Source organism: Erythranthe guttata, chromosome 5 (assembly GCF_056151865.1).
Source record: "Erythranthe guttata isolate IM_541 chromosome 5, IM_541, whole genome shotgun sequence".
NCBI lineage: Eukaryota > Viridiplantae > Streptophyta > Magnoliopsida > Lamiales > Phrymaceae > Erythranthe > Erythranthe guttata.
The window spans coordinates 13,803,153-13,867,500 of record NC_142537.1 but is presented as its reverse complement, the minus strand read 5'-3'; the positions used below and the strand labels follow the sequence as shown (position 1 = coordinate 13,867,500).

Here is a 64,348-nt window from a genome sequence, read left to right as displayed (position 1 = left end):
GGTGCATTTTTTAGGGACAAAAATCAGAATCGTTTGGAACTAGTTTCCAAAATTAAATCGGATCGGAAACCGGAAAATTCATTTTTTTATATATAATTTCAATTCCAATGCAAAAAAGTTGAAAAAATTTGGAAATCGGAATTTCGGAAGTTGGAATGAGAAAAGTTGTTCAAAAATTAAAAAAGAAAAGTTTACTATTACGTATACTAAAACTAATACCAATACTAATACTAATATTAATTCTAGTACTAATACTAATATAATCCTACAAATGCAAATACCAAGTAATATCTAAACTACATTTATCACTTTTTATTCTGCATTTAATATTTTTATTCTTCCATCTAACATATTTGTTACTATTTTCCATTTCGTAGAACATGTTTTTTTTTTGTATATATGTATTTTTTCAGTATTATAAAAATCTATTTTTTTCATTTTTTTCTACATGATATTGAAAATCACAATTTTTTAAGAAAAAAAAATCGGCCGCAGTAATCTATAGACATCCATAGAAAACATAGTAATTCCTACTCACCCACAATCATTTGTAATCACATAATCTTAAAATCCTAACTCCCATTTAACCCTAGTTGCCACCAACTCATAGACACCCATAGTAATTATAGACACCCGTAGTCATTCGCACTCATCCAATATGAAGCCTTAGATCTGCCACCACCTCCACCTCCAAAATCTGCCCATATCTTAATTAGCCTTCCTCTCACTCAAAACCCCACATCAAATTCCGACCAAAAGCACTGTCGCCACCGAAGAAAATCACCATCGCCACTAGCCATCAAAACCACCGTCGCCCCGCCGACCAAAACCACTGCCTGGTACCAGCAACCAGACCCACCGCCACCCGCCGACCCCACATTAAGATCTGATCTGAAAAACTCATACTACAACGATTTCAACAAGACACTCCATCCTTAACTACTAGAGATCTGAAGCACATAGATGCAAGAGAAAAATAGAGATAGAGAAAGAAGGAGAGAGATAAAGAGAAAAACGGGGGAGACTAAGAGAAAACACAAAAGGCGGTGAGAGAGAGGGGGGACAAGAAAAAGTGGGAGGCATAGGATTGAAGAAGAAAAGAGAAATGTGAATATACGTAGTTTATAGGATTTAGGGTATAAGGGAAGATAGGAATAAGAAAAATGTTATGGATGTGGCTCATATATTATTTCAAATTAATGATTTAATATATAAAGATTGAATTTCAACTTGTTATTTAGTTCAAATTAGGTTTCCTTTCAGAGGCTCATATCATATTACCCCTAAAAAGGAGACAATCAGGACAAAGCTGATTGTGAATAGTCTGCTTTGGCAACCAGTTCTTTGGTGAAATAGGAGGCTAATTCACACCCGATTCGGGCGTAAATAGGCACCAACAAGTTACACTATAATCTACAACCATTTCATTTATCTACAAAATGAGAAAATACATCAGAATCTGTCCATAATAAAAACGGGACATTTCTTTTCTGGTGAAGAAGCAAAATTAGCACCATAATTACCCCATAAAAAAAGAGGGAATTTCAAACGGAAAAAACAAAAAGAAAAGTATTTTTACATGATTATCGATCAACGGTTCATTTAGTTTGCTTGCTTAATTTGTAGATTTCTCCATCATTAACTCTTCCCTCCACATCTTGCTCATCTTAGCAATGAACTCTTCTATCCTGCTCTCCAAATTATCAGAATCAGAATCAGAATCTTCGTCATCTTCATCACTACTCAACTCTATGTCTGAATCATAACCATCTGAGCCATCATACGAATTATCATCATCATCATCATCATCATCATCATCATCATCATCATCATCATCATCATCATCATCATCATCATCATCATCATCATCATCATCATCATCATCATCATCATCATCATCATCATCATCATCATCATCATCGTCGTCGTCGTCGTCAATCCATCCATCTGCTATTTCATCATTTTCTTCGTCTTCTTCTTCTCCATCTTTATAAACAAGAAAACCAAGAAACGTCATCAGCCCATCCAAATCTTCTGCTGATTTATGGCCGCTTTCGACGAGTATAGCACAGATAATTGTGTTGCATACCGAAAATAGGAAAATCCGACTGCTGAAAAACCCGTTAAGGTTGCCATATGATGCAATTGAAAAACATAAAACTATTAAAAGGGTGACGAAAAACACAAATATCACCGCTAAATACATTATACACACGGTGGGTGGAGTACACACCGACCGAGCTAGTAAATATCTACTTTTCATTCACACACACCCACATGGATGAGTGTAATACTCGTCATTTTTCTGATAATTATTTTGACTATTTATAGCTTAATAGTTTGGTGAGATAACGGCAGAAATTTTCAGTATGAGAATTTCCTGGAAATTTGATTCAAAGAGTATATTATTGGGATATATTATCATTGGACAAAGTCTATGTTTATATTATTTTATCTTTAATTAATTGACTTCACAAATTCAACGACATGAAATGAAATTTCCCAACATGTATGTCTTATAATCATGCATGCATGTCATGAGATATCCTATACCATGTGGAATTTACTATGCGATTTTAATCCGTAAATCTACATAAATACTCTTAGCATACATATACATCAATATCTGTGTTATTACGTGTATAAGATCTACGATTTAAAACTACTTAGTAATTTAACAAACTTCTGCACTCGCCGCGGTTCGTAAATTGTGATTGTCAACTTTGAAATTCATTTGTTTTTTACACAGAAAAATGTGCATAACCTATGATATGTTGGACGCGGCAATAATATAATAATATATATATGTCAATTGCGTGCAGAATTTATTGATTGTATCTTCATGCACAAGCAATCTTGTTGCTATTGATAAAAACTAAATCACATGATTTTTTATTTTTTTTTATCTTTTTCTAAATTAATAATTTCTAGTGGGGTCCTCATTTTACCATTTCTTCTAACTGAAAATGTAAACAATAGTTGGAAATTCTACCAGGTACTCACGCCAACGTACTGATACAGAGAATTTGATGATCTAGCTTCATTACATCATAGATTTTTTTTGGAAAATTACACCGTTCTCCACTAAGGAAGTTTGGTTACATTTATATCCCCCAAAATTTGACAAATTGCATAAACATCCTTGCATTTATTATAGGGAGTTTTCTGCATAAGTCTCTAACCAACCATCTTTATTATTCTAGGTTTAAGAGCTATATATTTATCTCTTTCACCAATGAACTCATCAATTGAATATGCATCATAAATAGAGACAAAATTATATATAACAAAATTACCCCTAACCCTTGAAACCCAATTCCTAATTGTAAACACAATTTAACTAAAATTTCATCAATTTTGACTTTTCTTTTTAACTTTTTTTTTTCTCACTTTTTTTTACGTCGGTTTCCGGCATTGACCTTTTTTTTTTTGTCTGCTTTTTTCACCGCCGGTCTTCGGAGTTGACTTTTTCTTTTTTTTTTTATATATTTTTTTACACCGTCGGTTTCCGAAGTTGACGGCGATCAGCGCTGGTCTCCAGCGTTGATTTGTTTTCCTAAAATTTTAATCCCTTCATTTTTACGCCCGCCTGAGCGTTGACAGTAAAATTACTGTAAACACAATAATATTTCTATCAACCACGTCAATCATTATTTTTTTGTCTTTTTTTTGTTTGATTTGTTGACTAGTTAACCTAATAATATTATTGTCGTTGACGGTAAAATTACTGTAACATACAATAATATTACTTTCAACCACATGAATATTTTTTTTGTCTCTTTTTATATTGCTTGATTTGTTGACCTATTTAACGTAATAATATTACTGTCCACTATTATAATATTACTGTAAACATAATAATTTTACTGTACTGTCAACCACATCAATATTAATTCTTTTGACTTTTTATTATGTTTGCCTTTGTTGAACAGTCAACATATTAATATTATTCTATTACACAATAATAGTAATTTTTGTTGTGTTAATATTACAATGGTAGAGAGTAATATAACAATATTACGGTGTTAAACTGTAATATAGTTAATAGGGGTTTTTATGCATAAGTACCTAACCAACTTGTTTATTATTGTGAAATTCTTTTAGGGTTCTGAAAATTACTATTTGCAACTCATACCTCAAAAAGCTTTCTCTCCCTAAATAAAAAAATAATTTAAAAAAATAAATCAAAAAATTCAAAAGATTCGAATTGAAGCCAAATCAAGCCAAATTCATCGAAATTTGGAGAAATTTTCAACTCCTAAACGTTTTAATTGCATTGGGTAGGAAATTTTGATTGTAATTGCATGTTAAACAACCCTAAAAATCGAATTTTATGGTTGTTTTTTGGGGGAAAATTGTGCACAGTGAACGCCCAAACTGGGCGTTCACCAGCATTTTTCAGGCCCGGTTTGGGCGTGCAAAATACCGGTGAACGCCCGGTTTGGGCGTTCAGTTACAGTATCGGCGCCCAGTTTGGGCGTCCGGGTCCGGTTTGAGCGCCCGGTCTGAGCGTTCAGCAGTGTTTTTTCTTTTTTCTTTTTTTTTTTAATTTTAATTTACTTAATTCAATATTTTTTTTAAAATTTCAATTTTACTTATGTAATATCTTTTTTTTTATAATGTCAATTTTACTTATTTCAATAATTTTTTTATAATTTCAATTTTATTTATTTAATATCTTTTTTTTATAATTTCAATTTTACTTATTTCAATATCTTTTTTTTTATATAATTTCAATTTAATTATTTCAATATTTTTTTATAATTTCAATTTTACTTATTTCAATATCTTTTTTTTTTATAATTTTAATTTTTTTATAATTTTTTTTATAATTTTAATTTTACTTATTTAAATATCTCTTATATTTGGATTTGCCAATACCATAAAAATCTAAGTTCAACATAATAAAATATTAAGTTCGACATAATAAAATATTAAGTTCGACGTAATAAAGTACTAAGTTTGTCAATTTTACTTATTTCAATAAAGTACTAAGTTCGACATAATAAAGTACTAAACTTGACATAATAAAATACAATAATACATTAAATCCGATAAAACTAAACTAATCAAACACTATTTAGAATATCCCACGTTTGACGTCTACATCGCATTGTGTTGGTTTTCCTGAAAAAGACATAAAAAAATTAATAAAAAAAATAGAAAGCAAAAAAAACCGGGGGAGGGGGGCCGAACGCCTAAGCCGAGCGCCGAAAGCTGTTTTGCACGCCCGGTTTGGGCGTGGGTTGATGGTTTACACGCCCAACTTGGGCGTGTAAAATAGTTTCGGGCATCCGGGTTGGGCTTTCACCTTTTTTGTCCAGATTTTTCGAACGAAATGTCGAATTTTTTACCTCGTTGTGATGTGTATCACGATCTTCATCCGATGAACTCATTTGTGTTCGTATATCACTTCAACAAAGATGATTTTAGGCTAAATTAGTGACGAGAATAATTTTTTCCAGAGAAAGAAAAAAAAAGTAAGAATGAGTTGCAAATAGCAATTTTAGGAACCCAAAAAGTAAGTCCCTTATTATTTTAGGTTTAGGGGTTATATTTCTTTCGTCAATAAGTTTATCAATTTAATATGTATTATAAATAAATGCAAAATTAATGTATATGACAAAATTACACTCAACACTTTAAACAAAATTCCTAATTGTAACCCGAATTGAACTTCAATTTCATCAATTTAGATTTTAGACCACAAAAATACAAATTTAACTTTTCTTTTTTTAAACTTACCTGATTATGTTGGGTGGGTTCGTTTTATTTAGACTATACAAATTTTAAAGCTTGGATTCATTAAATTGTTCAGCTGAAATTTCAAAGTTTCTACTGTCAACGGAAAAGACGAAGAAGAGAGAGAGAGAGAGAGAGAGAGAGAGAGGTTAGAAGCTTCCAAGAATCTCACTCATAATCTCACTTTCTTCAACGGTAATCTCACTCATAATTCAAAGATTCTCCACCACCATTACTCCTCATATTCCCAAAATCAACCCTATGGATAGATCTGAAGAAATAAAAAAACAAATATCGAACTAGATAAAATAAAGTTTCATTCTTCTGTATAATACAACGAGAAACTTAGCTACCTCTTCTTTGGTTGTACAATGCGATCCCGGTGGCGATGTCCAAAGCGTGACCGAAGGACCAACGACGATCCTATCTTAAGGCATTCTGCGGATAATTCAAATCGAAAAAAGCTCGTATTGGTGATTCGAGTAACATACGAGAAATTAATAACACGTGTTTTTGAAAGTTACAAGTTACACTACAATCTCCATATGTACATGTGTACAGACATTTCATTTATCTAAGAAATGAGAAAATACATTAGGACGGCTCTTTTCTATTAAACATGCAAATTAGCACGACAATTACCCCATAAAAAAGGAGGGAATTCGAAAGGAAAAAAAAGGTATTTTTAATTACATGATTATAGATAAAAAATTCATTTAGTTTGCTTGCTTAATTTGTAGATTTCTCCATCATTAACTCTTCCTTCCTATCTTAGATCCTGCCATCATCATAATTTCACAATTGAACAAATAATTTTATTTCTTTATCCTATTGATTTCACCGGTTTCCTCTCAGGCGGGCGGCCCCCTCCACTTTTCCGACGGTAATTTTGCCCTAGTTTTGATGGTAATTTGGGTTTCATTCATCCGCAGGGAAGATAAGAGGGAGTTGTTTCTCTGCTCCGATCCGATCTAGGGTTTTTTGAAATTTGTTCTGTACAGAGTTAGATTTCGTGAAATTCTTTGACCGGAGAAAGAGAGGAGGGAATGCCGGAAATTGTTTTCACGCGCCTGTTTTCGAATCTTAGTCCTTGGCCTTGACAATGCCGGAAAAACCACCATTCTCTGTGTGAATCTTCCCCTTCCACTTTCCTTCATCTCTCCGATCGTTTAAATTTGTTTTTCGATTTATTCTTCATTGTTTTTGCAGATCGACTTCAGATGGGTGAAGTAGTAGTATCCACTATTCCAAGTAAGATTGGATCATAATCCCATTATTTATCTAAGAAATGAGAAAATACGTTAGAATCTGTCCATCATAGAAGTAGGACAGCTCTTTTCTATTAAACATGCAAATTAGCACCACAATTACCCCATAACAAAGGAGGGAATTTCGAAACGAAAAAACAAAAAGAAAAGTATTTTTAGTTACAATTCATTAATTTGTAGATCAACAATTCATTTAGTTTGCTTAATTTGTATATTTATCCATCATTAACTCTTCCCTCCATCTTAGATCCTGCTATCATCATAAATTCAGAATTGAACAAATAATTTTCTTTCTTTATCATTAGTCATCTGATATTTTTTACTTCTTCTAGTTCTTTACTTCTTTATAACTAATCAAATATATATATATATATTATTTTTTAAGTAGGAAACAACTCTTAATCTGGTATGTCGAATTAATTTTTCATGTGCCTGCAAGCCTTAAAATAAACTGAATTTTTAAACTTGACCATTGATAAAAAAATGTAAACAACAACATAAATTCGATATATCCCTTTTCTTATTTAGCAATTAGCAACGAAAGAGAAAAAATATATAATATACACGTGAAGAACATCCAAAATTGTCCCCTAAACTAATAACAATCCAGGTCGTCCAACTACGATAAAGCCTGGCTGCGGACGATAAATCGGCGAGCACAGTGTATAACCAAGTTGGTAAGAAACTACCGCATCAATGGCTGCATATTCAATTTGCTCACGATCGAGTTCCACAGCGTCCCACTTACTGAGCGTCACGTTCAATGGCTTCTCCATCTTCTTTCCAAGAACCGCATACGCCATCTTCTTCAATCCCATGTATTTGTACCCTCCGTTTCCACTTTGGCTGTTGATCGTCGCCAGTCTTGCAAGATCGTTCAGATCCGCGATTTTTCCCACGCGTAATTTGTGATGATCGTATAATTTGTCCACGTCATCTTTGATACCGACCCCACAAAACGTGTGGCGAGGATCGGCTAAAAAGGCGTGGAGCGAAACCGGAATAAAGTCTGCGTGAAGAAGTTGAAAGACGAGGCACCGGTTGCCGATGCTGAGTTGGAGTATAGCGATAGGGTGGTTTTCGCCTGAGTTTAGATTTGGCAGCCACTCGGTATCAAGACCTATTAAAAGATTCTTCGGGAAATCGATGTGAATACTGCATATCGAAAGAATCCATTCATGTACTTGTCGGGCCTCTTTTGTTACTGTTACGTGGATGCATTCGTTGTAAAAAGGGACCGAGAAAAGATTTCGGCGAGCTTGAGTTGTAGACATGGCCATGGGAGATAAAATAATAGAGAAATTGATGAATATTCAGATCGAAGTATGAAAATTGATGTTTGAAGTTTTGAAGAGAAGAGATGTGGGTAGCAGCTATATATAAGGACGGGAAATTATTCAAAAGGAAACCTAGTTCTAATCTATTAATTAAGTAAAAAGAAGTTGAGTTCAAGTATAATTTGGAATTAAAAAACTTTAAAAAAAAGGGAAAATATCTCATGGTACAGATTATTACCAAATAAAAAGATACTAAATAACAACAGAAGTAATATTTGACACGTTAACAATGAATTTGTGTACAATTAAAATATCTAAATAATTCTTTTAATTAATGTTTTAACATTAACTATAAAAGGACGTTTTTTTTTATATATAAATTATAAAGGAATTAACGTAAAGGGCAAATGGCAAATAGGCCCATGACAAGGGCACTTAATTAAAAGAGGGACATCCAACTTTTTCGTTTTTCAAATAAATCTAGCTCATTCAAACTTATTTGCAAATAAGGAAAATCCCTTCATATATATACCAAAATTACCCCTAATTCATTGAAATCCAATTCAACTCCAATTTCATGATTTACACCCAATTTAGCCAAATTTCATCAATTAAACTAATTTTAACCATAATTTCAATTTTGACCCTAATTTTGACCCGCCATTGACTTTTTTTTTTTTTTTTTATAATTATGTTTTTTCTTAAAAAAAATATTTTAATTAATATTACTGTCTTGGCTGCTAAATTACTGTTTCCGGCAGTTATTTAACTGTCGGAGACAGTAATTTAACTGTTAATTGACTTCTTTTTTTTTTCTTCAAAAATATTTTAACTAATATTATTGTATTCGTTGCTAAATTGCTGTCTCCAGCAGTTATTTAATTGTCGGAGACCGTAATTTAACTGTTAATTGATTTTTTTATTATTAAAAAAATACTTTTAATTAATATTACTGTATTCGTTGCTAAATTACTGTCTCCAGCAGTTATTTAACTGTCAGAGACAGTAATTTAACAGTTAATTGACTTTTTTTTTTTAAATATTTAAAAAAAAAATTATTTTAATTAATATTACTGCCTTGGCTGCTAAATTACTGTCTCCAACAGTAATTTAACTGTCTTAGACAATAATATTAACAATATTACTGTTCGTGAAAATAATATTCATAATATTACTGTCCCAAACAGTAATATTACTGTCTAAGACAGTAATTTAGTAGCCAAGACAGTAATATTAATTAAAATATTTTTTTTCTAAGAAAAAAATTTCAAAAAAAAAAAAGAAAAAGAAAAAGAAAAAGTCAACGGCGGAGACCGACCGGAACAAAATTTCAGGAAAAAAGGGTTTTCAATAAAAAAAAAAAGTCAACGCGAGAATCTGACTGGAAAAAAAAACATTTCAGAAAAAAAATTATTTTCTAAAAAAAATAATTTTTGGGGGTTAATGTGATATATTTGTTTAAATCCAGGGTCAATGTGTAATATTAAGGAAGTTAGAGCATAATGGGTGGAATTAATAAGAATTATATTATGGAGGGTATTTTAGACTAAAGACATGGGGATGGATTTAATTGAGAGACTGTTTTTTTTATAGACTAAAATGTATTTAAGTCCCATGTGATGGGCCTTTTTGCCATTCGCCCTAACATAAATTTTACTATATGGTTCTTTCTTCTTATTCTCAAACTAAAAAAATAAAAAATAAAATAGAGTATTGATACTAACACTATTAATAATAATACTAATACTAATATTAATCATACTAATACTAATATATATAATACTAACACTATTAATAATAATACCAATACTAATATTAATCATAATCTTAATCCAAGTCCTAATACTAATTATAATCCTAATACTATTACTAACCACTAATCATAATCCTATTAATACTAACTAGTAATTAGACCTGTGCGGAATAAAAATTGATGCTTAATAAAGTTCAACTTAATTGGGAATTTACATGTCTTCCAAAAAATGTTAATTGAAGCAGCATATTTGGATATATTGATGATTTTATTAGTACAAACATATGCTTACTATTAAGAACGGTGTTAACTGTGTAAACAATAAATGAAAACAAGGGTAAATTACAACCACCCCTGAGGTATGGTCAATTTACGAAAAAACCCCTATTGTTTGGATAATTACATCTACCGCTTAACTATGATTTTTTCTTACATCTCCACCCTTATGGTGTTAAATTCAACATAATCATCTAGATTTTGTGGAATGTGCTCTAGTTTGTACTCGTTTTGTGTAAAAATACAATTTCTGATGTCCCACAATCTCATATATACAAGTCAAAAAATACATATTACGATCATCTTGCTTCAAAATGTGGAGTTTGAATGGGATAAAACGGGTACAAAAGTGATAATATTCCATATAATCTCGAAGATTCCACTAAATTTGAAACCGCAAGGGTGAGTGTGTAAGAAGATTTATAGTTAAGGGAGGTTTTTGTAATTACCCAAACAGAAGGAGAGGTTTTGTAATTTAAGTATACTCCAGGGGGTGATTGTAATTTACCCATGAAAACAATACTAAAATTTTCATACTGTATACGGTAAAAACCCAAAATCTTATATATAAAAGGAAGATATTTTGACCTTTAACCTAAACCTAAACCTAAGGGTAAATTTGTCAATTCAAAATTTGTCATATGTTTGTTTCCCTTTCGGTTTCTTCATGTTTTGCGTTTTTTTTTTTGTTCGTTTGATGAAAATTTGAAAAGAAATAAAACCACCCATGACATAAGAAACTGAAAACATGACCGCACTAACTTGGAAAAAAAAAAAAGAAAAAAATCCACATGTTCACGCATAATTACACGATTGTCTGATAACTTCCCTATGTTAACCAATCGGTAATAGAAAAAACCGAAAAAGAGCATATTTCTGCCCCTTTAGATTTTATAGGATCGGATATATATATATATATATATATATATATATATATATATATATATATATATATATATATATATATATATATATATATATATATATATATATATATATATATATATAAAAGAGAGAATGTTATAGAATCGGCGGAAGAGGCCGAAATGCAACTCTCAAATCCTCCGTATCCACGGAAATTGAGTGGTTTTTCTTTTTTTCTTTTTTTTTTTTGGCCAAAAAAATTGTTTTTATGTTGTAATTTCTTACCTGCTTCAGTTGGTATTGCCTATGTTTTCTCTTAGTCACGATAAATTATGTGTATGTGATATAGCTGTGCATGTGTACTGTTTCGATCCTATGAGGGATTTATTAACTGTAGTAATTTTGAGCGTGTTAGTTGTGAATTAAAGGTTTAAACTTTCATGTATGTGATTTGTTGAAGATTGATAACTCAGAGTTGCAGTGGTAGTGCTCAAATGAAACTAATGGTATACTATTATCATTCTTGATTCAAATTATTCATTATAGTGAGGGTTGTAGAAATTAGTGTTGTACACTCTACATTCTTACAACCTATTTGTTGTTTAATTTGTTAATGGATTTTAGTTTCTTATTGAGATACATATATAAGTTATATGTATTTACGTTTATTATTATTATTGTATTTTAGGTAGTTTGTTTTGCATGGTAACATAGAATCCTATATGATTTGGATTCCTTGTAACTCCTATATAAAGGGGCTTTACGTTTAATAAGAGAACAAGATTTCTTCTCCAAAAGGTTTTAACATGGCATCAGAGCCAAACGTATAGTCATCAAAAAAAAAAAAAAAAAAAAAAAAAAAGAAGAAGAAGATGACTGGTGGTGAGAAGATTACGGTGACCGGCGAAGGAACCAGCAAGGGGCAGTCGGTTGTCTCACCGTACTACCTTCACCCTTCTGATAATCCCGGATCGTTGATTTCGCCGGTTCAACTGAAAGGAGAGAACTATGAGGAATGGGCGAGATCGATGCGCAATTCACTTCGAGCAAAGAAAAAGCTCGGATTTATCGACGGAACCCTAACGAAACCAGCAGAGGACTCTTCAGAGATGGAGGACTGGTGGATGGTAAACTCGATGTTGGTTGCCTGGATCATCAATACGATCGAACCATCATTGAGATCCACCATCAGCTATATGGAGAACGTGCAGGACCTGTGGGAGGATCTTCGCCAACGATTTTCTATCGGAAACGGCGCTCGAGTTCATCAATTGAAAACTGATCTTGCAGCGTGTAAACAACAAGGGCAAGCGGTAGTGACTTACTACGGACGTCTAAAGATGATGTGGGACGAACTGGTGAATTACGAACCTATACCCGAGTGTAGGTGTAGTGGTTGCAAGTGCAACATCTCCTCTTCACTGGAAAAGAAGCGAGACGAGGAGAAGGTTCATCAATTCTTGATGGGGCTGGATGATGTGATGTACGGAACAATACGCTCTAATATATTGAGCATGGAACCATTGCCAAATATTAATAGAGCCTACGCGATGATAATTCAAGAAGAACGACATCGGAACATTGCCCGGAGCAACGAAGATCGCGGCGATGCAGTGGGTTTTAGTGCTCAATTGGGATCACATGCGAGAGCAGCGGCTGTACGCAACAAAGAGAAACCAGGGATATGCACCCATTGTGGAAAATCTGGGCACGATGCTAAAACGTGCTATCAGATTGTCGGCTATCCGGAATGGTGGGGAGATAGGCCTAGAGGGAACGAGAAAGGAACTCCCAGAGGCAGAGGAGGAGGACTGATTGGACGTGGCAGAGGGGGCGGTGCAAGAGTAAATGTCACTCGTGTGCCAACAGAAAACGAGGCCACTCGATTCGACACGGAACGGCAGGCCTTCCCCAACCTTAGTGGAGAGCAATGGGCCACGCTACTTGCAATGTTGAATTCAAGTAAAAATGGTGGTGAACGACTTTCCGGTAAGAAAAATTATGATGAATGGATCGTAGACTCGGGCGCCTCTCATCATATGACTGGAAATTTAGAACTGTTATCCCATGTCTGTGAAATAACACCGACTCCAGTGGAACTTCCTGATGGAGAAAATGCAATTGCTTTGAAAGAAGGCAAATTATGCCTAGGAAGCGGTCGTTATTTGAATAATGTTTTGTTTGTTCCGACTATGACCTGCACTCTTATATCCGTGTCTAAATTTTTGAAAGCACTAAAATGTATTATTACTTTCACCGATAAGTTATGTGTGATACAGGACCGCACCTCGAGGATCCTGATTGGAGCGGGTGAAGAGTGCGACGGGGTCTATTTCTTCCGAGCAATTCCGACAGCACGAGCATGTAAAGCGAGCGGTTTGGATGAACGAGAATTGTGGCATCGAAGATTAGGACACCCGTCCAAGAAGTTGTTATCTTTTATTCCAGTAGTTAAGAGTGGTAGTAGTGATCACACTAATACAGATTCTTGCGATATTTGTTTGCGAGCAAAACAGACTCGAGAAGTTTTTCCTACAAGTAATAATAAAGCCGTTGATTGTTTTGCTTTAATTCATGTTGATTTATGGGGTGCTTATCGGACACCTTCGACTTGTGGTGCTGTCTATTTTTTGACTATTGTTGACGATTTTTCGAGAGCTGTTTGGATTTATCTGTTACTCGATAAGAAAGAAGTTGAACAAACAATTAAAAAATTTTGTGTCATGGTTGATAGACAATTTCAGAAGCAGGTTAGAATTGTACGCAGTGATAATGGTACAGAATTTCCTATGCCTAAGATCATATTTTGAAGCACAAGGAATTTTGCACCAAACATCATGTGTCGCAACACCTCAGCAAAACGGTCGAGTGGAGCGCAAACACAGACATATTTTGAATGTGGCTCGAGCGTTGATGTTCCAGGCACACTTACCAATACGATTTTGGGGTGAGTGTGTTTTGACAGCAAGTTACTTAATAAATAGGACTCCGTCTTTACTTCTTGGCGGCAAAACTCCATATGAGATGTTGTTTGGAGAGTTGCCACAATATGGCGTTTTGAGGACATTTGGTTGTCTATGTTATGCACATCGGGTTGATCGCAACAAAGATAAATTTGGTGAACGCAGTAGAGAGTGCATTTTTCTGGGTTATCCACATGGGAAGAAAGGATGGCGAGTTTTCGACATAAAAACCGGCGAATTCTTTGTTTCCCGTGACGTTGTATTTTCTGAACATGTATTTCCTTATAAGACGAACGTTGAACCAGAATCTCGCGATCTGGTTGGAGAGACAGTTGATAATGTCCTCGATGATGACACCGACGAAGTGAGGGGGAGTAACGAGGCAGGTGATGTTAGGGAGAGGGGGAGCGACGAGGCAAGTGATGTTAGGGAAAGCGACGAACAAAATGAAGCAGTAGAAACGGTGGATCGGGAAGCCACTAATATTGCTGAAGATGTGGCGGCTGCGGCGCCCAAAGAAAATCTGGGAAGGGGTCACCGACACCGTAAGCCGTCTGTTTTGTTGAAAGATTTTGTTACATACAATGCTCGATGCTCGCATGACCCCGCACGCCCTACACTCGACTCACAACAAGGATCCTCAGGTACTTCCCTTTATCCCATAATTAATTATGTGACATGTGGTAAATTCTCTGCTAGGCATAGAGCCTTCGTGGCTCAAATTGATATAGGTGTTGAACCCACACGATTCTCTGAGGCTATGAAAGATGAGAAATGGAGAGAAGCAATGAGATTAGAAATTCAGGCTTTGGAGAACAATAATACTTGGACTTTGGAGACTCTTCCTGCTGGAAAGAAGGCCATAGGCAGCAAATGGGTCTACAAAATCAAGTACAAGTCTGACGGCAGTATTGAGCGGTACAAAGCTCGTTTGGTCGTACTGGGAAATAATCAACGGGAAGGCATAGACTACAAGGAGACATTTGCACCGGTAGCAAAAATGGTAACGTTGAGAACATTTTTGGCCGTGGTTGCAGCAAAGAAGTGGGAGCTTCACCAAATGGATGTGAATAACGCATTCTTGCATGGCGATTTGAGCGAAGAGGTTTATATGAAATTGCCACCCGGTTTTGCTTCCGCTGATCAGACGAAGGTGTGCAAATTGCAAAAATCGCTATATGGTTTAAGGCAGGCTCCGAGATGTTGGTTTACGAAGTTGACAACAGCACTTAAGCTCTATGGCTTCTCTCAATCATTATCGGATTATTCTCTTTTTACTTATGACAAGGGATTTATTCGCTTAAGCGTACTGGTTTATGTTGATGATCTAGTTGTTGCAGGAAATGATTCTACGGCTGTGACTCGTCTCAAGAATTATCTTGGACGGTGCTTTCATATGAAAGACCTTGGTGTACTAAAATACTTTCTTGGCATTGAAGTGAGTCGCGGGTTAGATGGAATTTTCCTATGCCAGCGGAAATATGCGTTGGACATTGTGGCTGAGACGGGTTTGTTAGGGGCCAAGCCAGCGTCTGTTCCGATTGAACAAAATCATCGACTCGCTTTGTCAGAACACCCACTTATGGAGGATCCAGAACGTTACCGGCGTTTGATTGGTCGGCTAATCTACTTGACGATAACTAGGCCCGAACTTAGTTATTCGGTGCATATATTGGCACAATTTATGCAGAATCCGAAGGTAGATCACTGGGAAGCTGCGATGCGAGTAGTTCGTTATTTAAAAGGACAGCCTGGCCAAGGTGTGTTGTTGCGTTCCGACAGTGACTTGCGACTGTATGCGTACTGCGATTCGGATTGGGGGAGTTGCCCGATAACACGACGTTCGTTAACTGGTTATATTGTGATGTTGGGAGGATCGCCTATCACTTGGAAAACGAAAAAGCAACATACTGTGTCTCGATCATCGGCAGAGGCCGAGTATCGTTCAATGGCAACTACATGCTGTGAGCTGAAGTGGTTGAAAGGACTTTTGCGTTTTCTCGGGATCGCACATGAAAAACCAATGCGTCTGTATTGTGATAGCCAAGCAGCTTTGCACATCGCCGCAAATCCTGTTTTTCATGAACGAACGAAACATATTGAGATTGATTGCCATTTCGTTCGAAATGAAATAAAACGAGGTAATATTGCTACGTCCCATGTACGGACGCATGAGCAGCTCGCCGACATTCTGACCAAGGGACTTGGTAAACCACAATTCGATCAATTTCTTCGCAAGTCGGGCATTCACAATCTTTATGCGCCAACTTGAGGGGGAGTATTGAGATACATATATAAGTTATATGTATTTACGTTTATTATTATTATTGTATTTTAGGTAGTTTGTTTTGCATGGTAACATAGAATCCTATATGATTTGGATTCCTTGTAACTCCTATATAAAGGGGCTTTACGTTTAATAAGAGAACAAGATTTCTTCTCCAAAAGGTTTTAACATTTCTCTTTGGACGACAAAGGTTTGGCATCAGTCGGCAGCGATAAACTTACGTCTTCACAGAACATAAAAGAACCTCCAGAATGATGACGATTTGATCTGCCATTCTCCTCTTTCTTATGCAAGGTACAATTGAAACATCGTTTGATGCAATTCCAGTTATTCCGGTTTCTTCGTTTCTTTCGCCCAATATAATTCGTGAGTATTGAACAAATAATTGCAATATGCCTATGTTTTGTGTGTTATTTTCTTACCTTTTCACTCTAATGTTCTGATTTATTTACGATTTACGATTCATTAAATTAATCAATGGTGTGTTTAGGGAAACACACCCCCAAAGTTCCATATTCTTAATTCCTTTACAGCCAAATTTGTGTATGATCAAACAACAACGATTAAGAACGGCTCCGGAAATAATTTTCTAGACGGTTTAATAAGAGGTTATTGATGACTGTAGAAAATAGCATGCCTTCTTAGCATTGAGCTGAATTGTTTTTTTCACGAGTTCTAAATATTCAAAAAATATTGCAGTACAAAATTTGTACCAGCAAACATCAGAGGTTAAAAGAGAGCTCCTGAAGCAATTCCGTATTCAGGTAAACAGAGGTTAAGGATGACTTTACAGTTAAACCTCTGTAAATTAATACAGTCGGGACTAGGAAAATTCAACGAATTTAGCGAATTATTAAATTTTGAGTTAATAATTTAACACATTTTCACCGATTCGGGACCGAGAAAAACTATTATTTAATCGAGGTTATTAATTTATTGAGTATTAATTTATCGAGGTTTTACTGTATATCTCTATTGCTTTTGGTGAATTTCATATATTGTAGAAAGATTGATGTTTTGGAACTGTGTTTGCTTTCTTACATATATTGTTGAATTGTTTTAGTTCCAATTATATGATTCCCAAGTGCCTCATATATACTACAAACTCTCAGACTGATCAAGAAACTCAATTTTCCGAATTAGGAAAAAAATATGTTTTTTCCTTCTCTTTATTATGATAATAAGCTACCTGAGGTTCTATGTTTTTTCATTTCCGTTCTATACTTATTATCGATTGGACAATCACTTTTGGAGAACTTGGTCATTTTTCGTTATTCTCGGACGAAGATGAATGACAAAGAGAGAAACACTAAGAAGAACCTTAACTTGCATAATTGATAGGAGTACTCACTATTTCAATTGAATTTATTTTACCACACTTAATGTTTAATGTTATGGAGTTCCTTTATTTTATAGGTTTGTGGTTATTTTTCAGAGAAAAATTGTGACGAGAAGATGTTTAATATGTCGATTAATACACAAATTATCTGATTGAATGAAGAATGGATTAACATCCTCATCCATCATAAGATTGGTAGTTACTCTCCCAATTTGCAAGTCTGTATATAATGTGTATAATATTTTTCAAATTTGTATGTAGTACAGTACGCATATAATATTTTGCAAGTTTGTATATAATATGTGTACCGTGTCTGTATCTGTCTTTTTTTGCCTTTTTAAATGTATGTATAACCAGTGTAATGTATCACAACAGTTTGTATATAATATGTTTCATTTTTTCTCCTTTATGATACGACATCTTATTGTATACACGTTTTTTATTTGGTGCTTCTACATTAGTTAAATTTAATGTCAGCAAAAGGTTTAACATAAATTTTGACAGATTTTGGTTCGAATGAGTACACTATTGTCAACATGGTTACATGAACGTACACAAGTTCGTCTTTTATTTTCTTTTGAGCAATAATTTTTTACATCGTTTGACACGAAATAATATTATTAAGAAGACGTCTAGAACATTTTGTGTGTAAAATATTTCAATATCACTACAAAATAAAAGAAAATACACTTGAAAATAAGGTGGAAAGTAGAAACATATTTGTAAACTCAATAATTTAATATTTTTGCAGAATTCCAAATATGAATTTTCTAGATAAATATAGTTCAAGTATTTATCTGTGCAAAAACGAAAATGTCTATAGATTGATAGAAAGTACATTATAATAATAATGCAAACATGTAATTTTTTAAACCGAAATTTTGTAATTTCTTTATTTTTCCAGAATTTAAAAAATGCATTTCCATATAAACGACTGAGAGCTTAGACAGATAAATCCGTCGTGCATCTAATTATAACATCTATATTTTAGTATAAATTGTATTATGGATGCTTCAATTTTTTCATATATTTTCTAAACAAATAAAATCATCAAGGTAAGAAATTTAAAGTTGGTTTTTACATGTATTAATTAATTTATGTTTTTCTTAAACAAATTCATGCATTTATAGAGCAATGCATTTCAATTATAATTTTCTTTTGTTTTGGAATGCTATCCCGTGCAACGCACGGGAATGGTTACTAGTTTAATAAAAAATAAGAATAAAAAATCAGTAACCCATACAAGTACAAACTCATCATCGAGGAATTAAAACTAACCCAAGGTCGCATCTATAACTTACAAAGCCAACTCAATTTCCAGGAAGGGATTTTTATCCAAAAGTCCCCAACCAAGCATGTTTATTATTCTAGGTTTAGGCGACATATCTCTTTCACCAATAAGCCCATCTCTTTAATATTTATTATAACTAAAGGAAACATTCATGTATATCCCAATATTACCCTCAACCATTTATACCCAATTCTTAATTGTAACCCCAATTTATCAATTTTGTTCATAAAAGTCCAATTTTAACCACAAAAATTCAATTTTGACTTTTTTTTGGAGTATAATTTAATATGCTCCAATTTCATCCTTAACTTAATTTAATCTCAATTTGACCCCAAATTTCACAAATTATTAAATTTTGACCCAAAACTTTTTTTTTTCAAAAACTTTTTTTTGCCGCCGGATTCCGGCGTTGACTTTTCAATTTTTTTACTTTCTTCCGGATTTTTTCGCCGGTTTCCAACGTTGAAGTCAACGCCGGTCTCCGGCGTTGACTTTTTTTTTTTTTTTTTGCTTTTTTCTTTTTTTTTCTTTTCTTTTCTTCCGGATTTTTTCGCCAGTTTCCGGCGGTCTCCGGCGTTGATTTTTTTCAGTGTTTTTTTAATTTTTTTTTTTTTTTTTGTTTGGATTGTTTTGTTTTTCTACGTCCGCCGCTAAACGTTGACCGTAATTGTGTTGTCACTGACAGTAAATTAACGTAATTATACTGTCAATGATATTTAATTAACGTAATTGTACTGCCGTTGACATTACATTTATGTAATTGTGCTGCCGTTGACAGTAAATTAATGCAATATTATTATTTTTTATTTATTATTATTTATTTATTATTTTTTTTGATTTGTTGACAAGTCAACGTAATTATATTACTGTCGTTGACAGTAAAATAACTATAAACACAATAATATTACTGTCAACAACATCAATATTATTATTTTTTTGGGGTTTTTGTTTTGTTTGAGTTATTCACGGAGTAACGTATTAATATTACTGTCTATTATTGTAATATTACTGTAAACACAATAATATTATTGTGGTTGACGGTAATTTTACTGTTGTTATAGTAATATTCCTGTCAACCACATCAATATTATTATTTTGTTTGGATTTTTTGTTTGTTTGAGTTATTCACGGAGTAACGTAATAATATTACTGTCTACTATTGTAATATTACTGTTGCTATAGTAATATTATTGTTGCTATAGTAATATTACTCTCACTCACTGTAATATTAATTCTTTTGGTTTTTGTTTATTATGTTTACATTTGTTGAACGGACAACATAGTAATATTACTTTATTATACAATAATAATGAGTTTTGTTGTGTTAATATTAATGTGCTAGAGATTAATATAGCAATATCACTGTGTTAAACTATAGTTTAGTTAATTTTACTGTGTTTAACAGTAATATAGTTAATATTACTGTCATTCACAACAATATTGTTGTTTAATTTAAACGGGAAAAAAAAGTTACAGAAAAAAAAAAAAAAAAAAAAAAAAAAAAAAAAAAAAGAATATAAAGTCAACGCCGGAATCCGGAAAAAAAATCCGGAAGAAAGAAAAAAAATAAAAAAAAAAAGTCAACGGCGTTGACCGCCGGTCAACGCCGGAATCTGGAAAAAAAATCCGGAAGAAAGAAAAAAAAATAAATAAATACAAAAATAAAAAGTCAACGCCGGAATCCGGCGGGAAAAAAAAATTTTTGAAAAAAAAAATTTGTGAAAATTTTTTTTTTGGGTCAAAATTGAAAAAATTGTGAAATTTGGGGTCAAATTGAAGTTAATAAATTAAGTTAAGGATGAAATTGGAGCATATTAAAGTATGAGGGGTTATTTTAGTCCTTTTCAAAAATCTGGACCATGTGTGGACTTATTGGTAAAGGAGATTATTGTCTTGATCTCTTTATGAATAAGTACCCACTGATGGGCTTATTTGTAATATGTCCTTCCAGGAAATATACCAAATTTTTTTTAATATTAAATAATAGGATAATTAATATTATAAGGAGTCATTAGCAATAAGCCCCTCATATAGCTAATAAATGGTGATATGTCCACTCATTAAATATTTCTTTGTGATAATCCCCTAAAACTGTATTCTCAATAATACCCTTCTGTCAATTAGCATAATTTGTCTCAATTATTCCTTTTTTTCTCTTTTCATAACAACAATTTAATTTCCTAAAAATCTGCTTCCAAATTACTAAAAATATGCTACCAAATCAAAAATAAATAAAGAAATTGAATATTTTTTTTTTTATTTTTTATTATTTCCGATTTATTCGCTTTTTTTATTTCTTATTTTTTATTATTTCGCTAGCAAAAAAAAAAATTGAACCTAACGTGTAGCAGTAACATGAAATAACGTGTAGGGTTACTGGTGTATTCTCCCTCTCTTACGTATATAACAGAATATTTTTTTAATTTTTTTTAAACAAAAAATTGAATTTTTTTTTCTCAATTTATTTACTTTGCCGAATATGACTATGGGTGAATATGACTATATCGATGTAGTCATATTTTTTCTTTTATATTGCAGTTTTTTATATTTTCAATTTATAAATTCCGATTATAGTAGAGTCATGTTTACTAAATTATATATATAAAAAAAGAAGATTGCCCATTGTTTACGAAAAACATCCACACAAAAAATCACAATTTGAATGTTATTGCAAGTTAACTTGAAACGAAAATATGGAACATATTTGAATATGACTACAGTCATATTCAAACAGTAGGCATATTCGAATATGACTATAGTCATAGTACTACTGCTAGTTCAGATCTGGAGAAAAAAAAATCGAATATGACTATAGTCATGTCGAATATGACTATAGCATGTTACTGCTCCTAGTTTAGATCTGAAGGGAAAAAAATCGAAAAATACACAAATAGAGAGAGAAATATAACAAAAGAGAGGGAGGGGAGTTCACGAAAACGGCGGTGGCGGCGGTGAACGAAAGCGAGAGTAAGAGAGGCTGCGACGGTGGTGGTGATGGATAGATCTGAAGAAATAAAAAAACAAATATCGAACTAGATAAAATAAAGTTTCATTCTTCTGTATAATACAACGAGAAACTTAGCTACCTCTTCTTTGGTTGTACAATGCGATCCCGGTGGCGATGTCCAAAGCGTGACCGAAGGACCAACGACGATCCTATCTTAAGGCATTCTGCGGATAATTCAAATCGAAAAAAGCTCGTATTGGTGATTCGAGTAACATACGAGAAATTAATAACACGTGTTTTTGAAAGTTACAAGTTACACTACAATCTCCATATGTACATGTGTACAGACATTTCATTTATCTAAGAAATGAGAAAATACATTAGGACGGCTCTTTTCTATTAAACATGCAAATTAGCACGACAATTACCCCATAAAAAAGGAGGGAATTCGAAAGGAAAAAAAAGGTATTTTTAATTACATGATTATAGATAAAAAATTCATTTAGTTTGCTTGCTTAATTTGTAGATTTCTCCATCATTAACTCTTCCTTCCTATCTTAGATCCTGCCATCATCATAATTTCACAATTGAACAAATAATTTTATTTCTTTATCCTATTGATTTCACCGGTTTCCTCTCAGGCGGGCGGCCCCCTCCACTTTTCCGACGGTAATTTTGCCCTAGTTTTGATGGTAATTTGGGTTTCATTCATCCGCAGGGAAGATAAGAGGGAGTTGTTTCTCTGCTCCGATCCGATCTAGGGTTTTTTGAAATTTGTTCTGTACAGAGTTAGATTTCGTGAAATTCTTTGACCGGAGAAAGAGAGGAGGGAATGCCGGAAATTGTTTTCACGCGCCTGTTTTCGAATCTTAGTCCTTGGCCTTGACAATGCCGGAAAAACCACCATTCTCTGTGTGAATCTTCCCCTTCCACTTTCCTTCATCTCTCCGATCGTTTAAATTTGTTTTTCGATTTATTCTTCATTGTTTTTGCAGATCGACTTCAGATGGGTGAAGTAGTAGTATCCACTATTCCAAGTAAGATTGGATCATAATCCCATTATTTATCTAAGAAATGAGAAAATACGTTAGAATCTGTCCATCATAGAAGTAGGACAGCTCTTTTCTATTAAACATGCAAATTAGCACCACAATTACCCCATAACAAAGGAGGGAATTTCGAAACGAAAAAACAAAAAGAAAAGTATTTTTAGTTACAATTCATTAATTTGTAGATCAACAATTCATTTAGTTTGCTTAATTTGTATATTTATCCATCATTAACTCTTCCCTCCATCTTAGATCCTGCTATCATCATAAATTCAGAATTGAACAAATAATTTTCTTTCTTTATCATTAGTCATCTGATATTTTTTACTTCTTCTAGTTCTTTACTTCTTTATAACTAATCAAATATATATATATATATTATTTTTTAAGTAGGAAACAACTCTTAATCTGGTATGTCGAATTAATTTTTCATGTGCCTGCAAGCCTTAAAATAAACTGAATTTTTAAACTTGACCATTGATAAAAAAATGTAAACAACAACATAAATTCGATATATCCCTTTTCTTATTTAGCAATTAGCAACGAAAGAGAAAAAATATATAATATACACGTGAAGAACATCCAAAATTGTCCCCTAAACTAATAACAATCCAGGTCGTCCAACTACGATAAAGCCTGGCTGCGGACGATAAATCGGCGAGCACAGTGTATAACCAAGTTGGTAAGAAACTACCGCATCAATGGCTGCATATTCAATTTGCTCACGATCGAGTTCCACAGCGTCCCACTTACTGAGCGTCACGTTCAATGGCTTCTCCATCTTCTTTCCAAGAACCGCATACGCCATCTTCTTCAATCCCATGTATTTGTACCCTCCGTTTCCACTTTGGCTGTTGATCGTCGCCAGTCTTGCAAGATCGTTCAGATCCGCGATTTTTCCCACGCGTAATTTGTGATGATCGTATAATTTGTCCACGTCATCTTTGATACCGACCCCACAAAACGTGTGGCGAGGATCGGCTAAAAAGGCGTGGAGCGAAACCGGAATAAAGTCTGCGTGAAGAAGTTGAAAGACGAGGCACCGGTTGCCGATGCTGAGTTGGAGTATAGCGATAGGGTGGTTTTCGCCTGAGTTTAGATTTGGCAGCCACTCGGTATCAAGACCTATTAAAAGATTCTTCGGGAAATCGATGTGAATACTGCATATCGAAAGAATCCATTCATGTACTTGTCGGGCCTCTTTTGTTACTGTTACGTGGATGCATTCGTTGTAAAAAGGGACCGAGAAAAGATTTCGGCGAGCTTGAGTTGTAGACATGGCCATGGGAGATAAAATAATAGAGAAATTGATGAATATTCAGATCGAAGTATGAAAATTGATGTTTGAAGTTTTGAAGAGAAGAGATGTGGGTAGCAGCTATATATAAGGACGGGAAATTATTCAAAAGGAAACCTAGTTCTAATCTATTAATTAAGTAAAAAGAAGTTGAGTTCAAGTATAATTTGGAATTAAAAAACTTTAAAAAAAAGGGAAAATATCTCATGGTACAGCTTATTACCAAATAAAAGATAACAAATAATAATCGAAGAGTATTTGACACTTTAACAATGAATTTGTGTACAAATAAAATTCCTAAAAACTTATTAATTAATATTTGACAGATTAACATACGAAAATTTATTAAGTAAAATACCTAGATATTTTTTTATTAAGTAATATTTGACAGATTAACAATGAATTTGTGTACAAATAAAATACCTAGATATTTTTTTATTACTAATATTTTAAGGTTGAGTATAAAAGGATGTTTTTTTATATATATTATAAAAGAATTAACATAATAAAATTTATTTACTATATGGTTTTTTCTTCTTACTCAGTAGATATGTGCTGAAACTAAGAAAATAAAAAAATATTGATTATCGATTTTTTTTTTTTATTTGTCTGATATTTAATCAAAATTTTACTTCTATAACAATTTATTATACCGGTGATTACAAATAAGTCCATCAATGGGTAATTATTCATAAAGAGATCCAGACAAAAAACTCATTTACAAATAAGTCCACACATGACACATGGTCCAGATTTTTGTGAAATACTAAAATAACCCCTCATACTTTAATATGCTCCAATTTCATCCTTAATTTAATTTAACCTCATTTTAACCCCAAATTTAACAAATTATTCAATTTTAACCCAGAACATATTTTTATGGACAATTTCGTCCTTCACCGCCGTTGACCGCCGGTCTCCGGCTTTGACTTTTTTTTTTTTCCGCAATCGGTTTCCGGCGTTGAGTTTTTTGTTTTTTTTTTCTTTCTTTCTTTCTGTAACATCTGTTTTTTTTTCATTTAAACAACAATATTGATGTGAGTGACAGTAATATTAACTATATTACTTTTAAGCACAGTAAAATTAAATATACTACAATTTAGCACAATAATATTGCTATATTAATCTCTAGCACAGTAATATTAACACAACAAAATTCATTATTATTGTATAATAGAGTAATATTACTATGTTGATCGTTCAACAAATGTAAACATAGTAAAAAGACAAAAGAATGAATATTACTGCGAGTGACAGTAATATTACTATAACAACAGTAATATTACCGTCAACTACAGTAATATATATTACAATAATAATCAGTAATATTATCATGTTACTCCATAAATAACTCAAACAAATAAAAAAACTCAAACAAAATAATAATATTGATGTGGTTGACAGCTACTAGCAATAATCTTTCTCCCCTAGAAACTAAACCTACTGCCAGCTCACCACAAGAGATCACAACAAATATGCAAGGGAATATATAGGCAGACACGTGTCCTGACTTCTTGTTTTCTTGCATACAAATTTTATCCTTTTATCTATATTTAAATATGTACAGTTTACATAGTGAAATTAACATAAATAAAAATGGATGTGCTTTTCTTCTTTGTTTGGTTTTCATATCCATATCTATCTTCTACACCTTTGAGTATGATTACAGATTCAACATGTAGAGCTACATAAGACTCACGTCTTGCTTTAATGGCAGATCCCTCTCCGTCTACTCCTATGGTCAATCCTCCCTCATCTTCCTCAGCCCCCACCTTCTAGCATTCTCACCATTAAATTAACCCATGAAAACTACCTTTTATGGAGAGCTCAGCTCATTCCTAATCTTCGTAGTCAGAACTTATTTAGTCATGTTGATGGGTCATGTTCTCCACCCCAAGTGCTCGATGGAATGCCTGAATCAAATCTTGCTTTTCTTGCTTGGCAACAGCAAGATCTTGCCAGCAATATTACTATAACAACAGTAATATTACCGTCAATCACAGTAATGTTATTGTGTTAACGGTAATATTACAATAATAGACAGTATTATTTTTACGTTACTCCGTGAATGACTGAAACAAAACAGAAAATCCAAAAAAAAAAAATATTGATGTGGTTGACAGTAATACTATTGTGTTTACATTTATGTTACTGTCAACGACAATAATATAATTACGTTGACTTGTCAACAAATCAAACAAAATTAAAAAAAAAATAACAAAAAAATAAATAATAATATTACGTTAATTTACTGTCAACGACAGAGCAATTAAATAAATGTATTGTCAACGGCAGTACAATTACGTTAATGTACTGTCATTTACAATATAATTACGTTAACTTACTGTCAGTGATAGCACAATTACGGTCAACGTTTAGCGGCGGATGTAAAAAAAAATCGAAAAAGTCAACGTCGGAATCCAACGGCGAAAAAAACAGACCAAAAAAAAAAAATCGGAAAGTCAACGTCGGAATCCGGCGGCGAAATTTTTTTTTTTTTTGAAAAAAAAATGTTTTCGAAAAAAATAAGTCTGAATTGGATTTTTGTTGTCAAAATTAATTAAATTGAGGATACAATTAAGAATTGCGTATAAATGGTTGGGGGTAATTTTGAAATATACATGAATGTTTTCTTTATTTAGTCAACGTCGGAGACCGACGGTCAACGGTGGTTAACGCTGGAATCTGGCCCGAGAAATAAATTCAGAAAAAAAATTAGTTTCTGAAAAAAAATTGGGGTTAATGTGATATATTTATTAAATCCGGGGTCAAATGTGTAATATTAAGGAAGTTAGAGCATAATGGATGGAATTGATAAGATTTATATTATAGAGGGTATTTTAGACTAAAAACATGGGGATGGTTTTAATTGATAGACTGTTTTTTTTTTTTTTTTGTGGACCAAGATTCATTTAAATCCCATGTGATAGGCCTTTTTGCCATTCACCCTAAAAATAAATATTGAGTATCGATATTTTTTTTAATTTATCAAATTGTGTGATATTAAATCAAATTTTACTTATTTCTATAACAATTTATTATATAATACTCATAATAATTAAGACATTTTAGTGAAAAAGGTATAACTTATTTTGGATTATTGATGAAAAAATCTGGGAGAAGATGACACACTAAGTTTTGATTTCACTCCGATTTTAATTTCCAAAATTTTCAATTATTTTTCGAAAATTACACTTGTAATATCCATCCATAATATTATATATTTTATATTATAAGTAACTGAAAATAAGGGACTTTCAAATTTCGCCTTTTACAATCCGATTTTTTTTTTTTACGATTTTGGAACAAGTTTTTTTTATTGACGTACTTCACTCGTAAGTTTCGAGGAGGTCAGTTTCAAAATGAGAAAATAATAATATATAAACGATTATCTTTTTATAACAACTCCAATTCAAGTACAACAAAATGATACGAAAAAAAAAAAAAAAAAACCTTTATCTCTTAATTCAAAGTTGTAACATATGAAATTCAATTAAATATTACAAAGAAGAAAATGCGAAGCGCGCAAAACGCGGCATGAAAATTAAGTGAAATCATTTGAAACATATGGTATAACTCATTTGAAACATATGGTATAACTCTATCACATGGAATGCAATCTAATACACCATGTGAATCTTATGCACAATAACTGACTTAACAACAAACACGGTAACAGAGAAGTGACACAAAAGAGATTCAAATAACTTCCAAGTTTATCACTAACGACGTTCAATCAACGATACACATTATTCAAATTACAACACAACTTATAAATATTGCAAAAGAGATGAGATGTATACGCCACTACCTTCACATAACCATGTGTTGAACATGAAAGAAACAATACCACGTATTACTAATACTAATACCAATAATAATACTAAAACTAATAATAATAATAATTCAAATCTTGATGCTAATCTTAATCCAAGTTATAATACTAATCATAATCCTAATACTATTACTACTCACTAATCGCAATCCTTGTACCAAAGGCGAAATCCCTCGCCCCCAGGGCCCCCATCCCTTGGCCCGACAAGTATTTGATGGAGGATTGTAAATCATGGTAACTTAACGGCCCGTTTAGATAGCGGACCCCGACCTGGTGCCCACAAGGAACCAACCCTCATTGAAATTGAAATCCCCACACTGCGACTGCCAGAATTCGATCCTAGGATCTTGTACCAACTTAGCATCTCCGCAACGAGTTGAGCTACACCCATGCGGGCACTAATCGTAATCCTACTAATACTAATACTAGTACAAATACTAATACTAACACTAACATTAATACTAATATTCATATTAATGATATCAATATGGATACTAATATTTACGGGTGAAAGTTTGATCGATCAAATCGGAATTAGCCTTTTCGAAAAAAAAATTCAAAAATTTTCGGAAGTACTTTCATAATATCGGAAAGATACCGGAAATCACATAAGTTTTAAAATTTTAAAACTTAGCAGAAATTTCTGAAAGTTTCAGAATTTTCCAAAAATAAGAACATCCATGTCGATAAAAGTAAAACTAATAACTATCAAATTTCAATTTAAAAAAAAAAAAGTAAACCACATATCCAATAAAACTGTTAACAACAATTCAACATATCAAAATCCTTAAACAAAACTTAAATCAAATTACTGTTTCAGAAAGAAGAAAAAAACTTATCATAAGTATTATATAATATATATTATTTATAGGGAATTTTTTCGGGGGGGAAAATCATACTCGTTTTGAATTAATTTCAATTATTAAACCAGATCGAAAATCGGAAAATTCATATATTTATATAATTCCAATTCCAATCCAAAAAAGTCGGAAAATTTAAAAAATCGGAATTTCGGAAGTCAGAATGAAAAAAGTTGTTCCAAAATTGAAAAACATTTACTAGTACTAATACTAATGTTAATGCAAATGCTAATACTAATACTAATATTAATATTAATGCTAATACTAATATTAATACTAATACTAATACTAATACTAATACTAATACTAATACTAATACTGATACTAACACTAATACTAACACTAACAATAATATTAATAGTAATATTGATAAGAATACGGATACTAATATTCAGAGGTGAAAGTTGGATCGAAATTAGCCTTTTCGGAAAATTTCCACAACTTTTCGTAAGTATGAAATCAATTCTAATTCGAATTTCAAAATTTTGGGAAGATTTCGGAAATCACATAAGTTTTAAAATTTCAAAACTTAGCGGAAGAAAGTTTCAGAATTTTCCAAAAATAAGAACATCCATCTCGATAAAAGTGAAACTAATAACTACTAAATTTCAGTTCAAAAAAAATAAAAAGTGAACCACATATCCAATAAAACTTTTAACACCAATTCAATACGTTAAAATCCTAAAACAAAACTTAAATCAAATTATTGTTTCAGAAAACAAAAAAAAATTATAATATATATTATTTATAGGTGCGATTTTTTCAGGAAAAAAAATCATACTCGTTTTGAAAAAAAACTGAAAATTAAATCGGATGGAAAATCAGAAAATTCATTTTTCTATATAATATTCCATTCCAAAAAAGTCGGAAAATTTTGGAAGTTGGAATGAAAAAAGTTGTTCTAAAATTGAAAAAAAGTTTACTAATACTAATGATAATGCTAATGCTAATGCTAATATTGATACTGATACTAATACTGATACTAATATCGATACCGATACTAATACCAATACCGATACTCTTACCAATACTAATACTAACATTAATACTAATACTAATACTAATACTATTACTATTACCAATCGTAATCCTACAAATGCAAATATCAAGTAATATCTAAACTATATTTATCAGTTTTTTTTTCTGCATTTAATATTTTCATTTGTCCATCTAATATCTTTGTTATTATTTTTCTTTACGTTGAACATGTTTTTTTTCATTAAAGTCTTTTTTCAGTATTATAAAAATCTTTTTTTTTCATTTTTGTCTACATAATGTTGAAAATTGTGATTTTTTTTAGAAAAACAATTCGGTCGTAGTAATCTATAGACATCCATAGGAAACCTAGTAACTCGTGGTCACACACAGTCATCTATAATCACATAATCTTAAAATCCTAGCTCCCATTTTTACCCTAGTTGCCACCAAAACCCATAGTAATCATAGAGACTGGTAGTCATTCACACTCATTTAATATGAAACCATAGATCCACCACCGCCCCAGTGGCCAAAACCACCGCCCCCTCCATCAAGATCTGATCTGAAAAACTCATCCTACGACGAGTACGTACCTCCAACTTCGATTCAACAAGACACTCCATCCCTAACTACGAGAGATCTGAAGCACATAGATGCAAGAGAGAAATAGAGATAGAGAAAGAAGGAGAGAGAAAGAGAAAAGGAGCAGAGACAGAGAAAACAAAAACGACAGTGAGAGAGAGTAGGAACTAGAAAAAGTGGGAGACAGAAGATTGAAGAAGAAAAGAGAAACGTGAATATATGCAGTTTATAGGATTTATGGTATAAGGGTAAGATAGGGATAAAAAAAAAGTTATAGATGTGGCTCATATATTATTTCAAATTAATGATTTAATATAAAGATTGAATTTCGACTTGTCATTTGGTTCAAATTAGGTTTCCTTTCAGGAGCTCATAGATATTACCCCTAAAAAACAGACAATCGGGTCAAAACTGATCGCGAATAATCTGCATTGGCAACCAGTTTGTTGGTGAAATAGCTAGGAGGCTATTTCACACCCGATCGGGCGTAAATAGGCACCAACAAGTTACACTAGAATCTACATATGTACAGGCTCACAACCATTTCATTTATCTTCAAAATGAGAAAGTACATCAGAATCTGTCCATAACAAAAACGGGACATTTCTTTTCTGGTAAAGAAGCAAAATTAGCACCATAATTACCCCATATAAAAGAAGGGAATTTCAAACGGAAAAAAACAAAAAGAAAAGTATTTTTACATGATTATCGATCAACGATTCATTTAGTTTGCTTGCTTAATTTGTAGATTTCTCCATCATTAACTCTTCCCTCCACATCTTGCTCATCTTAGCAATGAACACTTCTATTCTGCACTCCAAATTATCAGAATCAGAATCATCGTCATCTTCATCGCTACTCAACTCTATGTCTGAATCATAACCATCTGAGCCATCATACGAATCATCATCATCGTCATCGTCGTCATCAGCGTCGTCATCATCATTATCGTCGTCATCATCGTCAATCCATCCATCTGCTATTTCTTCATTTTCTTCTTCTTCTTCATCTTCTCCCTCTTCATAAACCCGAAAACCAAGAAGCGTCATCAGCCCATCCAAATCTTCTGCTGATTTATTGCCGCTTTCGACGAGTATAGCGCAGATAATGGTGTTGCACACCGAAAATACGAAAGTCCGACTACAGAAAAACCCATTAAGGTTGCCATATGATGAAATTGAAAAACATAAAACTATAAAAAGGGTTACGAAAAACACAAATATCACGGCTAAATACATTCTTTACACGGTGAAGTCTACTTTTCATTCACACACCCACATGGATGTGTGTAATTTTTCACTATAAGGTAAAGGTGAACTTGTCATTATATTTTTTCTTGGACTTGTCATTTTTCTAATAGTTATTTTGACAATTTATAGCTTATAGTTTGGTGAGAATTTCCTGGAAATTTGATTCAAAGAGTATATTATTGGGATATATCATTAGACGACAAAGTCTATGTATATATTATTATATTATCTTAATTAATTGGCTTCACAAATTCTAACACCAGGAAATGAAATTTCCCAGCATGCATGTCTTGTAATTGTCAACTTGGAAATTCATTTCCATTTATATATTTTACGCAAAATAAATATGTTAGACGCGGCAATAATATACTAATATATATATGTCAATTGCGTGCAGAATTTATTGATTTTATTGTACCTTCATGCACAAGCAATCTTGTTGCGATAATGTTTTGCCCTGTAACTTCTCCTATTGATGTCTCTTTTATTTTTTTCTTTTCTAAACTAATACTAATTTCTAGTACTCACACTAACGTACGTACTGATACAGAGTAGTTAATGACCTAATTGATAACTTCATTACATTACATCATAGATTTATTATGGAAATTACACCGTTCTCCACTATGGGACATCTAGTAAGTTACATTTATATCCTTTCAAATTTGAAAAATTGCATAAACATCCTTTAATTCATGATTTTGGTAACAAATTGATTCAACTCAAAAGTCAAAACTCAAAACCACCATCACTATAAGAAAAAGTTGCATTAGCGACACCCCAATTGTGTGACAAATGCAAAAGTTGTCACTTAATGTACACTAATAGCTCTTTTTGTTGTCACTTATTCCTTATTTATTGTCATTATAGAGCATTAGCGTCACCCCGTTAGTGACAAGTATAGTGACAACATTTTTTTATCTAACTATGTGCAAAATAGGTGTTGTCACTCAGAAGATTTTTTTTTCCTAACATTTTTTTTATTTAAAGGAATGCATTCCTTTAAATCAAATCTAATTACACTTTACACCCTTCATTAAGTATTAAATTCAGTAAATGCCCACATATTAACCGATACGGTGATACCATAGGAAGCACATACCCCATTTACTTCTTTATATTTAAATGAAGGGGCTATTAGCTATATATGCTTAATTAGATATTGGATTCTACAGAAATACATTCAGGTTATAAATTCTATATTTTTAAAGTACAATTTGTAGCAAAAATAACATTAATCAAACAAAATCAAATCCCTCAAAATTTCTCTTCAAAATCAAATCTCGTAAACTTTGCCTCCCAAATCAAATTCCGAAGACTAAACTTTGGGTCTATCAGTGAGACTCCTTTCAATATTTGTTTTAATAGAACAAGCCCACTTTAGTATTTGCATTAGAGAGACTCCCCTAAATTTTCATAACTCCCTTTTATCCTTACATTATTCAAAATTATCACCCCTCTTATCCACTACCTATATATTATTCTATTTTCTATCTTTTTTCTTTTTTTCAGTTTTTCTTTTTAATACATTTATTTTTAATAAATTATTTTTTAATAATTCATTTTTTTAATAAATTTGTCTTTTTTTTCCTGACAGATTTACCATATCGTAAACAATTACAAATTACAATTATCAACTACAATTACTAAATTGTAATCAACTACGTATACATATTTCAACAATCAACTACAAAATTATAATACGACTACAATTTATAACAAAAACACATATTAAAACACCTCAATCCACGTGTACATGCCAAGTGGACATTTTATCTGAGTCAGCAATTAAAGTGAAGCCGAATGATGAGCTGAAAAGTGCTGTAAGCTATTTGACTTAGAGAAACATATTTCTCTAATCACGACACGTTTAGCTGTGGCCACAGACTTCGTGGATTATAAATCGCAAGAACACACGTGATATGCATCACTGATCAAGCGATCGAATCCCCAACTACAATGCACAGACCTCCCACTAGATTTCGGACTGCACGAACACTAACCCTTGGAGCGGTCATCGGTGGGACTCAAGGACAGGTCACGATACAGCTTGTCCTCTAGTGAAGTCACGGTGATGTCTCGGTCTTAAGGATTAATGATGTACAACTATATCATAGAAATCTCTATTTGATTATTGGGAATCACTTAGAGATCTCTAGATTGGGGGAGTTCAGTGACCTCATAAACTTATGAGCACTCATTAATTTATGTATGCCGATGTGCAACACCGTTGACTGACGAGACGCATTATACATATACTAAATGCTAGTCTCGAATGGGAAAGGCTGATATCCAATCCTCAGTAGTGGCCTAACCCATTGACTAGGAACTACGTTTAACATTTATTATATATACTTATAATAATCTCATGATTCTACTAGATCTATTTATAATAATTAAGTAACTATGGGCTCTTTTGGTTGGTAGGATGGGATTACAAACACATGATTGATTATTGATTATTGCACTACTCACCACTATTTAGTAGGAAAAAAATCACATTTGGTATGAGGGATTATTATAATACTGAATAACTTAAATTGATGTTTGGTTATAATTATTATGATTGATTATTCTTGAATTTACAAAACAACCCTTGGTCAAATTAATTTCATTGACTCACAAAAACGTTTAAAAAAACAATCTCAATTTATGATGCACCCGGGCCCTTATCAATAATTATTGTAATTTGTAATTACAATAATTCTATTATTCTAGGCTTTGGGATAAAAATCTATATTTTTTTTATTTCTATAGTTTTTGAAAATAATTTTTTTTGACTTGATGTAAAAAATAAAAATCTGACTTTAGCAGCTTTGTAATGTAAAAAAATAAAAATATGACCTAATGTAAAAAATAGTTTTTTTAATATATGTTTTTTGAAAATTGTAATTTGGATGCATGTGATGAGGCTTTATTTGGGGGGCTTTTTTGTATTTTCATTAGCATTGTCCCCATTGGATAATTTAATCACATCTATTGGGTGGGATAAGTTATCACTCATTTGGGTGATCGGATACCAGGTCTTGTGTCAATACCGGGTTTATATGATTCACACCAAACACCAGATTAGGGGTGACTAATCTGTCAATCACCCCTTATCCCACCAACCAAAAGAGCCCTATATGGACTATATCTATCCTTATGCGATGGACAAATATATAGAATACCAAAGGGGGTATTTATTATTAATTCGAAATAGATTATTTACGAGTAGCGTGAGGAAACACAATAATTAGTTGGATCTTCGGTCACCTATTCTAACAATCTCCCACTTAACCTAAAGTCAACTACTCATTACCTAAGTCCCATCGACTTTCAATATTTTTCATGGACCAGTCTGAGTAAATGCTAAGTAAAGGGATCTAAAATATTCTCTATCGAGGCAACTCTGTCGAACTAAAGTTCGCCTCTATTAATTATCTTACCTTTGAGATAACTATGATTCAGTATATGCTTGGATTTCTGATGAGACTTATTGAAATCATACATTCAACATTTGAATGTAATTTCAAATCCAAACTGCTACATTTGGATCATCGAATGCCGCAATATATTAAGCTTCGGAGGTGGAATCCGCCGTCATGTTTCACTTGAAACTCATACGCCCGATATCCTTTTTGAGTCATCCACTTCCGATTGAAATACTAAAATCGTCGAACGACATTATTTCAACTTGGAATCCCCATTGACTATATATGAACAAGTCCTTAGTACTCCGCAAGTAATTAAGGATTTGTTTCATAGTTATCCACCTAACTTGGTTGGGGTTAGACTGATATCTACAGTGACGCTTCACTACATACATTATATCATGATATATATATATATATATATATATATATATATATATATATATATATATATATATATATATATATATATATATATATATATATATATATATATATATATATATATATATATATATATATATATATATATATATATATATATATATATATATATATATATATATTATATATATATATATATATATATATATATATATATATCAGTATAAGAAATAATATTTTGAATAACAACATCAATTTTCACATCATTAATAGGCAAAACTTATTGTCACTATACATATCACTAATAAGCTATCAGTTATGATATTTAGTGACAGTAAAAAATTGATTATCACTTATGTGTAGTGACATACAATACACATAATTAAGTGACAATAAAATAAGTTATTTGTGACAATATTGTATTGTCACCATTAATAACATTTTTTTTCTTGTAGTGTATTAAGAGCGCATTAAAAGATGATTTCTTGAACGGGCTATGTAAGAATAGAAGTTTGTTTATGGATATTGAATCGACAACAATAAGTAATGGTTCTCCCAATTGTAATATGTAATCCCGTCTTAATAAATTTATGGAATCGGTTGTTGTTGTAGATATTCCACGTAGGCAAGTGCACATATCATCTTTAACAAGTAATAAAATAGATTTGACAAATCCATGTGGAGCGTGTTAATTTTCTACTTCTAACCCAAACTAGGACTGAAAACTATGAGTTCTTTTATAAGTGTGTGTGTAATGTTACTTCTTACTAGGTTGATCGATTAACACAATATTATTACCCGTCATCACAACTAAAGAAAATAATGTTGTGTTAATATAACATTACCGGCCAAAGGCAAAAAGTAAAAGCAAAATAATTAAAATATCAATGTCGGTGAACAGTGGCGAAATCATGATTTTATTACTGTGGGCCGAATATACATTGTACAATTTAATGATAATGATGATTGTTCTATGCGTGGTCAGTGTAGGATTTCGTTATAGGATGAGTATAACTTTTTGGGTTTTGGGGTAGCGCTTCGGATAAAAATTTAGGATTTTTTTTTCAACAAAACCAGAAGACATGAAAAAGAAAAAAAAAATTGTACTTTTTTTAATTAATTTGAATTTTGGTTGGACTAAATAATAAAAAATTGGTAGACTAAGAGGGTGTTTGGCTAAACTTACAAGATGTCAAAAGGAGCTTATAAGATGTTTTAGAGTTTATAAGCTCTTCCAAATTGTTTGGTAATTTTTTTAAAAAATATCTTAATTTTTTTAAAAATAAGCTGTTGGAGAGCAAATAAGATCTTTTTAAATAAGTACCTCTACCCCACCTTTTTATTTAAGATCTTATAATGAGTAAAAATAAGAAATAAGCTTATTATCCAAACACTCTAAAATTAATCCTAAAAATAAGATGTAACAGCTTATCAGCTCTTAAAACATCTTATCAGACGTAACAGCTTATCAGCTGTTTAAAATAAGCTTAGCCGAACACCCTCTAAATAAATATGAGGTATAAAATGTAGTGGATTTTTTCAATTGAGAGTGGACTTGTCCCGGATCAAAGTCACAATTCGTAACTTCCTTATCGAACTTGTTAGACTCATATATTATTTTTCGTTGTTCTCTACGATTAAAAATAATTAATTTTATTTTTGTAAATAAAACTAAATTGTTAAAAATTATAGAACTACAATACAAAGATAATAAATTATATGTGTAAATACATATATAGTAGTAAAAAAAAATTAAATTTGAGCGGGGCAGTGGCCACCCCTGGCCCTACACTAGCTTCCCCACTGTCGGTCAACAACAATCAGTGGTGGTCAACGATCAAAATGTCAATGTCAATTTTCTTTGTAGTCGCCATCTAAAAGATTATACACAAGAAAGAGTGCTACTAATTTACTAAAATAATAACATTTAACTACGAGCTTCAACTTTTCAACTTTTGTAACTAGTTTGAATTAGAATCTTGTCAACAAATCTCAAAAGTCCCAAATATGTTTTAACAGCAATAAACTCCAACAATCATCTTTCTTCCCCTCCAATAATCATCATCAAGAACAAAAATTACAATGCAATAAGTTCAACTTGAAAGGGTAATAAATTGTACAATCTAAATAGTTCTAAGACACAATACATATATATTTTTTTTAAATAAATTTCAAAAAAAAGGGCCGAACTAGCGCACTATGTTACTACACAAACATCGCCATAAATCGGCTCCGGGTGCTACTTTTTTCGCGCAAAGATGAAAGAACTATGATGAATCAAATATCCGATGATCCATATATTTTGGAATTTGATGCCCAATAATACGATCGGTGGGTTTAAGAAGTGTTTTTGCATAATCGGAGGGTCTTGATGTAAATTATCCGGGTAAAGTTACGTTTATGTCGGTTGGTTTATTATTCCTCGAGTCTTGAGGAATTGAGGACCAGCTATCTCCTCGGAAAGAAGGGGTAGTATGGTAATTATACGCATCTTCCGTCACTGCACTTGATATAGGAATAGCAGGCGTAGGTATAATCGCCATTGACTCCGTTTTTTGTTTCTTCGTTTTCTGCTCGTGTTCGTGCCCCGCCAGAAAACTTCCAATCACAATCTAATTCATTGTAGTAAAAACAAAATCGAACAAAGTATTATTTATTTACACAAATTCATCAACACACTGAAACTTGGTAATTACAGTCAGACCCCTTTAAAATTAGGTAATTACAGAGTGCCCCCTCAACCTTTCATAATTACTATTACCTCCCCTGTGAGTTTATAATGTTTAAATTTGTGTACTAAAATAACATTGGTAATATTAAATGCAATAAACTCATTTGCTTTATAGATCAAAGAACAAATTGAATTATATCCATCTAATTAGTTAATTTAATATGATTTAAAAGAGAGAATTAAATTGTACCTGCACGGGACTGGCGGCAACTAATAATCCGGCGACTCCACCGCCAACGACCCGCCCGTCGGGACTAGCCAAAGAAACACTCATACCACCGGATCTGTTTCTCATTCCTCCTGTCTCCGAAGGCATGAATGATCCCGTTAACGAGACTATCTCAAATCGACCCTGCACAAAAATATTAAATAAAAATAAAATATCAAATCAATTTCACACCTATAATAATTTTTAAGGAATAAACGTCACAATATTTTTTAGCCCTCGAATCTCATGTATCACAAATCGACAATGTTAATGAGTGAATTGATGTTTAAATGAAAATTTAATTTGAATTTAGTACCTCGTACGTCAGTGTACCACCCGAAGAATCGGGCTGACGAAGAGTTACGCTTGAAATTACACCGTTAGCTGATAGAATACATATTGCTCGAGGACCTTGTTGTGAGAAAGATATAACTTTCATAGTGACATCCTATAGTAATTAACAAAAGTAGAAATTATTAATGCCGTTAATTAACTTAATTATATTAACAATTTACGATCAATTTACCTCCCCGGCATTGACCGTGATTATATGAGGGGTAAAACTAGCACCAACAGAGCACGAAACCGAATCACCTACAAATCGAAAAATATGCTATTAGCAATCAATTTGTTCATACCATATTAAACAAAACAACCAACATAACTCGAGTTGCTATAATACGTGAGCCATCGACACAAATTATCGTTAAAGATCAAGATAAATTAATTTAAGAAAGACAACGCTACGTAAGTGTTTGTGTTTACCACCATGGAAACTGAAAAGAAACGAGATTTCACTTGTCCGAAGTAACAATAAAAAAACTCTTACAAAAAAACATGACTCACTCCGCAAGAAAGCAATACAATTCCATATTTGTCCCTTCAACCAAGTAATCGAAGAAGGTGAACATCAGAGTACTTCAAACCACCAATCCCGAAAACGAAAAAATAAAAAAATTCAATTCCATTATTTCAAGATTCCGTTTTTTTCCTCACCTACCCCACTACTCTTAAAACCTCGACACATTTGCATCAACAAGATTTTAGTTGGCAAATCATTTCAAAGGTCCCACTACTTCAAGAATCGAACTTCATGTGTTCATAAATGTCGACAAGTTAGCCATTTCGATTGTCGGATTCTATCAAGAGAAAAAGAAAAAAAAACCCACAAACATATCTATATATACATATATATATGTATGTATGATTCCAAATTATATGAACATGCATGCAGCAACAATCAAACTAAAAACATAGTACAATATAATGGAAGAAATTGCAATTTGCATCACCTATTCCATTACCCAAGCTCTCAGCCGCCTCCACTCTGGGCGATTGAACCCTAGCAACCGACGCCAAAGACCGCACTTTTCCCCGCTTCTCCACCGCGGAGAAGTCGATAACCGGCGGCGGCGCGGAGGAGGAGATGGGCTTCGGCGAGAGCGGCGTAGGCGTAGCAGCCACCGATGACCCATCCGGGGCGTACTTCCTCGGCCTGCCCCTCTTCTTCTTTAAGGTGGCGGCGGCGCCGCCGTCCACTCCGGCGGCGGCGGACGGCGGAGGAGTGGCGGCGGAAACGGTTGACGATGGTGTCACGGTGGTCGGAGGCAGCGGTGCTGATCCGGCGACCGGAGTTGAGTTTTCCGCTGCGCCACCGCCGGCGGCGGCGGCGGCGGAGGAGCCCCTAGGAGCCACGTGGTACTCGGAGGGAGCATCTGATGCCACTACTCTTACTCCACTGCTACTCAAAGTATTAGTACCTTCCATAATTTTAATTCTCGAGAAAAGAAGTAGCTATATCAACTTTTATTAAGACAAAGTTTAGAATGTTTCCTTAAAATAATCAAAAGAAAACGGAGAAAAACACAAAACCCATTTGCAGAGAGTTAGCAAAAGTCTCAAAACGTCGTCGTTTTTTAAACAAAGCTTTATCAATTAAAGATCAAAGTGAAACTAAGCTCCCTCTGTTCATTTCTTGAAAAGAAAAAAAACAGAGAGGAGGGAAGAGAAGGGATGAACAAAGTGGATTTTCTGGAAATAGAGATTTGATTTTTTTTGAGAAAATTCTGAGATTTGGAAGAAAAAAGATTGGATTTTTAATTTTATTTTTTGTTTGGCTATGGTGGTTGATGAGAAAAAATGGGGAAAATGAGGTTTTGGAGTTAAAAAAAGATAATTTGGTTCGGATTGTCCAAATTGCAGCATTTAAAAAATGGTAAATAGGGGATAGGAAAATATTTAATAATTGGGGTCATTAATTGTTAATTATTTGAAAGCAAAAAAATTATGTATTTTGGTTAATAAAATGGTTGGAGTCCGGTTGAAAAAAAAAAAATTAAATTAAAAATTAAAAATTAAAAAACAAACAAAAGAAAAGGAAAAGAAAAAAAAAGAGGTAATTGTGGTTGGGAAAAGTGAAATTAGGTTGCCAAGGCATGAAGACAACCATCACTTTCTTGAAAAAGAAAATTTATATATTAAGAGAGAGAAAAAAAAAAATATATTATATACATTTTATAATATATATAATATATATATATAAGCATTTATTAATTTCCTTAATAAATAAAACCATGGGTATGCAAAATACTGACAAGAAATATGAAAAGTCGAGATGAGGAAATTTTTGAAAATACATAACCCCATTTGTTATGATAATTAAAGGTCAACTCAAATTGAATACTTTTTTCTGTGATTTGAATTTCCTTGATTTGTGAAAAAGTGTAATAATGATTTATAGAATTAATTTGATGAATATATATATATATATATATATATATATATATATATATATATATATATATATATATATTTGAGTAAATTCAAGTCCATTACAAGGGAAAGTAGAGGAGGGGGGACTCGATCCCTAGACCTTTACCTTATTGGTAAAGACTAGGTACCAACTCTCCTAATGAGGGTTGGTCAAATATTTTATTTTTTTTAGTTTAGCCATTTTCATTTAAAAATCACATATTTTCATAAATTATTAGGCAATAAGAATTAGAAAAATTAAGTAGCTCTTTCTTTTTCGTTTATCATTAAAAAAATGGGTTATTTTACATAACCCCTAGCCACAAAATAAATTAGGGATAAATATAAGCCCAAATCATTATTTGATATACTCCTAGAGAAGCGAAAGTAGTATACTACCCTTATATGCAATTTTCGGCCAAACTGCATTTAGCATTTCTGGTCCTGCATTTATCATTTTCGCTGATTTATTTATTATTGTTTTTTTTTCTTTTTTCTTAATAATAAACGTGTTTGTTAAATATATATATATATATATATATATATATATATATATATATATATATATATATATATATATATATATGTTTAATTTTTTTAAATTTTTAATTTTTTTTTATTTTAAAAAAAATTAATTTTTTTTTCAATTTTCAAATTATTATGTTTACTGTACTGAACATAACTACATGTAACTGTAATTGTTTTCAAATCAATTTTACCCCATATTTTTAGTCTATTAATTGTATACACACACGAATACTAGCTTATACAAAAGAATTTATAAACCCCAACAAAAAATTACAAATTTCAATATTTTTATTATATAAATCACCTCAAAACCAATAAAATATAAATCGAAAATACACAAATATATGCATATGTAACTACATGTTACTATATGTGCAGTAATGTATAGTAATGTATACAGTCTATTGAACATTGTAACTTTAAGCAGATGTAACTTCAACCGAATTTTTGACACCTTCAAAGAGAGGATCAATGGCTTTCATTAAGTTGCAATTGCAAAATCCAAAAAATATATATATATTTTAGTGCAAATCAACAAAATTTGAAGAAACCAAAACACTCAAAAATCAACAAACACTATGAGATCGAGAGATAGAGAGAGAGGTTATTGTTGGGAAATGCTACAAATTTTAAATCAAACAGAGAGTGACTCCCCCCCCCCCCCCCCCCCCCCCCTACCAAAACCCTAGCCGCCGCTAATAACCACCCACAGTTCCGCGCGCCAACAAATGCAAAAAATTATAGAAATAAATCTGAAAACATAAAAATAAACGAAATTACCATCAAAATATAGATCTCGACGAGAGGAATCCAACGGTGGGTGGCCCGCCAAATTTCGACGAGAGGAACACAAGATACACATCCGGCAAGACCACCATCGTTGAATGAAAAAAAAAATTGCACAAACAGATCCAGCGCTCCAAACTGAAATCACCACCAAAAGAAAGAGCTCGACGAGAGGAATCCAACGGTAGTTAAACCATCGAATTCCGACCAACGGAGAGAGAGTTATGACTCCGGGAAGCGCCGATTGGAGATATATGGAGGCGGGATTTGAATCTGGGAGAGGAAGAGAGAGACGATAGTGAGTGGCTAGGGTTTAAAATTGATTACAAAAGGATATTATAGGGACTTTATGGTGGCCGAGGGGGTATGCCAAAATATTTTCAAAATGATGGGGGGTTTCCCCTAAAGTGTAATCCACTTGGTAGTTAGTTCTATATAATTTGAAAATGAGGGGGTTTGCAAAATATTCCTAAAAAAATATAAGTTCATGAAGTTGAATCATAAGATTGGTTATAGTAAGAGTAAATTACGGCTCAGCCATGATGTATGTTTAAATTAAAAAAAGATATCCATCATATTTGGATAATTACTAGTTACAATCACTCATCAACTTACTTATTGAATGAAAGGTTTTTCGTAAGACAATAAATAGTTACGTGGATGGCTATAATTATTCAAACAGAAGGGTTCTCTTCAGAATTGGAGTTTACTTCAGAATTCGCTTGCCATTAAAATTTCTTAGATCAGAGTTTATCACATGGTGGTGTACTTATACTTAGCAAAAGGAAATTATAATTTTTTTTTTTGGTTTTCGCAAATATTTATATTTGTACTTTAAACTTTTGATTTTCTGGACATCTAACACTAAGGAGTCAAAATTTCTTTAAATAAACTTTAACTCGAGTTTATTTTGACAAAAAATGAGTTCCAATTTACGCTCATCTCATCCTTATAACTTAATGAAATATTTATACTTTTTTCAAAATTAATATTATTATTATTATTTTAATTTTCTATTTTCCATTTTTTTATGACTTTCATATCAAATCAGATTTGCAAATCGGCTAGCAAAATCCTAATCCTCTCGGATAGTCTTTTTTTTTTCTTTTGTAATTTTTTGTAAATCTCTCTATTTTACACACACTGGTGTGGAATTTTTCGATTTTAATTATCGGGAAGTAAAGCAAAATTTCTCTAGCTTACACACAGATCAATGTGATTTTTTATTTTTTATTTTATAATTATTTTGCCCCGCCCAATTTAACTTCTTTATGTTGTTTTGGTAATTTAAATTTCACAACCAATTATTTTTATAATTTGTTTTTTTAATACAACTAAATTATCATACATTTGATTTTTCTTCCGTTTTACAATGCTATCCCATTAAAAAAACCGCTAAGGCAACCTAAGAAATACTAATGACATATTTGTATTTTTTTGTAAAATTATTATTATTATTATTATTATTATTATTATTATTATTATTATTATTATTATTATTATTATTATTATTATTATTATTATTATTATTATTATTATTATTATTATTATTATTATTATTTTTATTTATTTTCCAACTTTTTTTGACTTTCATAGCAGATAAGATTTGCAAATCGGCTAGCAAAATTCTAATCCCCTCGTACAGTCATTTTTTTTTTTTTGTAATTTCTTTTTAAATCTCTCTTTTTTTCTCACACCGATGTGGATTTTTTCTATTTTAATTATCTGAAAAAAGTTAAGCAAAATCTCTCTAGCTTACACACATACCAATGTGATTTTATTTTTTTATAATTATTGTGTCCGACCTAATTTAACTTTTTTATGTTGTTTTGGTAACTTAAATTTAACAACTAATTATTTTTATAATTTATAATTTATTTTCAATACAACTTAATTATCATATATTTAGTTTTTCTTCATTTTTATAATGTTAACTCTGCATCGCACCTGGAGAATTGCTTAGTTTTACTAATAATTAACTAATTTATCATTGTATTCTAGGGTTCATTGAACATATATTTCTTGATTATTCTAAAAAATAATTATTTTTAATTTTAATCATTTTTCTTAAGATCTAAGTCCTTGAATCAGAACATATATTTTCACTTTTGCCTTTTTTTTCCACGTAATTTGAATTTTGTCGCCGTTTTTTAGGATAATCATCCGATGAGTGTGGGGGTTGGGTTGGACCCTCAACTTGTCTATAAATCAAAAATCATGAGTACATAAAAAGTATCATGCAATATGCTACAACCCAAAAAATGCTAAACATAGCAACTTTCAAAAAAATAAAAATAGAAGTCTTTAGAATAACATGGGGAAAACAGAAAGCCTAACAAAGGAGAAGACAGAAGAATCAGAAGATCACATTAAGCAAAAGCAAATCGAGAGAGTCTATTTACCTCACCACAATAGTCGAGGTCACTTATATTTCCACCAAAAGTGGGCGGAACATGTATAATGACTGCAAAAGAAAAAATGTGCCCCCAAACCTACAACTCCAAGTAGCCTCAAACAGATTATGATCACTCCATCATTGACCAATCTCTAATTAACGAGAACTCTCCTAATATAAATAAACTACTAAAAATATACACTACCAAAAATGAAAAAGGCGTAAAAATATGACACATATGTAGAACAATAGAAGTCTGACATCGAAAAGAAAGATACCCAAGCCGGTCCATCCAAATTATCTGGTGAATAGTTCGGTGGAGCTCCACTGCAGTGATTAGTGAAGGTACAAGTCAACTCGGTCTGATGCCCCAAGTTGGCTAATGCGTTAGCAACTGAATTATCCTCCCAATAGATATGTGTAACATGATACTGATACTCTAAGGTGGATGCACTGCGAGCTCCACCATTTCAGTGAACGAGTAAGTTTACATTTCATGAACGCTTATAAAAATGTAGAATCAAATGGAAAGATAAAAATGTTTTTCCAACTGCATCAAATCGTTTGGTTACAGTTAAGCTCCCAAATTCTTCAAACCACTTTTTGGTTCAACGAGTTTAACTACGACCCGACACTTGGTTTGGCTTGGTTGAATGTAAAAATGGGGGGAAAAAAAAGGTAAAAGAAATTAAGTGAAGTGTCGAAAATAAGTTTGATGGGGCAGAAAATCGAACCGGGCATATACAAAATTAGGTTCAATTGGATAAATCGGCTAATAAAACCATTTTTTGTGTTTAGTATTTAGTTTTATTATTTTTATGCGTAAATATTATTATGTGTGATTACTAAATTGAATTGATATCTAATGACGTATTTTTCATTTGAATGAGTTTTTAAGATAAATCACTTCAAAATTATTTATAATGATTAAGTAAGCGTAATGGTTGAACCGGCAAACTTAGCCCAATTGATTATCTCATTATATATCCTATCTAATTTTTAATTAGAGGAAATTAGTTTTATTTTCATGACCAACTTTGGTTAAGATGGCATGAATCATCTAAAAATTCAAATTCAAATAAAGCTACGATATCATCTGATAATTAAAAGTCAATCAAATTTATATTGTCATCGGAATTTCATCTATTTCAATCATAGTTATAGAATTAATTAGCAGTTGGATATTTACGAGTAATAATTTTATTTGTAATTATCACGTGTCAATTTGTGATTGAAGTTTTGATATTTCAATTTGGATGATATTATTCTTTTACATCTAAAGAGGTGGAATATAGACACAGTCGTCATTCTGATACCCGTTGAAGGAGATAGTTTAAATTTTGAGATATAACAAGAATTGTTGAAGTATTTGATACTTCCGTTGAAGTTGCGCGCGTAGCTCACTAGTTATTGTACTTTATTTTCATAAAACATCCCTTGAAAAAAATTGTGTATTATAAACAAAGACGCAAACGAAAATCATTCATTGGAATGAAAAGTGAAAACAATTAGGCCTCGTTTGCTTATCTATATTGTAGTAGATCGGATTGCATTAATTCGCTACTAATTAATAGAGGTTTAGTTAATAGGACGTTTGTTTCTTTAGAATACAATATTGTATTAAAGTTGTTAGATTATGTTATTACTTATTAGAGCAACTTCAATCCAAAAATATTGAAATAAGTTATCAAATATTTATTTGATATTTCATATTTAGTTTGATACCTAAACAAATTTATTTGCTCTAACCATGACTATCAAATAATTGTTCCAAAAATATCAAAATAAGTTAGGAGTATCAAATATTTATTAGATGTTTCAAATTTTAGTTTGATACCTAAACAAATTTATTTGCTCCAACATGGCTATCAAATAGTTGTTAATTAAAACTAATTAATGTGATTATATATTTTAATTAACGCATATCATTTTTTGATTGGTTATTTAAGTGGTCAAATTGTATAACTTCCATTCGGCATTATCTCCATAATGTATTTTTATATCCCAAAAATTAAAATATCAAAATAGAAACTCATTTGATAACACCATTGAAGTGGAACATTTCTAGCTTGAATTATCAAAATGGTGGTTAAGGTTTTTGACACTCCATTTAATAACCCATTTGAAGTTGCTCTTACATGTGAATTGTCTATAAAATCTCCTACTTAACGAAATTAAATTATTGTTTAAGGACAAAGTTGTAATTTTAATTTTTAATCACTTCTTACAAAATTAATCTCAGACGGATTGGTGTTATTAATTTCATAAAATAGCAATATTTAATTGTGGACTTTCACTTTAAGAATGGGCTTGAGAAATAATGAAGTTACTAGTTAAACATGTTACTAAATCTTATAATTTAGTCGGTCTAGCTTAATAATAACCAGTGTTCTAAAAGTCGGCCGAGGCGGTCGATTAATCTGTCTCCGAGGCGGAGGCGGTCAAAACCTTTACGATTTTATTGTAAAGGTTTGAAAAATCGATTTTTTTACCTGGAGGCGGTTTTAGGCGGTCTGAGGCGGTCAAACATTTCAGGCGGGTCAAACTTTGGTGACAAAAATCGGTCAAAAACTCGGTTTATTTTCAAATTAAAATAAAAGTTGAGATTTAAAAAAAAATTGAGTTTATGCTTTATTTTGTTTATGTTAACTGTTATTATTAAAAACTAATGATGTATGCCAAAAATGTTCAAGAATAAATGTAAATTCAAAAAAATTGCCTTTTTATTTATATTTTATAAGGATATTTATGTATTATGATCTTATTATTATTAAACTTTTATTATGTTATTAGGATATATACTGGAGATATAACTATGTTTAAATATATTTTTATATATGTTTTGAGTATTTAGAACTATATTATATTAAATTTTAAAAAACGATTTATTTTTGATTTATCATCGATTAATCACCGCGGCACTGATTAATCGCGAGTCGGTGTCTGACCGCCTCTGACCCGATTACCGTTTTTTACAACCTTGATAATAACAAGCAAACATGGCAAATAATATAGGAGAACAATATAGGAGAACAATATTATTCAACAAATAATCTTTAGACTTTTAGAATCATAATTCCTGCAATAATTAAATAATTAAACAAAGACATAAATTCAAAATTGGCGTGCAGAAAAAACAATGTGTTTTTATTCTTTTGCTTTTCGCGTTTAGAAGTAAGATGCAAGCAATAATTAAGTTTAATTTAATTTAAAATTCATAATTGCGGAAAGTACTATTATTATCTTACAAAGGCAACAATAATTTATATTATGGTTGAATTTCACTGTGCACTCTTAAAAATAATTAATACCACTTTGCACCTTTGAAATGCATAAACAATTCATAATGCATCATGAATTGAATTTTTAAACTTAATGAGGTCAATATCATTTTTATTGTTTTTTTTATTGTTCAGGGTGTAAAATAACAAATTATATTTTTTTTTCTTCTTCTTTTTTCGTACAATAAGTTTTTATGATAAAAATATAGTTGCTTAATATGTTGATGCGGTATATTTTTATTTTTGCAATTTATAATATCTAAATGATTGATGAATATAAAAATTCTAATTTAATATTTGGCATCTTAAAGAAACAGTACTAAAAAAAATTAAAATTACCTTCATTAACTTTAAAAATTCATTCGAAGTGAACTATGCGTGATTTATTGTACATCGAATGATGCAAAGTGCTAATACCTTCTTTCAGGGGTGAAAGTGTCAAATTGTAATATTTCAAGGGTGCAAAATGGAATTAATCTATTATATTATTTATGTAAAATGTGTAGCTTACTCTGGGGACCACACGTATTTTGACCAAGGCAAAGGAATGGAACCCATATGCAAGTCCATATGTATGATGACACCTACTATAATTAATAATAATTATTTATTTCTCTTAACTTTAATTTATGCAAATTCGAATAAAAAAATTACATTAATATTATTTATTATAATAAAGTAGTTTTAGATAAGAACGATGCCTTCCTTTTCATTTTCAGAATTATGTATGAATAAATAATAAATAAATAAATATAGGTAATGGGTGAGTTGCATCCGCAATAAATTTAATTGAATAATTCTAAACCAGCATTCATTTGTATATTGTTTTAATTTAAATTAATATTTACATTTTGTTTCTTTCGTTGTAGCATCTTGAAATTCTGAACCACCACCTTGCAAAATTTATAATAAGAAATTTTTGATTTGATACTTATTTTATTTTTATTTTTTGTAGCCGTATGAACAATTAATTTATGAATTATTGACGCATAGCATAATTGAAAGGGTTTAATGTCACCGAATTTGTGTAAATTAATATAGAAAATGCATAATAACATATTTACATATATTGATTTAATAAAAACTTGGATAAGTAAATGTTTCGCAGCAGTAATTAAAATAACACGAGTTTTAAATTATTATCCACGAATATATAACTTGTGGACGTGTTTTTGCAAGCGAAAAACTTTATTAAAATGGGGTTTTATATGCACAAGTCTCTGATCAACCATGTTTATTATTGTAGATTCAAGGTCTACATCTCTTTCGCCAATAAGTTCTCTTTAGTATGTATTATAAATAAAAACAAAATTAATATGTACGATAAAATTATCCTCAACCCTTTAAACCCAATCATAACAGTAACCCCAATTTAACTTCAATTTTGACAATAAAAATTCAATTTGGACTTTTTCAATTTTAAATTTGTTTTCTAACATTTTTTTTGCTGTCGGTTTCTGTCATTGACTTTTTTTCCCCCTATTTTTTCCACCGCCGGTTTTAGGCATGGACCGCCGATCTCCAACGTTGACTTTTTCTTAATCTTTTTTTTTTCCTAAAACTTTTATCCATTTTTTTTGCGGCCACCATTGATCATAATTGTACTATCATTAACAGTAATTACTCTGTCAACCCCTCAATATTATTATTTTTTTGATTTTTTTATTGTATTTGATTTGACAAGTAACGTGGTAATATTATCGTAATTGACGGTAAAATTACAGTAAGCACAATAATATTATTGTCAACCACATCAATATTATTTTCTTTTGGTATTTTTTTTTGTTTGATTTGTTGACCGATTAACGTAATAATATTACTGTAAACACAATAATATTACAGTGCTTACGGTAATATTACTGTTGTTACAGTAATATTACTAAGGTTGACAGTAATATTACTGCAATCACGTCAATATTATTTTTTTTTGACTTTTTATTATTTTTGCCTTTGTTGAACGGTCAACATATTAATATAATCTATAACACAATATTAGTGATACTTGTTGAGTTATTATTATTGTGCTAGAGAGTAAAACAACAATATTATTGTGTTAAACTGTAATTAAGAACTGTCGGCCACAACAAAATTATGTTTAAAGAGGCCAAAAAGTGTTGAAGAAAAAAAATTTAAAAAATAAATAAAAAATCAACGCCGCCGGTCAACTGCGGTAGAAAGAAGAAGAAAAAGAAAAAAAATATTCAACGGCAACGACAAGCAAAATTGTACCCAAAATTGAATTTTGGGTCAAAATTGAACAGTTGGTGAAATTTATGGTCAAATTTGAGGTTACCTTGAATTAATGATGAAATTAGAGCATATAAAAACATGAGGCTGTACTTTAGTCTTTTACACGACCCCTGTTGGTAGTAATACCTACAGGCAAGTGCGCGTATAGAACAAGTAATATAGTGGACAATTAAGTCCGAATATCGATCCCAAAGTGAATATTTAATTATCTAACATTGACGCTAAATTCTACCAATTATGCTCAAGTCTACACTACACAATCGAAAGTTGATTAATTAAATTAAATTAAATTAAAGCGATTTAAAAAATAAAAGGCACGAACGCAATTAAACACGAAGATTTATCAAGGTAAACAAGCCTATGATTTTATTCTCCCCCCTATGTGATTATTCATTCCACAATTCCTTTAATTATGCAAGTTACTAAATCGGATTACTAAACTGAGATGCTAAATTAATCATAACCCGCTTCCGCGTGTAACGATTCTAATACTCTAGATTCAACTATTGTATTCATACACAATTAATTATAGAACACAACATGAAGCACAAATCTTAATAATAGCTACGTAAGAGATTAATTATATTCGTATGTTAATACCACAAATGCTCTTCTACCCAAGTTCTAATTATTAACCCGATCTTCGACTCACACGAGTAACGATAACAAAAAAACACATAAATTGGCTAGTTTCATGCACTTAATAAAACAAGTAGAAGAAATAACCCGGGATTAAAACTTTGCATAAAATCATGGAAAATGGTTCATAAATCCCACATAGGGTTCAAAATAAAATCCTAGAAATAAAGAGTTTAGCTACTCATGATCAATTTAAAAACTAAATAAAAATAAATCATGGAAGATAAAAACTATGCTTGAATCTCCAAAGTCTTCGTCTTCGTTATTGCTTCTTTGCTCTCGAAATTGCGCCCTGATTGTGTGCTTGAGAGGTCTTTTTATAAGGTGGAAAATTTTGGGAAAAGACAATTTCCTTTCTTGGAAGTTTCTTTACTGCGAAGTCTTTCCTTCTCGGATGTTTGACTTCTCCGATTTTGTCAACCTTTTCTTCTAAATTATAGTTTTGACCCTCAACTTATTCAATTCTTCAATTTGTGCCTGAAACACAATAAATCAAAACTTTAAGCACCAATTATCCATAAAATATACTAAAAGTTCTAATTAAAATATATAATTAAGTGTATAAATATACACTTAACACACCCCCAAACTTGAACTTTTGCTTGTCCTCAAGCAAAAACTAATCATAAGCAAATATCTCAACTACTTCATATGTTGCAGTCCTTAGGCGAGCAAGTCAGTTTGAAAGCATCATTCTTGTAGCAAGAAAGCTCCACTCGAGCAAGTCAGTTTGAAAGCATCATTCTTGTAGCAAGAAAGCTCCACTCCTATGTCCGAAAGAGCTAGAGGTAGCCCTATCTATAAATGATTACCGCCTTCCCTTTGACCTTGACCTTAGACCTCACATAGATTAATGACCAACTTCACGTTTTTGCAACTTGTAATTATAGTGAATTTTTTTAAACATTCACAAACTCGCAATTCAAATGCAGTTAATCACTTACCTTTGCCATTAACCACAAATCATGCAATTGCTTCAAGCATCTAATATTCATAAATTAAGAATAGAAAAAAATTATGCTTACAAATATTCACCAAATTCTTCTACTCTACTAATACCGAATATTCAATTATGGGATCATTGGGGCTTTTTGGCTTTCAATTGTTAGGCTCTTTGGTTCGAGGTAGGAAATATGGGTGGCTATGCTTCTTGGATTGAGGTGATTACGCCAAATTTGAAAGATAGGCGTTTGAAACAATGAATTCACTTTTAAGGACTTTAATAAACTCGATTCTCAAGATTACAAAAGTTAATTACTTTTTCTCTTAAGACACTGGATCGAGTTTTCAAAAACAATTCAACAACTAGTCATTTTTTCTCCTTTCTAGTCTCTTCTTCTTCTCTTCTTTTACCTTTATTTTTTTTATTTTTTTTATTGTTTTATTTTTTTTCGAAGAGGAAGAAGAAGGACTTTTAATTAAAACAAGAATTATTTTTTTATTTTCTATTTTTTTTTCAACCAAACACCAAAGGTTAATTTCTTTTCAAGAATCTCCACATGTTCTACCTTATCAAGTAATGGCTAAAAGAAAGAACATCGTTTCTCCAATGCTCAAATCAAAATCATAATTTCAATAAAAGGGCGCATTGAAAGGCCCAAACAGTTCAAAGAAGGCCCAAATCATATCCCAAATCACTCACTATTGAATTCATCGTATTGTAAATTTTCTAATGTGAGTTTTAAAACCGAAAATAGCATGATCTAACATAAAGTAATTCCAAATTTAAAATACAAACCATTCAACAAAAACAATGCACAAAGTGTGCTTCCTAGCAATAATTTGCTTCTAAGTCTCGTTGAATCGAAAGCTAAACAAACATCTAATTCGGATCACAACAAAACAAGCAATCTCATCATCAAATATTGGTCATCTCTCATCATCATAACTCACCGATACATCCGACTCAAGTAATTTTTCTTTTTAAACGAAAAAACAATAAAAAAAATCTAAAAACAAAACCTAAGGCATGCAAACAAAAGCAAATAAAAACTAAAGAAATAAAAACATCTAAAAACAAAACCTAAGGCATGCAAACTAAAACAAATAAAACACAAATAAATGTTTTTACACCCCCAAATTTAAACTTTCTGTTGCCCTCAACGAAATTAAACAAGGTTTAACAATAGAAAACACTTGAGTAGTCGAAGTGGATGTGATCGGTGCGCTCCTCCATATCTCTCTCATGCTCCTCGTCGTCGGAAAGCTCGGGTACGGGCTAAAGAATCAGTGCCGGTAAAGGTCCTGACTCTACACAATCAGGCGTCCCACATCCCAAGTGTCGTACGATGACTTGTAGCATCTTTCCGGACCATTGATGGAGGGCCTCCACCACTGTTGACCCTATGTTGGATGGTAGCCAACCGGTTCCTCGTGAGTATCTCTCGCTCGATCTTCCTCCGGAATCGTCGATCGGCATGTGAGCTCGAGGCTTCGTAGTCATTTCTCTCTTGCGGTTGAGGAGAGACTTCAAATTTGGCCAAGGCTAGTGGCTCGTCATGGACCGCTTCTTTGAATTGCGAAGCCACAAAATCAGCAATTGGCTTCCAGATGTTGAGCTCGATGTGGTTCGGTTGCTTGGGGACTTTCTATTTTTTACACAACCTCGTGACGAGGCTAGGGAAGAAGATTCGCTTTGAGTTGGCGTGCATGCTCCGCCATAGTTGATCGTGAATAATGGAACCGACATCGACCGACTTCCCCTTGATGATGCAATATGCACGAGCACATCGTTCGTGGTTGATCTGACTAATAGAGGTAGTCCGAATCAGGTTGGCGTAAATGAATGTTAGCCATGCTTTGCCTTTGTAGGTGATGCTCTTCCAACTTAGCTCGTACATCTTCTTATCCGGGTGTTCAAGCCATTTCGGATGCCCATCACATAACTCTTGACCAATTTGATCTTTGGTGACTTCGTCTCGCATCACATCTCAATTATGACCTAAGTAGCGGATTCCATAGTATTGGTTGATGTCGTCCGTCTTCCACCCAACATGTATGTTCCATACCACACCTGTAGAATAATTGGGAGGTTTGAGTACCAATGTGTTGGCGTAGAATTCTTGGACGATCGAGATATTGTAAGCGGGTTCCGGTTTACACAACTTTTGCCACCACGTTTGATGATTTCTTAATTAAGATTGGCAAAGTGTGGTAGAGTGATCGTCAGGGCTCCCTCATTCCGTAATGACATTCTTCTTGGTTTGTTTGTTGGGTTGGGGAACCAATGTTTCTTTGGTGGATCATTTCTTTCCTTTCCCTTTTTTCGAAGAGGATGCTTCGCCCCTTGCGGCCTCGCTTGTTGGAAGACATGATTGGAAGGCTCGGAAACCTTTGGTGAAGAATTGACGAGAATCGAACCCCCAAACTTGGTTGGCGCAATTTATCGAACACCTATTGGGTGTGCCTTGAAGAGGTAGGTTGTGGAGAATTTAGAACGATTCTCTAGCCTCGTTGTCAATACCAACACAATTATAAGAATTATAGAATTGGGAATTGCGTATTGTGTGTGAAATTTGTGAATTTTGAAGTGAAATTCCAAAATTTGAAAGTTTGGTGCGTGGGTGATTGAGAGAAAGTAGGAGAAGGGTTTGAGAATTTGTGGGAAATAAATCAGATTTTCTCTTTTTTAATACGCTCAATCTGCGTTTCGGACGACCGTCCCGAAATTTGAACTAGTTTTCGGACAGCCGTCTCAGAAGCTGTGAGTTGGTTTTCAATTATGAGCTTTCAGAAGACTGTCTAAAAATTGTACTAAAACTCAGACGGTCGTCTGAAATGCCGTAAGTTGGGCATTGCTCCTCTTAAACTCGAATGGCAGTCTGGATTTACCCTTGTATTTTTCGGACGACCCTCTGGAACCCCTGATCGCAATTTTGACCCTGAAAATAAAATAATCAAATAAATTAATTAGAATGCATGCCTATGAAAATAAAAACAAAACATAAAATTAAAGAAAATACGAAAAGCAATAAAGTTTGGGTTGTCTCCCGAGAAACACTAAGTTTAGAGTCTTCAGCCGGACGTTGCTTCTTAATTTTCAAGTTAAAGTGACCGAAGTCACTTAACAATCTTTACTCGCTCCCCAATAAGATTTGAGCCAGCTTCCTTTCAATTTGAAATTGCCATCGAGTCACGGTCCTTTATCTCAATTTCTCAATTGCTCCATGTGGGAGAACTTCTTGGACAATAAACAGCTCTAACCACCTTCATTTGAGCTTGCTTGGGAATAACCAAAAACGCGATTTGCTCAATGACACCAATTGTCCCTTGTGAAATTTCCGTTTGACTCTATCCTTATGACCCCAATAGCTTGCATACGCCTTCTCTCGCGGCCTTTTTGGCTCTTTGGGTGGCAACACACGTTTCCTCGCTCTCTCATTGCCGTTAACACCCCAACTTGTACAACCACCTTTTGGAGGAGTTTTTTGAGTCTATAAAGCAAACTTGTTCACTCCTACTCTCGGTTCTGGTATCTCTCATGCGCTCAAAAGATGCCTCCAAATGGTCCTAGATCAAAACATCAAAATTTTCTAAATTTGTAAAAATCCATAACATCAATAGCGAAACAATCACTGTTTTCACATGAATTTTTATTTTCACTAAAAACATTAAATTTGATTGTTCGATTATGCACCGTAATCGTAAGATAACCACTAGCACAATCAATTAGAGTTCTCGACGTAGCTAAAAACGATCTCCCTACAATAAGCGGCATCCCTCTATCCTCATCTATATCAAGTATCACAAAATCACTAGAGAAGATAAATTTATCGACTTTCACTAGCACATCCTCTAAAATATCTTTTGGGTAAACTAAACACCTATCGTCTAGTTGAAGAGTTATAGTCGTCGGTTCAATCTCACCTAACCCAAGACTTTTATAAGTGGGATAAGGCATAAGATTAATGATAACGCCTAAATCAATGAACGATCTAAAATTTATACCTCATACCATACAAGGGATAGTAAACTTACCGGGGTCGCCCAGTTTCTGTGGAAGGGGTGGAATGAGAATTGCACTGCATTGCTCAGTGAGTTGGATCATCTCGTTTCCTTGCAATTTCTTCCCCTTTTTCATGAGGTCCTTGAGGAATTTTACCCACTTTGGCCTATTTTAAAGTGCTTCGGTGAATGGGATATTTATATGAATCTCCTTCAACTTCTCAAAAAATCCCTCGTATTCGGCATTGAGTTTTTTCTTTAGAAACTTTTGAGGAAAAGTAATCGGTGGGGCACGTGCAATCACTGTTGATGGTGGTTCTTCTTGAATTGATTATTTTTTCCTCAATCGCTCTCGGCTTCTCATTTGTTGTGTTTCTCTTCTCTTTTCGTGGGACTTTCTCCAATAACTTCTCGTTTTTCAGGGTGACTGCTTGGCAAGTATCAGCCTCGATATTTTTCTATTGAAATATTGGGGTTATGAGATCGATTCCACCCATTCGGCTACAATAGCTTGCGGGTTTACTTTGAATTCTTATTTTTTCTCGATATTTAAATCAATAGCTTGACAAGTCTCAAACCTTTGCTGGCAATGCTCCTACTAGGCGATTCTTTTGATTCGATACTAGTTGTGCTATTTGAGTTTCTAAGTTGCGCAGCGAGGCTTGAGTGGCGGTCATAAATTGGGCCAACACCTCATCAGTGTGTGAATTTTGGGCTGGTGGATTGTTGCCTTGATAGCTTTGTTGAGAAGGGGCTTGATTTTTTGAATTGACCTTGAGGTCTTTGGTACCTTTGGCCTTGTTGATTTCCTCCGTATTTCCCTTGTTATCTCCACCCTCGATTTTGGAATTGGCAAGGCGCATTGTTGACGTAGTTGAGTGATTCCACATCTTGTTGACATTGGAGCATGTAGTGATTTCCCCCGCAAATTTCACAGCATGGAGAATCCATGGCTTGGACTTGTTGTGATTGGTTTGCCTTGATGTGCTGTAAAAAGAGTTGATTATGTTGAGCAATTTGGGTCATTTGAGCTTGAAGGGCTGTAATTGCATCTAATTCCGAAACTTCGGGAACCTTCTTGGCTCCACTAATTGTCCTTTCGCTTGATTTGGCAAACCTGTTCTGCGTAATCTAATCCAACATAATAAATGCATCAGGTATAGATTGACTCATAAAATTACCTCTGGTTGATGCATCTAAAACGGTACTCGCATGCTCGTTAATTCCTTAATAAAAGATGTGGATTTCTTGCCATTGCTCTACTCCATGAGTTGGCCACTGCCTCAAAAGCGTCTTGAATCTCTCCCACGCCTCGAATAATGCTTTTCCTTGATCTTGGACGAAATTTTGAATTTCTCGTCATATTCGTTCTTCTTTCTCCAGTGAGCTGTAAACTTTAATGAAATGTTCCAGGAGTTGAGACAATGACGAGATAGTGAGGGGCTTGGGACATCAACCACTGGCGAGCTCATCCTTGTAGGGAGTGTGTGAAGAGAATTAGTTCGAGCGCCTCTTGGGAAACACCATTTTGATGACGAAATACAGGTATCGAGAAAATTGACAATGTGAAGATGTGGATCTTGACCTGTCAATCCACTAAATAACCCGTTATTTTGGAGCATCATCAATAGCCCTTGCTTGATCTCGAAATTGTGAGCCTCGATGGATGGATACTTGATGCTAGAGCGGAATCCATCAAGAGTCGGGATTATGTAGTCCTGAAGTGTCCACGACCTAACTGCTGGATGAAGTGGCAGCAATGGGTAGGGGTGAAAGTCGGATGGATCAGATCGAAATTAGCATTTACCAAAAATATCCAAAAAAATCGGAAGTACAAAATCAATACCAGTTCCAAAATTTTTTGAATCTAAAAATTGGTCCAATTCCAAAAGGCCCGGAAATTTCAGAATTTCGGAAATCACATAAGTTTCAATATTTCAAAACTTAGCAGAAATTTTCTGAAATTTTAATTATTTTCGAAAAATAAGAATATTCACGTCGATAAAATTAAAGTAGTAACTACTAAATTTCAGTTCAAAAAAATAAATAAATAATAAACCACGTCATAATCCAAAAAAACTTATAACAACAATTAATATGTCAAAATTCTAAAATAAAAAGTTGTTCCAAAATTGGTAGCAGGCTTTGTGCCCTCAAGACCCTTTTTCGATTTTTGCCCTGTCCACCTCAAGGCCCTTTTTCGAGACTTTGTGACCTAGAACAATACCTTCACGAACCATAACATGACATTTTTCCCAATTTAAAACAAGATTCGTTTCTGTACATCTTTTCAAAACAAGTTCTAGATTGTGCACACAATGATCGAAAGACGATCCAAACACAGAAAAATCATCCATAAACACCTCAAGAAACTCTTCTAGCATATCGTGAAATATAGACATCATACATCGTTGAAAGGTAGCAGGCGCATTACACAAACCGAAAGGCATCCTACGAAATGCAAAAGTACCGTAGGCGCAAGTAAAAGTATTTTTCTCTTGGTCTTCCGGGGCGATTGAAATTTGATTGTACACCGAATAACCATCAAGAAAACAGTAATACTCGAAACCTCCTAGCCTGTCTAGCATTTGATCGATAAATGGAAGGGGGGAATGGTCTTTTCTAGTGGTTGCATTCAATAATCGGTAATCGAAACACACACGCCACCCAGTGACTGTTCTAGACGGAATAAGTTCATTTTTATCTTCACAATAACCGTCATCCCACCCCTTTTTGGCACAACCTGCACAGGACTGACCCACGGACTGTCAGAAATTGCATAAATCATACCAGCGCCTAACAGTTTTAAGACTTCTTTTTTTGACTACCTCTTTCATTGACGGTTTTAACCGCCTCTGAGGTTGGACTCTCGGGTTATAGACGTCTTCCATTAGAATTTTTTGTTGAACAATAGAAGGGCTAATTCCCTTAATATCCTCAATAGACCAACCTATAGCTGACCTATATTCTCTAAAGACCTCCAGCAGTGTGTTTGTTTCGGCCTCACTCAAACTAGAAGAAATAATCACCGGATAAGTCTTGTCTGCTCCAAGAAAAGCATAACAAAGATAATCCGGTAATTGCTTCAATTCCAGTACGGGGGCCGTTTTCACACTAACTGGTATCTCGGAGACGATTCCTACCTCGTCTACACCTAAAATCTCGGCACACTCAAGAAACAACACACAATCAAGCACATCATTTTCAATAGGAGTTTCAGGGGAGGCAGAATGCAAATCAATAGAATTAAAAATGCAGTGCTCAACAGATTCACATAATTCATACAAATCAAAAAAGGAGGAAACACAGTCCTCGATCACGTCTATTCTACTGCAATGCTCAACATGCTCAGAGTGTTTAAATGCATCTGTCAAATTAAAAACAACTTCTTCCCCATTTACCCTAAGCATTAAAGATCCTAATTCCATATCAATCATCGCCTTACCAGTGGCTAAGAATGGACGACCTAAAATGATTGGTGCTTCATCATCTTCAGGCATTTCAAGTGCCACAAAATCAACAGGCAAAATGAATTTATCTACTTTAACTAGCACATCTTCTACAATCCCATCGGGATATTTCAATGAACGATCAGCTAGTTGTAAAGTCATGCGAGTGCGATTCAAATTTCCTAAGCCCAGTTTTAGAAACACAGACATAGGCATCAAATTAATACTTGCCCCCAAATCACATAAAGCTTTATCGAAAGTAGAATTTCCAATAATACAAGGAATAGTGTAACTCCCTGGATCTTTCATTTTCGGTGGTAGATTCGACTGAAGAATGGCACTGCAAGTTGCCGTGAGTGTCACTGGTATGTCTTCTTCGATCCGAATTTTCTTGGATAGGACTTCCTTCATGAACTTGGTGTAGTTTGGCATTACCTCCAAGGCTTCTGCAAAAGGGATGTTGATTCGAATCTGCTTGATCTTTTCAATGAACTTCTTCAATTGATAACTTCTTCTTCTTCTGTCTTTCTGGAAAAGGAATAGGAGTCATCATAAGAGGGGGATTATCAGGAAAAGAAATGTTATTGGGCTTACTAGCCTCTTTTGTACCACTCCCTGAGATGGTGATTTCCGGCTCGACCGGGGTCGGTTGTACAGCTGGCCTTGGTGACTCATCCGTCGGATAAGGAGGATCGGTCATTTGCAAACCACTTCGGGTGGTTATGGCTTGACAGCTTTCTTTTGGATTGACTTCGGTATTGCTCGGAAATCCACCCTTGGCCATTGTGGACATGGATTGGGAGATTTGCCCTATTTGCTTCTCCATGTTCTTCATTGTTGATTTCAGGCCCTCCATTTCCTGTTCTTGTCGGTGAAGACGCTGGTCATACGTTGGCCCTCGTTGCTCTCTTTGGTGGTTGAAATCGGGAGGTGGTTGTAGAGCATTCTTTGGATTGGCATAGGAGAAGTTCTCGTGATTCCGAATTCCCGGGTGGTAATGAGTAGGGTTTTGGTTCTGATTGTTGGTTCCCCGGAAATTGTTGAATCGGTGGTTCATAAAGTGTGCCTGCTCCCAATCGTCGTTTGTGGCTTGTGGGGTACTTGCTGCTGCTACTCGTTCGGCCAGTGACCCTCAAACTGATAATTGGGCGACCTGATTTGATAGAGTAGCTAATTGTGCTGAAACTGCGGCTAAAGGATCGAGTTGGTGGACTCCGGCCACCTTGTGTATACCACTCCGTTCGGACGGCCAATGGTAAGCATTCTCACACATTCGCTCGACAATGTCTCGAGCGTCTGTGGGATTCTTGTTTTGCAATGATCCACTTGAGGCAGCATCGACTAGAGATCGGGCTGGTTGATCGAGCCCATTGTAGAATAACTCCATTTGATCCCACGGGTTGAATCCGTGTTGAGGGCATTGTCGTAATAAGTCCTTGAATATCTCCCAAGACTCGTGCATCAGCTCTTGGCTCATCTGTCTGAAATTGCCTACATCTCTTCGTAGTTGTGCGGTCTTCGAGGGTGGAAAGAATCGTGCCAGAAAGGCTTGTGATAATTCTTCCCAACAGGTGAGTGATCTTGGATTAAGACTCAGAAGCCAACTCTTCGCTTTGTCTCTGACAGAAAATGAGAATAGCTTCAACCGAATGGCATCATCAGAAACGCCGTTAACTTTGGATCCGCTGTGGCTGCTCCGGAAAATTGGTTTGCCATGACCATGTTGATTAGCCCCGTCTTCAGCTCGAAGTTGGTTGCGGCTATCGTCGGTTTCCTGATTCCCGAATAGTTCTCATTCACATATGGAGTTCGGTATTCTCGCATTGTTCGCTCGGGTGGCAGGTTCGGTCCTGCTCGTGATCTCGTCCTGGCTCTCGATCGTATTCAAAGGCCAGGTGCTCTGGATTTCCTTGATCGTCGGCCATTGGTTCACTTTGTTGGTTGCGCGTGGCCCTTAGTCTACGAAGTGTCCTTTCAATCTCGGGATCGTAAGGTATGATTTCCAAATTTCGACGCCTGGGCATAAACAAAGTGACCAGTTAAAATCAAGATATAAATCGAAAATAAAGCAGGTAAATAGCTAAAGTAATAGTCAGATAATTGATAACACTATCAACAAAGATAAAATCAAATTGGTCCCCGGCAACGGCGCCAAAAACTTGATACGCGTTTTCCTCACGTATAAATTACCGCAAGTATACAGTATCACATTTTGCAGAACAGTGGTTCCGGATATCGATCCACAGGGACCTTGTAGATTCACATGCTGAGTAGTGTAATTATATTATCGTTATATTATCTAGCCGATCGTAAATATTTGGATTGGTGATAAACCCTAATTTATAAGCATGCAAGATCGTAAACATGCAAATATGGAATGTACGTAAATAAAGTACGACAACTCAACGCGGGGGGACTTCGATTTAAAGGGGACTTCTAGGGCCAAATCCACCTATGTATAATCAACAACGATCTACAAATCCGTTATCTAACGCCACATTCCTATTCGTTAACCTAGACGCTAAAGTACTCTAACCCCCGTCTCCAGTGTAGTTAGAGTCTACCCACAGGTCCGACGTCTCCGTTCAGAACCTGCTATTAAGAGAGCATTTAGGCCAAGTCCTTAAGGGCTACCCGAAGTGCATCACGTCTCCGTTTCCACACTCCGAGCTATGTTTTCCTAAGTTCAAACAAGAAATCCTCTCTCGAGTTCATTCCTATTTAATATCAATCCGAGAGCTGATCAAACAATCAGAAGCATTTAATACAGGAAAACATAAACGAAATCAAAACACGACAAATAGATAACAGAAATGACGATCGAAATCAATATATACAAGGCTTCATTACCCTAGAAGAAAATGTTCTTAGTTCATAACAAACATAGTGTCAAAAGAATGTACAAAGGAAATGAAGAACAAAACGTAAAGAAATTGCATAAGAAAAACCCAAGTCGGAACCCCCGTTGATGATTCCCGCGAAGACCTGTCGACAACCGTAAAAAGTCGAAGAAGAACGAAGAGTGAGGGCTTGCTTCTATTTATAGTAAATTGCAAAGCTTCCTCAAGAAGCTTTGCTTCTTAAAATATCTGCCCTCGAAAATCGTGCCAGATCGCGATCCAATAAAGTCAGATCGCGATCTGGCTTCTCGAAAAAACGTGAACCGCCATCCCAGATCGCGATCCAGGAAGTGCGGATCGCGATCTGCCACAAAATCACGATGCTACTGGAATTTGTCACCAGATCGCGATCCGACTTTCCTGGATCGCGATCTGGGTCTGAACATACTTGCTACTGGAATTTGCATCCAGTCGCGATCCGACTTTCCTGGATCGCGATCTGGGTCTTAATGTCCACTTCGGTTTCGCTTCCAAATGGCTTCGACTTGGCAACAAAAGCTAACAAAACCTAAAAAAAGAAATAAAAAAAAGAAACGCAATAATATATACAAATAAAGCCGAAACTCGGACGAACGAAGACCAAAACTCGAAGATTTGATAAGCAAAAATCGTGCAAAACGAACACTTATCACCTATGCATAAAATGGTACCTAATATAAAAATAAAAATAAAATAAAAACTAAATTTGAGTGAATCGTAAAAAGGAGGCCCCTAATTGTGTGCTTGAGATGACTTTTTAAAAGGTGGAAAAATTCGAGAAAAGGCAGTTTCTTTGTAATTTTTGAAAGTTTCTTTACTGCGCAGTCTTTCCTTCTTGAATGTTTGACTTTAAGAACAATAAATTCTTTATTGCGCAGTCTTTCCTGAAACACAATAAATCAAAACTTCAAACACCAATTATCAATAAAATATATTAAAAGTTCCAATTAAGGATATGATTAAGTGTACAAACATACACTTAATAGCCCCTTTATGTAGCTCATGATGAGCTTATTTGTAATTACTCTATTAAAACAATTTTCAAAGAATACACACATACAAGTAAAGATCTCTTTTATGAAGAAATCACAAGTTGATTTCTACCCTAGAATCCATGACAATCTATGTGGAGTATATACTGGTATTCAATGATATTAAATACAAACAAAATCAATTTTGTAGTGAGAATACATGCAAAACATGGTGTTGTAGAAGATATTCCAACACCCAAAGTTCTGTGCTCTCCACTCTCATCAGAAATCGGTAGTAAACGAATTGAGGACCTCTCCTATTTATAGAATCCGAGAGCTCCTCGTTCTAAACGAAAAACAACACACTAGAAGAGATAATGAATTAGTGAATTACTTAAACATGTGCTAAAATAATTAACCACTAAGCTCAAAATAACCACCGATTAATTAAATGTGCGGATAGTTTATTTGTAATTTACCTTCGTAATCTTTGAGATTTTGACTTTTAACTCCACCGAACAATGCTAATTTAACAATCATAATATTTATAAGATTTTTATGAGAAAGTTCCCTGACCGCCAACTTTTATTAATTTAGGTTCATGTTGCTTTTTTTTTTTTCAAATAAACTCATTCCTTAGTATTTATGATAAAAATTACCCCAAACCCTTTAAATCCAATTTATAATTGTAAATCCTCATTCAACTCCAATTTCATTAATTTTGACCATTAAATTTTGATTCTAACTTTTTTTTTTCTTTCTGCTATTTTTTTCGCCGCCACTGACCGTTTACAGTAATATTATTGTGTTTATTGTCGCCCATATCAATGATTTTTTCTTTTGCCTTTTTATTTCATTTTCTTTGTGATTAGTTAACATAA

The 64,348-nt window shown here is 33.3% G+C and overlaps 4 protein-coding genes and 2 long non-coding RNA genes across 7 annotated transcripts; 2 read left to right on the top strand and 4 right to left on the bottom strand.

Annotated features, from left to right (window-relative positions):
* Positions 1-6,569: 6,569 nt before the first annotated feature.
* Positions 6,570-7,097, top strand: LOC148770690 (uncharacterized). Its single transcript, XR_016031280.1, has 3 exons — positions 6,570-6,625; positions 6,675-6,868; positions 6,952-7,097. It is a non-coding gene; the product is annotated as an uncharacterized LOC148770690 (long non-coding RNA).
* Positions 7,098-7,523: 426 nt separating this feature from the next.
* On the bottom strand, positions 7,524-8,346 carry LOC105967348 (3'-5' exonuclease). Its single transcript, XM_012991949.2, has one exon. It carries the CDS (start codon positions 8,288-8,290, stop codon positions 7,601-7,603), a length of 690 nt encoding a protein of 229 aa, XP_012847403.2. The 5' UTR covers positions 8,291-8,346; the 3' UTR covers positions 7,524-7,600.
* Positions 8,347-22,615: 14,269 nt separating this feature from the next.
* LOC148770689 (uncharacterized) lies at positions 22,616-23,152 on the top strand. Its single transcript, XR_016031279.1, has 3 exons — positions 22,616-22,676; positions 22,726-22,919; positions 23,003-23,152. It is a non-coding gene; the product is annotated as an uncharacterized LOC148770689 (long non-coding RNA).
* A 422-nt stretch (positions 23,153-23,574) lies between these two features.
* On the bottom strand, positions 23,575-24,397 carry LOC105954478 (3'-5' exonuclease). Its single transcript, XM_012978147.2, has one exon. The coding sequence runs from the start codon at positions 24,339-24,341 to the stop codon at positions 23,652-23,654; it is 690 nt and encodes a 229-aa protein (XP_012833601.2). The 5' UTR covers positions 24,342-24,397; the 3' UTR covers positions 23,575-23,651.
* A 6,738-nt stretch (positions 24,398-31,135) lies between these two features.
* On the bottom strand, positions 31,136-31,854 carry LOC105954479 (uncharacterized). The gene has a single exon (XM_012978148.2). It carries the CDS (start codon positions 31,844-31,846, stop codon positions 31,346-31,348), a length of 501 nt encoding a protein of 166 aa, XP_012833602.2. The 5' UTR covers positions 31,847-31,854; the 3' UTR covers positions 31,136-31,345.
* A 5,823-nt stretch (positions 31,855-37,677) lies between these two features.
* LOC105954480 (AT-hook motif nuclear-localized protein 1) lies at positions 37,678-40,822 on the bottom strand. Of its 2 annotated transcripts, none has more exons than XM_088817717.1 (5): positions 39,887-40,822; positions 39,121-39,188; positions 38,911-39,042; positions 38,577-38,738; positions 37,678-38,267 (listed from the first exon to the last, which is right to left on the bottom strand). In XM_088817717.1, the coding sequence occupies exons 1-5, from the start codon at positions 40,359-40,361 to the stop codon at positions 38,034-38,036; spliced, it is 1,071 nt and encodes a 356-aa protein (XP_088673843.1). In that variant the 5' UTR covers positions 40,362-40,822; the 3' UTR covers positions 37,678-38,033. The 2 variants fall into 2 exon arrangements, with proteins under 2 accessions (XP_088673843.1, XP_088673844.1); XM_088817718.1 differs by having other exon boundaries at positions 39,899-40,797.
* Between the last annotated feature and the right edge of the window lie 23,526 nt (positions 40,823-64,348).

Excerpts from the sequence above, each read along its gene's own strand:
- LOC105967348 (XM_012991949.2), bottom strand. The coding sequence starts at position 8,290 with ATGGCCATGTCTACAACTCAAGCTCGCCGAAATCTTTTCTCGGTCCCT.
- LOC105954478 (XM_012978147.2), bottom strand. The coding sequence starts at position 24,341 with ATGGCCATGTCTACAACTCAAGCTCGCCGAAATCTTTTCTCGGTCCCT.
- LOC105954479 (XM_012978148.2), bottom strand. The coding sequence starts at position 31,846 with ATGTATTTAGCCGTGATATTTGTGTTTTTCGTAACCCTTTTTATAGTT.
- LOC105954480 (XM_088817717.1), bottom strand. The coding sequence starts at position 40,361 with ATGGAAGGTACTAATACTTTGAGTAGCAGTGGAGTAAGAGTAGTGGCA. Across the intron at positions 39,043-39,120 it reads TCACGGTCAATGCCGGGGAG|GATGTCACTATGAAAGTTAT; the intron begins GTAAATTGATCG and ends TAATTACTATAG. Across the intron at positions 38,268-38,576 it reads TTGCCGCCAGTCCCGTGCAG|ATTGTGATTGGAAGTTTTCT; the intron begins GTACAATTTAAT and ends ACAATGAATTAG.